The sequence below is a fragment of the Argopecten irradians genome, chromosome 14 (genome assembly GCF_041381155.1).
Source record: "Argopecten irradians isolate NY chromosome 14, Ai_NY, whole genome shotgun sequence".
NCBI lineage: Eukaryota > Metazoa > Mollusca > Bivalvia > Pectinida > Pectinidae > Argopecten > Argopecten irradians.
Genome location: NC_091147.1, coordinates 1,900,127 through 1,955,763, shown reverse-complemented (window position 1 = coordinate 1,955,763; position 55,637 = coordinate 1,900,127). Strand labels below are relative to the sequence as shown.

Sequence of the window (55,637 nt, the reverse complement as noted above, 5' to 3'; positions counted from 1 at the left end):
CTTCTCCTTTAATATGTGCTGATGTACACCCTAAATCAATACAAAGAATAACCAATATGCGTATAATGATACATATGATAATTGCATTGGTCATATACATGCTTATTCAATAGGAACGGAACTGATATGGCGAATTGTCATCGTGTGCTGTGTGTTGATCAATCACACGCAAAACGAAGAAATTATCTAGAACACGATGGTGTGGAGACGATCTGGTTACACCTTAAATTACAATATAAAATTTTACTTAATAGGGCTTTATGAAGACTTGCTGACTCTATAGCTGATTATTGAGACAAATTTGATGAATCCATCGGAAAAGTACCTGATTTAATTAAACAAATATCTATACTTGACGATATCATTCAAGATATGCTGAAATTATCAATTAATTCAATTCACGTCTAAAAAGAGTAATGACTGAATATGAGTTTCAAAACATTGGTGATGTATCTACAATGAAACCCTGCTCTTCGTCGTCTTGTCTCGCCATTATCCTGACTATAGATAAAAATGACGTTTTTAATGTGTCTGTCCATCAACCAACTTGTAGTGAGCATTGTGCATCTATTACATTTAATGTGGGACAAGGAAGTAATTCCAACCGTGTGGACAAAACAAAATTACTTCCTTGTCCCATATTTACCATTTGAAGTTATTCGTATCCAACAAACTTACTTCACTAGTACACAAGTTGACATTTTGATCAAATTGTCCTTGAGAGGTAAACTCTCTACAGAGCAAAAAACCAAAAAATGCAACTAAACATGCAGATTTTAACATATTGTCAATAAAACAAGAAAATACATTACTATCTAGAATAGAGCAATGCGACACAGCATATTAGCTGTAACAGGCAAACACACTCTTTTACTGCTACCGGCTTGTGTCTTTTTAATGGCAGTTAATATTGTTTGTAAGCCTGTAACGGTTTGCCCATTAGGTTTTTCGAGGGGGTGACAACCCCAGTGTCTCACATAATAAAAGCGAATAACACACAAGTACAGTTTAATAGTGGAGTGACTAAGTAGTTAACATTTGCTACTATATGTACAGAATCGCAGTAATAACTGTTCGTTCACTGGGGGCATGGAGCCAGGTGACCATGAAGAGCCATTTAGTCAGAGGAAACGGAAATAGGCTGAAACTCCTCTTATTTCCCTATTGGGCCCCGCCCTTCCTGCCCCCGGGGGAGGGAGGGGGGTGGGTGGGTGGGTCAGAGGCAAAATTTATACAAGTTCTGTTCCCCTTCCCCGAAGGATATTTGTGGCCAAATTTGGTTACAATCCATGCAGAACTCTAGGACAAGTAGCGATTTATAGGATTTACCTCTATTTCCCCTATTGGGCCCCGCCCCTCCTGCCCCAAGGGTCAGAGCCAAAATTTATACAAGTTCTGTTCCCCTTCCCCCAAGGATGTTTGTGGCCAAATTTGGTTACAATCCAAGCAGAACTCTAGGACAGGTAGCGATTTATAGGATTTACCTCTATTTCCCCTATTGGGCCCCGCCCCTCCTGCCCCCGGGGGGTCAGAGCCAAAATTTATACAAGTTCTTTCCCCCTTCCCTCAAGGATGTTTCTGGCCAAATTTGGTTACAATCCATGCAGAACTCTAGGACAAGTAGCGATTTATAGGATTTACCTCTATTTCCCCTATTGGGCCCCGTCCCTCCTGCCCCCAGGGGGTCAGAGCAAAAATTTATACAAGTTCTTTCCCTCTTCCACCAAGGATGTTTGTGGCCAAATTTGGTTACAATCCATGCAGAACTCTAGGACAAGTAGCGTTTTATAGGATTTACCTCTATTTCCCCTATTGGGCCCCGCCCCTCCTGCCCCCGGGGGGTCAGAGTCAAAATTTATACAAGTTCTGTTCCTCTTCCCTCAAGGATGTTTCTGGCCAAATTTGGTTACAATCCATGCAGAACTCTAGGACAAGTAGCGTTTTATAGAATTTACCTTTATTTTCCCTATTGGGCCGCGCCCCTCATGCCCCCGGGGGGTCAGAGCCAAAATGTATACAAGTTCTGTTCCCCTTCCCCCAAGGATGTTTGTGGCCAAATTTGGTTACAATCCATGCAGAACTCTATGACTAGTAGCGATTTAAAGGAAATGTTGAAGGACGGACGGACGACGGACGACGGACGACGGACGACGGACGCCGCGCCATGACATAAGCTCACCGGCCCTTCGGGCCAGGTGACCTAATAAAACTTAATGCGTTTGCATGTCCACTGATCTCCCCACAGAACTGCTGCGACGACAATTGGATATAACTCTAAGAAAGCCATAGAGAGAGTTCCATCTGTGATGTAGGGTAGATCTAAAGGCCATTATTCAGAGAACCATTTCCCTTTGAAAAAAACACCAAAACCTTTATTGGATGCTGCGTCAGTGAACAGAGTAAAATCTGCCACAGTAGTGATAACTGTCTCATAAAACAGGGATACACCATTCCAATTCTGGAGAAAGAATAGCCACATGTATAGATCATCTTTACAGTCACGAGTCAAATGAACAAAATGATAGCTTTCTTTGACAAACGTCATGAGTCTATAAAGATACGACACAAAGAGCGACCCCGTAATATCACTCTCATAACGAAGTTCAAATGCCCAAGAAGTTGCTCTAATTCTTCCTCGTACACGATTTCTGGTGCAGAATAGTATTGATAAACTCGGTTATACGGTCGAATTTGTCTGATGGTAACCGCGCTTCCATTTTAACAGAATCTAAAATAATCCCGAGGTATTCAATGACACAAGTAGAACCCATGGTCTTCTTTGGGGAAAGTGGAATCTTTAGTTTATTGAAAACCATAGTGATGAGAGCCATGGTACGGTCACTGTCACAGGACGGGTTATCGATGGTCAAGAAATCATCTAACAGATGAAGCATGTTCTGTATACCATAATTGTTGATTGCTATCCAAACAATGGCTTGAGATAGTTGATCAAATATCTTCGGACTTCACCGGGAACCGAAAGGAAGACGCACGTAATGGTAATAGCTTTTATTCCATTTGACACAAAAGAGATGCCACTGACTGGGGTGAATAGGAATTTGTTTAAAAGCATCTGTAATGTCGGCCTTACAGAGTGATGCATACTTTCCTTCCTGTCTTATGATCTTTATAGCATCGTCTATAGTAACGTATGAAAGTGAACAAAGGTCCTTGTCGATTAAGTCATTATAACGTCCGAACGCCACAACAAATTCATCTAATGTCAAGGTTTTGTGTAATTGTTCGTCAGTGTCTTTACAACGTTTAGACGGTTCAAAATTTGGTATGAGTAAGGCGTTGAGATTTACATCTTTACCGGCTAGTATTTGCGTACGTACTTCCGGGTGAACCATATCAGTAATGGAAATCGAGGCCGCTTGAATACCAGAAGTCGAGGTGTTAAGGTACTGACCTGATAATGGACCGGTGCCTGGTGTCTGTAAGTTTGTAGCCACATAACTTGATTGTGTTGAAGTCTGTGCCTCGTACGCTGACTGCAACGTAAATTCTTTATGAACCGAGGGTTGAAGAGTCGTAGTACTGTTACGTCTGGCATTGATGTTATCATCATACATTTTCTGTAGATCCTTGTGGCTCAAATTTCCCGAAATAATAATACCCACTTCTTTCAAAGCAGTCTTAAGTTCAGCATCAGTCAGGTACGATGTTGCGGTAGGTCCACTCTCTGTTGGGTTTAAGCGACGCCTTTTTCTAGTGTGGCTGTTCGCCTTTACGATCGAAGTGTAAACACAGACAGTTCCAAGAAAAAGCACTTCAGAGCGACGTACGATGTTTAAAAGTCACCAAACATCATATAAGAACTAACAAGGAACTATACTGGTACATTCTGCGTAACATACTGTTGAGCCAAGGAATATTAAATGAGGAAAAATACGTTGAAATCCTAGATAAACTTAGCCAGCTTCATCAACAAAAGTCAGCCTAAGAATGAAAACGAGGCTAAGTAAACAAAGAAATTGAGGAGTAAAGGGAGATAACTCTAACAGAGACTCTGAGAAACTTTGAGTTTATAAACCAAGATTATTATTCATAATCTTAAAGTACCACAAAAATGATGCGACCTAATGATAAAATATGCATGTTTAATGAAATAGACAACATTCTAAGGCTAAACAAATAACTACTGTGTTCAATAGGAAAATATCAATGATAAGAAATTCAAAACAAAACGATCTTTTACAATTACAACTTTATCTTGTAGACAAACTTATTTCTGCGGGTAAATTGTGGCCAAATACATGTGTACCATAAAATACAATCAATACATATTATTCTTTGGAAATCAATGGTGATTTGAAAATACATTTAGTAGAGAAGAGTGGATTTCTGAACTCCTTTTTACATCAATTTCTACATCTGATAAAACTGTAGATAATGTCCAAAAACATTGTTGTGATGTCATCTATCTCCAAGATTATGGAACCATTACCTGTAACCGTCCTATATGTTACATTTAACTGTGTTATATGTGACTCTAATTTAAGACGATAGGTAACCTATAGGAGAGTCACACAACGATTTTTGTTCTTATCTGATATTTTAGATAGGGATCTCTTTACACTATCTATTTAAAGAAATAAATGGGTAACTTGTTTAATACGGAAGCATTTATTATTTCGAGTAAGCATGCTGATATACGATGTTCTTCATCCTGATCTTACGTTTACAAACTATACTACAGCACATACTGGAGTTTACTTATCTTGGAAAAACAGCTTAAATCAATATGTTTAGATCACTAAAACACAAATTTGCCCTAAAATACCTGGCGATATCTTATATATCTATAAATTTCGCATACGCATCAACCTTGAGTAGGCAAGAGTTGTGTGGATTAAATGCAACCACACTAAATTTGGTCTCTTATATCTTACGGAGCTGCAAACTAATCGCCTCAACGCCACAATGTCCCGTTAGTTAGTAACTTGATACGGAAATATATCGGGTCTAAGATAAATATGTATCGGGCGAAGAATGCTCTTAAATCTAATCAATATTGAGAATAATGCTTAAATATTATATATATATATATATATATTTGATATGATGCAATTGACAACAAAGTAGATCTGAGTTAACTTTGTTGAATCAGAAACAATAATGCGATGTATTGTTAAACAACAGTTGCTTCACACATCAATAATCATAAAGTACAATGCTTTCCTGTATTACATTTGGATGTTGTTACAGAAATAACAATAACTTAGCAGGTGATATTACCTCCCGAGTCCGATAGGATTGTTCAAGGTAGACGTATTGATACCTTGTCCAAGGGAAATAACTGTGTATTATAGAGCACGCGCAGTGAGTATTTATTAGCCAAGGCATTAGTAGATTCGTGGTTAATCAATATATCCAAACATTATTATATATAAATACAATGTTTCTGCAGTTAGTTTTATTATACAGGAGCATGCACATAATACGGGAAACACACTACTGTAAAAATGATTTGAGTAGTTTTAGACAAATATTGCTTTACACCACTAGCAAGGGTCATACAAGACATCCGACCACAATATGTACTGGCGGACAACGAGCGAGTTTGAACATTTTATACATATTTCGCCAGAGTGGTCTTTTCTGGCATATCATAGTAAAACTAGCTACATATATATAATCTCACTTTCGTGAGCACTGGTTTGTTTCTGATATATGTGCACATCTAATGTACTCTTAGACTGAATTGCCTTTTTAATACTCTCTGTAAAAAATAAACGATATTCGTCTGAGGACTAGCTATATCTATAGAAGGAGAGCCAGCAGCAGTAGAATAAGACATTTTTATGTTATATAGCCGGCTATATATTCACAGGCAATGTCTTCAGTTCAATTTGACCTGAGAAAATCTTGACCTGAAATTGACCTGAAATTCACATGAAATTCACATGAAATTGAGGTCAATTTTACATGAAGATTTGTTCAGGTCAATTTCAGGTGAAATTCAGGTCAATTTCAGGTGAAATTGCCTGAAAAAATCTTCATGTGAAATTCAGGTCACATTCTTCACCTGAATTCAGGTCAATTTCAGGTGAAATTGACCTGAAGTTACCTGAAAATTTCTTCATGTAAAATTCAGATCAATTTCAGATCAATTTCATATGAATTTCAGGTCAATTTCAGGTCAAGATTTTGACCTGAAATGACTTTTTTGCTCTTTTCAGGTAAATTTGACCTGAAAAATTTGACCTGAAATCGACCTGAATTTACCTGAAGACATATTGCCTGTGTATCCGTGACTCCACGGAAAGTTAGCTTTAATCGCGGAATTTCGGACCACTTGATATTGGTTATGGTTGAAACTTAATTGTCCGTAATGTCATATAAAACGTAAGACAAAAGTTCTTAGGACAACTTGGACCCTTGTCAATAAATCGTTATACGGTATTTGTGCATTTATTGTAAATATACAAAGTTCTTTTAATGTTAATATTGATGTTGATATTGACTTCAGCATTTCATTTAACACAAGGAATGCATTGCTTGTAAGGTAATTACAAATACTCATTTGAAAAAAAAACCTGAAATCAACCATTTCGTTTATCTCGGTGAGTGCGTAAAGGTTACAGTTTTCTGTGTTGTTGTTCTGTTTTGATTTTTGCTTTGTGTGTTTCCAGGTTTTATTTATTTTTGTAAATTACGACAAAACGAAGCATCATATTGGCGTGTTTTTATCGTCAACATATTTCACGTATCAGGCGAATCTATTAAAATGGCCAATGAAATTGCTACTTTAATTAATAAATTAAAATAATCTATGTGCACTAACAAAATTTTATCTGTGGTTCTACGTAAAGGAGCAAAGAAATTAAAATATATATGATTGATTGGAAACAACTATTTCCATAATTCTTTATATTTAATATGATATAACGGCAAAAATAGGTTGTTCCTGGAGTGCATGACAAGAGGAAAACTTGTCAAACATGTTTTCCCGCAGAGACTATCCGGCTGTAAACAATTGTGATTAATTGTCTGCGGTTACCTTGGTTATAAATATAAACAAACTGGTCAGCATTTTCACTATTGTCCAAAGAAGATACAGCATAACGCTCGAAGATGAACAACAAACTTGTCTTGGCAGTTTTGTTGCTGACTGTGGGCCTATTGTGTCTTGGTGTCAGCCAGGTTAACGGTGAGTTACTAGTAATATTCTGTTGGTGACTGTGGGCCGAATGTGTCTCGGTATCGGACAGGTTAACAGTTGGGCCGAATGTGTCTCGGTATCGGACAGGTTAACAGTAAGTTACCAGTAATATTATGTTGGTAACTGTGAACTTAATGTGTCTCAGTATCTGACAGGTTAACGGTTAGTTACTAGTAATATTCTGTTGGTGACTGTGGACCTGTGGACCTAATGTGTCTCGGTATCGGACAGGTTAACGGTAAGTTACTAGTAATATTCTGTTGGTGACTGTGGACCTAATGTGTCTCGGTATCGGACAGGTTAACGGTAAGTTACTAGTAATATTCTGTTGGTGACTGTGGACCTAATGTGTCTCGGTATCGGACAGGTTAATGGTTAGTTACTAGTAATATTCTGTTGGTGACTGTGGACTTAATGTTTCTCGGTATCGGACAGGTTAACGGTAAGTTACTAGTAATATTCTGTTCGTGACTGTGGACCTAATGTGTCTCGGTATCGGACAGGTTAACGGTTAGTTACTAGTAATATTCTGTTGGTGACTGACCTAATGTGTCTCGGTATCGGACAGGTTAACGGTAAGTTACTAGTTATATTCTGTTGGTGACTGTGGACCTAATGTGTCTCGGTATCGGACAGGTTTACGGTAAGTCACTAGTAATAATCTGTTGGTGACTGTGGACCTAATGTGTATCGGTATCTGACAGCTTAACGGTAAGTCACTAGTTATATTCTGTTGGTGACTGTGGACCTAATGTGTCTTGATATCGGATAGGTTAACGGTAAGTTACTAGTAATATTCTGTTTGTGACTGTGGACCTAATATGTCACGGTATCGGACAGGTTAGCGGTAAGTTACTAGTAATATTCAGTTGGTGACTGTGGACCTTATGTGTATCGGTATCTGACAGCTTAACGGTAAGTCACTAGTTATATTCTGTTGGTGACTGTGGACCTAATGTGTCTCGGTATCGGACAGGTTAACGGTAAGTTACTAGTAATATTCTGTTGGTGACTGTGTGCCTCATGTGTCTCGGTATCGAACATGTTAGCGGTAAGTTATTAGTAATATTCTGTTGGTGACTGTGGACCTAATGTGTCGGTATCGACAGATTAACGGTTAGTTAATAGTAATATACTGTTTGTAACTGTGGGCCTAATGTGTCTCGCTATCGGAAATGTTTGCGGTAAGTTTCAAGTAATTCTGTTCGTGACTTTACCTCATGAGTCCGATATGATTGTTCAAGGTAGACTAGTTGATACCTTATCCGAAGGAAATAACTGTGTATTGTAGAGTAGTGGTAATTTTGTACAGGACCTATGTGGTTAATCAATATATCCAAACATTATTATGTATAAATACAATGTAGCTGCAGTCAGTTTTGTTTGACAGTAGCATGCACATAATAGGGTTGGACACTGTAAAAGTGATTTGAGTAGTTCTAGACAAAGGTTGCTTGACTCCACTAGCAACGGTCATACAAGACATCCGACCACAGTATGCACTGGCGGACAGCGAGCGAGTTTGAACATTTGTCAGATTGAACATTATTGGTGATACAATGTTTGATCATTAGATAGTAAGTGGTTGTGTGTCCTATAGAAGCTGGTCTAGATTGGTGGTGATACAATGTTTTATCATTAGATAGTGAGCGTCTGTGTGTCCTATGGAAGCTGGTCTAGATTGGTGGTGATACAATGTTTTATCATTAGATAGTAAGTGGCTGTGTGTCCTATGGAAGCTGGTCTAGATTGGTGGTGATACAATGTTTGATCATTAGATAGTGAGTGTCTGTGTGTCATATGGAAGCTGGTCTAGATTGGTTGTGATACAATGTTTTATCATTAGATGGTGAGTGGCTGTGTGTCCTATGATAGCTGGTCTAGATTGGTGGTGATACAATGTTTTTATCATTAAATAGTGAGTGTCTGTGTGTCCTATGGAAGCTGGTCTAGATTGGTTGTGATACAATGTTTTATCATAAGATAGTGAGCGTCTGTGTGTCCTATGGAAGCTGGTCTAGATTGGTGGTGATACAATGTTTTATCATTAGATAGTAAGTGGCTGTGTGTCCTATGGAAGCTGGTCTAGATTGGTGGTGATACAATGTTTTATCATTAGATAGTGAGCATCTGTGTGTCCTATGGAAGCTGGTCTAGATTGGTGGTGATACAATGTTTTATCATTAGATAGTAAGTGGCTGTGTGTCCTATGGAAGCTGGTCTAGATTGGTGGTGATACAATGTTTTATCATTAGATAGTGAGCGTCTGTGTGTCCTATGGAAGCTGGTCTAGATTGGTGGTGATACAATGTTTTATCATTAGATAGTAAGTGGCTGTGTGTCCTATGGAAGTTGGTCTAGATTGGTGGTGATACAATGTTTTATCATTAGATAGTAAGTGGCTGTGTGTCCTATGGAAGCTGGTCTAGATTGGTGGTGATACAATGTTTTATCATTAGATAGTAAGTGGCTGTGTGTCCTATGGAAGATGGTCTAGATTGGTGGTGATACAATGTTTTATCATTAGATAGTAAGTGGCTGTGTGTCCTATGGAAGCTGGTCTAGATTGGTGGTGATACAATGTTTTATCATTAGATAGTGAGCGTCTGTGTGTCCTATGGAAGCTGGTCTAGATTGGTGGTGATACAATGTTTTATCATTAGATAGTAAGTGGCTGTGTGTCCTATGGTAGCTGGTCTAGATTGGTGGTGATACAATGTTTTATCATTAGATAGTGAGTGTCTGTGTGTCCTATGGAAGCTGGTCTAGATTGGTGGTGATACAATGTTTTATCATTAGATAGTGAGTGTCTGTGTGTCCTATGGAAGCTGGTCTAGATTGGTGGTGATACAATGTTTTATCATTAGATAGTGAGCGTCTGTGTGTCCTATGGAAGCTGGTCTAGATTGGTGGTGATACAATGTTTTATCATTAGATAGTGAGCGTCTGTGTGTCCTATGGAAGCTGGTCTAGATTGGTGGTGATACAATGTTTTATCATTAGATAGTAAGTGGCTGTGTGTCCTATGGAAGATGGTCTAGATTGGTGGTGATACAATGTTTTATCATTAGACAGTAAGTGGCTGTGTGTCCTATGGAAGCTGGTCTAGGTTGGTGGTGATACAATGTTTTATCATTAGATAGTGAGTGTCTGTGTGTCCTATGGAAGCTGGTCTAGATTGGTTGTGATGCAATGTTTTATAATTAGATAGTGAGTATCTGTGTGTTCTATGGAAGCTGGTCTAGATTGGTGGTGATACAATGTTTTTATCATTAGATAGTGAGTGTCTGTGTGTCTGACAACCGGTTAGTTTCGCAAAGATAATCAAGGTGAGGGAAAAGTTCGGAAATTGTGAAGTAACAAGTATAGTGAGTGTCTTAATATTATTTGATCGAAAGGTTAAAATATCACTTTCAAGTATTCGACTTCAAATCACAGCGCAGAAGAACTGAAGAGCTCTCAGACTCATATTTTTAAATATATATTGAACATAAGAGCAGTGTTAGGCTATCAAAAAAAGGCCAAATACAACATTTCTCTCAGATCCAACATATTGCGGTGAAGTTAGCTCGACATAAGCCATTTAACACGGAAATGTTTAATATTCTGCTGGTTAAATATCGAACTTTTCATCTTTTGATTATTGCGACATTCAACATTCAGAATTCGAATGTAGTGCAGCTCGATATACGACATTTTTAAGTATTCGACTCCAAATCACAGCTCATTTTTTAGTTTAATGAATGACTCTCAAACAAATGATTTTAACAAGAAAAACAGTGTTAGGCTCTTAGTTAAGCAAGTCAAATCCAACATTTGAGAAAGACCCACTACACGGATCATCCCTGTAAAACACTATATAGCTAATAAAGTGTGTGCTGTAATACCATCCGTTTATGTTGTAGGTCAGTATGGGGCCTGTAACGGTTCCTGTCGGCCGTTCTGCCTTCCCAATGAAAGACGAAGTGGATCTTGTATGGGATGGATGTCCTGTTGTGTCAGGCGTTACTTCTATGGCTAAAACTAGGCTACTGAAGGTCAGGTTATTATAACGGCTTTTTCACACAAAGCAACGAAAATTTCAAAATTTCAATTTTATGTTAATAGCAATGATGTTGTGAAGCTGGTTCTGTCCTAAATGATATGTTATTCTATGTATTCATGAAAAAATAAATTTACATTTGTTGAATTTAGAAAAAAGTTTTGATTATCAGCAACAAAGGGATAGTGACATCGTAACGTACTGAATTGTTCTTTTTTTACTGTTATGACAGACCTGGGATACGACAAGGAAATGCTGAAATAAGATCAAGACCCCTGCGTTAGAATGTAGCTATATTTTTGTTCAAAAATAAAACCTATCTGTAACACATATTTGCTGTTGTATGATTTATATGAATGATGAACTGTGTTTCTGGGTGGCAATTTAGACGTATATGTTACTTGTTGAGCACCTTACAGGATTATAAAATAATTGAAATCCATCTTAGCCCTTATCTCTAACTATCTCTATCTAACTATTTCTCCTCGTACATATCAGACAAAGATCTCGAAATATCATTACAGGATTTGATACTAACAACCATCCGCTCCCATAGAGGTCTTCCTATCAAAACGCTTCAAAGTTCTCAATTCAACCGATCTGAAGAATCGATAAGTGCCAGATCAAGATTTATTGGAAAAAGGCAAACAATACAATTTGTTTATTGCAACATCTGTTTCAAACACATTATTTGAAAAACAATCGCCCTGTAAAATTGAAAAAAATAATGTGTTATATACAGAATTTTATACGTCCGTCTACACTGTCGACTTGGTCATGAAACACAGAAACGTTACCTGTACGAAAAGAGAGAGCGGTAACACAGACAATGAATAAAAAACGAAACATTGGAAAGAAATACAATTCATGGAAATGGGATGTGACGTTTGCTTAAATGATTCGAAAAAATATTTGTTTACAGTCATAGAACATGCTATAGAAATATCATTGACTTATTCAAATCAGATAATAATTTGTAATTTAGAAAATTCCCATTAGAGATAAATAATTGTCTCTTATGTTTAAAAATATAGTCAATTGACTCGGTGTTTCCATTTTTAGTCAATATTCCTTGGTGAACTTCATTGCACAAACGCTACATACTTCAGGGTTCAGGGTTCTTTGGCCTTGACCAACGCTTTTCTTATAATATGGACATTAGAGATTGTTTTTAACATTTGTCAAAGAACAACAAATTTAATATAAAAATCAAAGACCTTTGTTTCGGTTCATATGGTGTAATATCGCCCTTTTAGAATTTATAAGGATAAATTGTAAATTATATTTTCCACTCTGGCGATATAACACCAGATGGACCTCAACATAGGTACATAATCAATATATATTAGATGTGCTCTGATTTTCCACTCTTTCCATTGGCTAATACATGGTCACGTCACGCGACATTTAATATATAGTTTTATTGACTCGGTGTGTCCATTTTTAGAAACACAGAGTGAATATTCCTTTGTGACTTAATTTCCCAAACACTGCATTCTTCAGGGTGCCGTTTTTTGACCAATGCTTTTCTTGTAATTAATATGCACATTAGAGATTGTTTTTGAAATGTGCTAAAGAGACGACATATCTAATTCAAACATTAAGGCTCCTATATAAAGCACGTGAACCAAACACAGTCGAACGGTCGCTGTTCAAGGAGCAACAACTACCCGTAACACCTGACCAGCCCTAGATATACTGTACAATATAGTCAAGATATGTTTACGTGTAAGCTGAGACCGTGCCATAATAATAAAATGGTTAGTACGTTCAAGGTTTTCTCAAATAAAGTGTCCAAGGACCATACATAAATCTGTACAGCTGAAGCAAAAGTAATGAATGAAGACGTACCTTCTGTTCACGTGCGAAATTCATTTTGATCATTACGTTAACACACTTAGACATTCTAATAGCAGTCAACCTAATACTAGCACTGCATTAACCTGGCAAGGTTTCATTGGAGTAATATTTTTAGCTAGATCCCAAAATACATGTATGTCAATTACGAGCTAATGAAAGGCATCAATATTAACTAGCTTTTACACGTATATGTACATGCACACGTGTATGTCTTTGGTAGTTTTGAAAAAAAGTCAAATTATATGTATAAGATTATTATACAAATTTGCAACATTGTAAAAGTTATCGTACATGTATGTACAGCTACGGAACAGCCGCCAGCCAGTTATATGTACATGCACACGTGTATGTCTTTGGTAGTTTACACATGGAAGAGTCACTTGTTCGGTACAGGTAGTCACGTGCATGTGGTCAGTCAAGTACATCGAGTATATGCGTGAAGATATATGGACGGATTATTATTAGGATTTCTATTCACTTGTGTGGTAAATAAATTTTGTGAAACATCTAAATGACAACCTTGAGGAGTTGACATGTTTTCTTGCTAAAACAAGCCATACACACAGCTTTATATATAAGAACTTCATATACGTATAAGCCAGCTATAATTAGCTTAATTTATGCATCTTAAACTCACAGCAAAAGTACTAGTATTTTCGTAATTTGGTACTTGAGTGTTTAGAGTTATCTCCCTTAATTGGCAATATTTGTTTGTTAGAGTTATTCCCCTTTGTAAGTCGGGCGTCCCCTTTTCGCATAACTTGCACGCTGATTGATCAATTACATTGTGGGATGCTGAAGCCCCACTCATCAGTCAGCCATATTGGATTTTGAAGTTGAGACTTTTATTCAGACTTTTTCACAAAAATTACCCACCCTCTTCCTCCCATATTTAAGCTGAGTTGTTTTTTTGTGTTTTAAAGGGGCGCTTTTTGTTAACCCCACATTGGCCCCCTTTTTCAATATGTATATTTTTTTAAAATTTGCACCATGTATTTTTGATTATATTGTTTTTTGTGTTGAATATACATATTAATTAATTCTAAGTCAGCCTACTTTAGGTCGGCCATTTTCATTCATATTTATCGTTGTGTTATTCTTGCGACAGTGTGTAGATACACAGTGGCCAACTGCTAGTTGTAAATGTACATAGACTGAGCGCATGTGTGTTTTATATAGGGGTCGGAGAGCGCGTTGGATTAATGGTAGAGAGAAAAACAAAAATGGCTGACCTCGACATAGGGATACCTAATAAGCGATTCTAGAAATACGAGTGTACTTATGTTTTTAATTGAATATTTTTTTTACTTGTATTATCAGCATTTATCTGGTATGTAAGATGTCACGCAATGTGATTTGTTTACCCAAGTGTGTCATATTGGCCTAGAGAAATATGACCTGCTGCGGGTAAAAAGTCGTCATGTATCCTTACTTACAGGGCACTAAATTGTTTATTATACCAAAACAATATTAAGTTTCTAACGCGACAATTCAATCCTAGCCAGAAGTTATTTTCCCTGACACACTGTTTGGCTTCTATTGTAGTTATTGTTAAATCAGTAGTTACACCTAACGGTGCTATCCGTGTCATTTATTATAACCTAGACCGACGGAATCCCTCGTCTGCCCTCCATTTTGATTATTTATCGGAATAACCTGGAGGTTCATTAAGGATTGATTGTCAATTTTGTTGCTTGCATTGACGGATGAAGAAAGTTTATCTCGTGCAAATGAAGTGCAAGCAACAAAATTGATAATCAATCCTTATATTTGCACGAGATAATCAGTCAATGCAAGCAACAAAATTGATAATCAATCCTTATATTTACGTTAACCAATTTAAAAATCGCGCTTTTGAAAAAAAGTAAAATTATTCGGTATAAGATTATTATACAAATTTGCAACATTGTACCAGTTATCGTACATGTATGTACAGCTACGGAACAGCCGCCAGTCAGTTCTTCTCGTCACCAAGGCAACACAAAATGTAGTTCCGAAAATAACTTCATTCTTTGTGCGTTATTACGATTAAAAAGGGCGATTTTGAAATATTGTCTTTATGTACATGGATTCATGGCTTAAATTTTATCATAAGCATTATAATGTATCTTCAACTACACAAATTCGATACAAGCAGTGCAGTCAATGTGTAATCCGGTTGCTCGATTTAGCAGTGGTCCGGTTTTGAAGAAAATGACGCTTGAGGTAAAAACTTAACATAATCAAACAATTAAAATCTCATTTGCAATTGTTGTGGAATGTAACTGAATGTTGTTAGTTCCGTCTAGTAATTATTTGTAGCTGGCATTTAAATGTTTATTAATTAAACCTGTTGTTAATGTCCGACGCAGTCCGATAACCATGCTTTCGGGGCTCAATAAAACGTGTTAAAATGTGGGATTTAGTCGTAGATCACTGGAAGACTTCTGTGTTATTCTTGAAATGTGATAACTTCTCTGTCAACTGGAGTTCTTGGATTGAAATTCTGCATTAGTAGAGAAACATCAGTTTGAAATGTTGGCGGTTTCCCACGACCCGACAATGCCATGGTTTTAGGCACTCACAGAATCGTTTCGTCATGCTTAATGCCACTGCAATCAGCCTGTTTGCTATTTGAGCGTATTTTCATGGAAAACATCATTTCTAAGCTTACGTACATGTATTTCACCGTTTCATATATATTGTAAACATTATCGTAACTATTTGCGTTCGATTATGCCTACTTACGATGAGTGGTAAATCTCACTGCGTTCGGTACTGTAGCCTATGTCAGCATTTTTCCGGGGCTTGAGCCGAAGTCTGCGTTTCATCAAACTACGTGTAAAATATCTGTATATTAATACTGACAATTTCTGATATCTCTTTATCAAGCATTTATGTCTGTTTCTAAATGTACAACGATAGGCCACATCGCAGAAAGTTCATTCAAAACTGAAGCGGCGTAAAACTAGGTCAAAATGTAAACAATATCAATATGTATTCTCACGCCTGTCAGAGGTCAGCGCATGACCGAGCATCTTCATTGGGAAATGAAGTGGCCTACTAGTTTCATTGAGGCGGAGCGAAGTGAAAATGTAAATATTTAAGGATTGATTGTCAATTTCGTTGCTTTCATTGACTGATGAAGAAAGTTAATCCCGTGCAAATGAAGTGAACTGTGATTTTGAAATATTGTTTTCACGTATACAAATTATTGGCTTAAATTTTATCACAAAAACATTCTTATGTCGCTTCAAAGAGAAACTTGCTTCGCAACACTGTCAGTGCAGTGAATGTGTGATACAGTTTCAAAGAAAATGGCGATTGGTGAAAATGCGAACAGTTGGTATTTATACATCATCAAACCCTTTGAAACTCGATTTCAATAATTGTGGAATGCAACTGAATGTTGCATTTCCGTTTGATAATTATTTGTAGCTGACATTTCAATTTTTTTTAACTAAACCTAGTGTGAAACCAAACCCCTGTCTATGGTATGCGATGCAGTCCAATAACATGGTGCTTGCGTGCTCAATAAAACGTGTTCAATACAGGATTTTATCGCTGATCATTGGAATACTTTTGTTTATTCCTGAAATGTGATAACCTCACCATCAACTGGAGTTTTGGAATTAAAATTATGAACGAAGCAACTAGAGAAACATCGATTTGAAATGTTGGCGGTTTCAAACGACCATCCGATCCATTCTCGTGGAATTTCACACTAACGAAATCGTTTCGTTGAAAATGGACATCAGGCCTATCGTTTCTATATGTCACCGTACAAATATCGTAACGATTGGCATTCGATTATGACTAGGCGGTTCAATCCAGTCTAGCCAACCTTCTAAGTGAACATAATTCCAGTCTGGCCAACTTTCTTGTTTTCACACCTTGGTCAAACTTGGTCATACCTGATTGACCACCAGGTGATTAATTAAATCCCTTGTTAAAAGTAGTCATTTACCTATATATATTGTAAGATTTGAATCACCGTTCACGGTACTGTTTTTATTATTTTTTTTATTTTTACAACGTATTGGAATAATGAAAAAGCATAATATATATATACAAGTTCAGCAATGACGCGTGACAAGATACTGGTGATACTTGATATGAAAATACATGTATATTTCAGCGTAGCTAAACTACGCGGTTTTACATGTTAATTGATATGTTAAGTGATATAAGATAGAACATCTTTCCTCTTTTTCTATTGGACTCTTTTACGACAAAAAAGACACTCAAATTTCAAAATGCCGTTATGTATCTACAAGCTACATGTACTACATACTATAAATTAGCCATTTTAGCAGAAAATGACGAGAGTACCCAATAAGTAATGAATATGAATCCCCTCTTCTGTAGCGATTTCCTGCTGTTCTGAGATTGAAATTACATACTTCGATTAGTTTTGAAATATACTTAATATGTAATTGGATAATTCCAAATGAAACGTTACCATTTCTTTGTAAATTCATTTGAACACTGGGTATACATGATATGTTTTGAATGCATCAATGAGAAAACAATGCACAACTTTTAAATGTTGAAAAAGTAAATTTATAATGTCTCAAAAATGGGTGTGTATATTATTTACATGTATAATGGACTTTTAATTTGACCATGGGCATAGAAAAACACCCTCAATAATTAGACAGTGATATTCTGATGGGAATTTTAGATATTCACGGGAGACATGTTGGCGAATCTTGGTCGATTGCATGGGGTGATGAGTTTAGTTCATCTTGAAACAAATTGAATGAAGTGAGTAGTTCATGTTGAATTTGTTTCAAGGGGAACTAAATTCATCACCCCATCAAATCGACAAAAGCAAGATTCAATCCTTATATTTCAATTCAATCGTATTTGATCGACAGATTGGAATATTTTGTATAATGATAAATGTTTCTATCTAAATCTCACTCAGACACACTAAATGTCTGAAAAGGTGTCCAATGTACAATACTGTTATGAACAGTTTTTGTATCAAATTGTCTCTACTAGGATATGTTTCATGAGGTTAACCTGTGCTCTCAGTGAAGTCATAGTAGAACCTGTGTTGTTTTAGTAAAACACACCTATTCCACCTTGGCCAACATTTACCCTACCTGTTTCTCTCATAAAATCAATTTCTAATATCAATTTATCAAGTGTTTCTGCTTGTGTTTCCAATGTACAGCGATATTACTTTCAAAACATAAGCGGCGTGAAACTAGGTCAGAATGTAAACAATGTCAAAATATATTCTCACGCCGGTCAGAGGTCAGCGCGTGACCAAGCTTCTTCAATTGTAAATGAAGTGATCGGAGTTTACCAGTTTCAATGAGGCGGACCGAAATGGAAATGTAGATGTTACTCGAACGATAAATTTGCTACATGTACGAGAAAATTGATTGAGACATATGTTTGAATATGACTTTCGGAGGGATATACGATGTTTTGTCGCCCTTACACATGATGTTCTATAATAAAGCATTTTATGTTGCCTTCTGAAGATAAAATGTGAAACCATTTGGGTAAATTTATGTCGCATATGGCTGTTTCTGAACGCTGAAAAAAATAAGTCTGATGTTCAGAGAGAGTTGACTCCATTGTCGTATTGTAGAGGGACCATTTCATTTTGTTATTTGACATATATATGTCATGACAAATTTATACTTACGGTAAATATGTTAAATCCGTAGAACCACTATTACAATCTTAATGGATTCTACAATACTACAATTCAGTAATCAAAATAATATTGATGTATCTTTAATGGATGAAATATCCCTGAAATAGAAGTGAAAACAAGTTTTTAAAGTGTACGTGAGTACAGTTCTTACCTAGTCTGTTTAGAAGTATGATAGACAACTTATTATCCATTATTTTCTACAATTTTATCTAGCGCATTTCATGAAGATTGCTTGCAACACTCTGCATCTATATGGACCATAACTTTCACTAGAAGATACTTCAATGTTTAAATAACGTTCAGTTCCTCGCAATATATAATAAATGTTCACAATAGGGAATCTCAAACAGTGTTCGTTGGTAAAGGAATTACATCAAAATCATATTTTGTTGATTGTGTAATGCTTGTCTTTTTTCTGTAATGAAGTTTAATGATTAGATCTGTGAATTAAATTATCCGGAAAGTAAACCAGCGGCTGAAATTTTTGTATAGGAACAGCAGATGTCTTTCACTCAAAGCCAGAAAATCTTTCTGCTCAATACTCATTAAATGTCACTTTGACTATGCATGTACATCCTGGTTTGAAGGGCTTACAATAGGTCTCGAACAAAAACTACAAATTATTCAAAACAAAGTTGTTAAATTCATATCCAAGCTTGAACCTAGAACACGAATTACCCATGTTGAACTCGAGCAACTCAATATGCTTAATGTTACATTCAGGGTAAACAGCTGAAACTCAATCATGTTTTTAATATTGTACAAAATAAATGTCCTTTTTATCTAAAAGAATCCTTTACACCCATAGGCAAAGAATATAACACAAGATCAAGTTCTATGAACTTTAATATAAAAAAACGTCAAAGGACCAGAATCCCTCCCTTTCTTATAGTTTGCAAAAGATTGGAATAATATCCCTGACAATATAAAACGAGAAAATAACAAACATCGTTTTAAAGGTCTTGTCAAAAAACATTTTTATGATGTTTCTAAAGATCAATAGGAGTCAGTATGTGTATTTTTAATTTATCCAATGTCCTATAAAGAAGTGTACAAGATCAAGTTCTATGTTTCTTAAAATTGTTCATTATCATATAAAACATTGTAACCCTATAGAGGTATGCAGGCTGGTAGCCTTGCTTAAGCCCCAATGATATTATTGGTGATAGATGATTGTAACCCTATAGAGATAGACAGGCTAGTAGCCCTGCTTAAGTCCCCATGAATATCATTAATAGATATGATATTTGAATATTCCCGCTAGGTAAACAGGAAGTGGGGTACCTGTTGAACCTTGACAGAAGTTGTCATGTTAGCCGTGTATAATTGTGGATCGCGGGGCTGAGTTAAATTATAGTGTATTTTATAAGAGTACAAGTATTAGTTATTTAATAACAACCATGTATATATTTATTAGGCTGTGTTTAATTTCATAGTGCATTATTGTGGTGTATATAATGTTGCTTAGACCTAGTACCGATGTGTAGTATATTTAAAGGTCAGTAACGCGGGATTGTTTACTCATGTTTGCAGCCAGAGTTAGGTTGTTGTTTTAAGGCATGGCCAAACTAGGTGACCGAAATATCAGTAAATTGTTACGGCACCTACTTAGTAGCGACTACGTGGGATGTTCTGGAAAGCATGACAGGACATCGCGTAGTCCACACACCTGTTTAACTGCGCAGTATAGTTTGTGCAAAATGTGCATATTACAGGCGGTTCTGTCCAGCCTCAACCAAGTCCAGTCAGAAAATCAAAACATTTCTATTTTGTTAAGCCTGCATCAGGCGCCGGTAAGGCTGTATTCTGAATTAAAATTAGTAAATTTTGACAGTTTATGATGAGCTGGGTAACCTTTGGGGCAAGCATTGTCCCAACGGCACGTGTACCAGTCACGTACCCAATCATTATAAATAGAGGGCCGCAATAGGCCCCAGTCAGACTGAAATTAGACGGACATTAGACGGGAATAAGACTGAGACTGGGTACTTCCGCCTCACATACACCTACGTCACCGCTTCCTCTAGGGCCATACACATGAGAGAGAGAAAGTGAGAACTCTTGTCTACACTTTGAATAAAAGCCGTCAACAAGCTTCTACCCTACTCCTTGTCGTCATTTCGACCAACACAGCCATCCATAGGGCGACAACATATTATTTACTATGTTATAAGTAAGTGATAAGTTAATTTTGTAGTTGCTCATAAACTTATTATAAGGGGAATCCATTGGAAATAAGCCTTCGTGGCTTTGGTGGGTTATCCTAGGTAAAGATTTACATGTATAATGTTGGTTTATTTGTAACTTGACAGTGAACTATCTAAATGTACATTTGTGATGTGTTTATGTATTGATATCTTTATGTCCAACCAAACCACCACATGTCGGTCTATTTGTTACTTTACCTGAATAAATATCATATATTATGTCATTAGTTATCTAATGACGTAATTCAGCCGAAAACGTTAGAAAATACCAGTAATGACAAGGACAAGATTTGTATATTTTATATTACAACAAAGCACAGAAATCTTGTTTAATGCAGTTTATTATACGCGAATATTTGTTCTGCGGTTACCTATCGTATAAATATCTGTGTTTTCGCAGTGTTATTATCATCCACAGTCACGTGACCTACGAAGATGACCAACAAACTAATATGATGATATTGGTGGCAGTGGGCCTGCTGTGTCTTAGTATAGACCAGGCTAACGGTAAGTTTTATTTGTTATTTTACATATGTTGAGGGCATAATGGTATTATACATTTGTATTGATTAGGACCGAAGTAAATTACAAGTAAAACATGTAAAATGTATGTGAATGTGAACCTTATGTGTCTCGGTATCTGACAGGTTAACGGTAATTTACTAGTAATATTCTGTTGGTAACTGTTGACCTAATGTGTCTCGGTATCGGACAGGTTAACGGTAAGTTACTAGTAATATTCTATTGGTGACTGTGGACCTAATGTATCTCGGTATCGGACAGGTTAACGGTAAGTTAGTAGTAATATTCTGTTGGTGACTGTGGACCTAATGTGTCTCGATATCGAACAGGTTAACGGTAAGTTAGTAGTAATATTCTATTGGTGACTGTGGACCTAATGTGTCTCGGTATCGGACAGGTTAACGGTAAGTTAGAAGTAATATTCTGTTGGTGACTGTGGACCTTATGTGTCTCGGTATCGGACAGGTTAACGGTAAGTTAGTAGTAATATTCTGTTGGTGACTGTGGACCTAATGTATCTCGGTATCGGACAGGTTAACGGTAAGTTAGTAGTAATATTCTGTTGGTGACTGTGGACCTAATGTATCTCGGTATCGGACAGGTTAACGGTAAGTTAGTAGTAATATTCTGTTGGTGACTGTGGACCTTATGTGTCTTGGTATCAGACAGGTTAACGGTAAGTTACTAGTAATATTTTGTTGGTAACTGTTGACCTAATGTATCTCGGTATCGGAAAGGTTAACGGTAAGTTACTAGTAATATTCTGTTGGTGACTATGGAACTAATGTATCACGGTATCAGACAGGTTAACGGTAAGTTACTAGTAATATTCTGTTGGTAACTGTTGACCTAATGTATCTCGGTATCGGAAAGGTTAGCGGTAAGTTACTAGTAATATTCTGTTAATGACTGTCAACCTAATGTGTCTCGGTATTGGACAGGTTAACGGTAAGTTACTAGTTATATTCTGCTGATAACTGTGGACCTAATGTATCTCGGTATCAGACAGGTTAACAGTAAGTTACTAGTAATATTCTGCTGATAACTGTGGACCTAGTGTGTCTCGGTATCGGACAGGTTAGCAGTACGTTACTAGTAATATTCTGTTGATGACTGTGGATCTAATATGTCTCGGTATCGGACAGGTTAACGGTAAGTTACTAGTAATATTCTGTTGATAACTGTGGACCTAGTGTGTCTCGGTATCGGACATGTTAGCAGTACGTTACTAGTAATATTCTGTTGATGACTGTGGATCTATTGTGTCTCGGTATCAGACAGGTTAACGATAAGTTACTAGTAATATTCTGTTGGTGACTGTGGACCTAGTGTGTCTCGGTATCGGACAGGTTAACGGTAAGTTACTAGTAATTTTCTGTCGTTGACTGTGGACCTAATGTGTCTCTGTATCAGACAGGTTAACGGTAAGTTAGTAGTAATATTCTGTTGGTGACTGTTGACCTAATGTGTCTCGGTATATGACAGGTTACCGGTAAGTTACTAGTAATATTCTGTTGGTGACTGTGGGCCTAATGTGTCTCGGTATCAGACAGGTTAACGGTAAGTTACTAGTAATATTCTGTTGGTGACTGTGGGCCTAATGTGTCTCGGTATCAGACAGGTTAACGGTAAGTTACTAGCAATATTCTGTTGTTGACTGTGGACCTAATGTGTCTCGGTATCGTACAGGTTAATGGTAAGTTACTAGTAATATTCTGTTTGTGACTGTGGACCTAATGTGGCTCGGTATCGGACAGATTAACGGTAAGTTACCAGTTATATTCTGTTGGTGACTGTGGACATAATGTGTCTCGAGGTATCAGAAGGGTTTACGGTAAGTTACTAGTAATATTCTGTTTGTGACTGTGGACCTAATGTGTCTCGGTATCGGACAGGTTAACGGTAAGTTAGTAGTAATATTCTGTTGGTGACAGTGGACCTAATTTATCTCGGTATCGGACAGGTTAACGGTAGGTTTCTAGTAATATTCTGGTGGTGACTGTGGACCTAATGTGTCTCTGTAACGGACAGATTAACGGTAAGTTACCAGTTATATTCTGTTGGTGACTGTGGACATAATGTGTCTCGAGGTATCAGAAGGGTTTACGGTAAGTTACTAGTAATATTCTGTAGGTGACTGTGGACCTAATGTATCTCGGTATCGGACAGGTTAACGGTAAGTTAGTAGTAATATTCTGTTGGTGACAGTGGACCTAATTTATCTCGGTATCGGACAGGTTAACGGTAGGTTTCTAGTAATATTCTGGTGGTGACTGTGGACCTAATGTGTCTCGGTATCTGACAGGTTAACGGTAAGTTAGTAGTAATATTCTGTTGGTGACTGTGGACCTAATGTGTTTCGGTATCTGACAGGTTAACGGTAAGTTACTAGCAATATTCTGTTGTTGACTGTGGACCTAATGTGTCTCGGTATCGGACAGGTGAACGATAAGTTACTAGTAATATTCTGTTTGTGACTGTGGACCTAATGTGTCTCGGTATCGGACAGGTAACGATAAGTTACTAGTAATATTCTGTAGGTGACTGTCGACCTAATGTGTCTCGCTATCGGACAGGTTAACTGAAAGTTACTAGTAATATTCTGTTGATGACAGTGGACCTTATGTGTCTCGGTAAGGTTAACGGTAAGTTAGTAGTAATATTCTGTTGGTGACTGCGGACCTTATGTATCTCGGTATCGGACAGGTTAACGGTAAGTTACTAGTAATATTCTGTTGGTGACTGTGGACATAATGTGTCTCGGTATCGGACAGGTTAACGGTTAGTTAGTAGTAATATTCTGTTGGTGACAGTGGACCTTATGTGTCTCGGTATTGGACAGGTTAACGGTAAGTTAGTAGTAATATTCTGTTGTTGACTGTGGACCTAATGTATCTCGGTATCGGAAAGGTTAACGGTAAGTTACTAGTAATATTTTGTTGGTAACTGTTGACCTAATGTATCTCGGTATCGGAAAGGTTAACGGTAAGTTACTAGTAATATTCTGTTGGTGACTATGGAACTAATGTATCATGGTATCAGACAGGTTAACGGTAAGTTACTAGTAATATTCTGTTGGTAACTGTTGACCTAATGTATCTCGGTTTCGGAAAGGTTAACGGTAAGTTACTAGTAATATTCTGTCGGTAACTGTTGACCTAATGTATCTCGGTATCGGACAGGTTAGCGGTAAGTTACTAGTAATATTCTGTTGGTAACTGTTGACCTAATGTATCTCGGTATCAGACAGGTTAACAGTAAGTTACTAGTAATATTCTGCTGATAACTGTGGACCTAGTGTGTCTCGGTATCGGACAGGTTAGCAGTACGTTACTAGTAATATTCTGTTGATGACTGTGGATCTAATATGTCTCGGTATCGGACAGGTTAACGGTAAGTTACTAGTAATATTCTGTTGATGACTGTGGACCTTATGTGTCTCGGTATCGGACAGGTTAACGGTAAGTTACTAGTAATATTCTGCTGATAACTGTGGACCTAGTGTGTCTCGGTATCGGACAGGTTAGCAGTACGTTACTAGTAATATTCTGTTGATGACTGTGGATCTAATATGTCTCGGTATCGGACAGGTTAACGGTAAGTTACTAGTAATTTTCTTTTGTTGACTGTGGACCTAATGTGTCTCTGTATCAGACAGGTTAACGGTAAGTTAGTAGTAATATTCTGTTGGTGACTGTTGACCTAATGTGTCTCGGTATATGACAGGTTACCGGTAAGTTACTAGTAATATTCTGTTGGTGACTGTGGGCCTAATGTGTCTCGGTATCGGACAGGTTAACGGTAAGTTACTAGTAATATTCTGTTGGTGACTGTGGGCCTAATGTGTCTCGGTATCAGACAGGTTAACGGTAAGTTACTAGCAATATTCTGTTGTTGACTGTGGACCTAATGTGTCTCGGTATCGTACAGGTTAATGGTAAGTTACTAGTAATATTCTGTTTGTGACTGTGGACCTAATGTGTCTCGGTATCGGACAGGTTAACGATAAGTTACTAGTAATATTCTGTAGGTGACTGTGGACCTAATGTATCTCGGTATCGGACAGGTTAACGGTAAGTTAGTAGTAATATTCTGTTGGTGACAGTGGACCTAATTTATCTCGGTATCGGACAGGTTAACGGTAGGTTTCTAGTAATATTCTGGTGGTGACTGTGGACCTAATGTGTCTCGGTATCTGACAGGTTAACGATAAGTTACTAGTAATATTCTGTTTGTGACTGTGGACCTAATGTGTCTCGGTATCGGACAGGTTAACGGTAAGTTAGTAGTAATATTCTGTTGGTGACAGTGGACCTAATTTATCTCGGTATCGGACAGGTTAACGGTAGGTTTCTAGTAATATTCTGGTGGTGACTGTGGACCTAATGTGTCTCGGTATCTGACAGGTTAACGGTAAGTTAGTAGTAATATTCTGTTGGTGACTGTGGACCTAATGTGTCTCGGTATCGGACAGGTTAACGGTAGGTTTCTAGTAATATTCTGGTGGTGACTGTGGACCTAATGTGTCTCGAGGTATCAGAAGGGTTTACGGTAAGTTACTAGTAATATTCTGTTTGTGACTGTGGACCTAATGTGTCTCGGTATCGGACAGGTTAACGGTAAGTTAGTAGTAATATTCTGTTGGTGACAGTGGACCTAATTTATCTCGGTATCGGACAGGTTAACGGTAGGTTTCTAGTAATATTCTGGTGGTGACTGTGGACCTAATGTGTCTCTGTATCGGACAGGTTAACGGTAAGTTACCAGTTATATTCTGTTGGTGACTGTGGACCTAATGTGTCTCGGTATCGGAAGGGTTTACGGTAAGTTACTAGTAATATTCTGTTTGTGACTGTGGACCTAATGTGTCTCGGTATCGGACAGGTTAACGGTAAGTTAGTAGTAATATTCTGTTGGTGACAGTGGACCTAATTTATCTCGGTATCGGACAGGTTAACGGTAGGTTTCTAGTAATATTCTGGTGGTGACTGTGGACCTAATGTGTCTCTGTAACGGACAGATTAACGGTAAGTTACCAGTTATATTCTGTTGGTGACTGTGGACATAATGTGTCTCGAGGTATCAGAAGGATTTACGGTAAGTTACTAGTAATATTCTGTAGGTGACTGTGGACCTAATGTATCTCGGTATCGGACAGGTTAACGGTAAGTTAGTAGTAATATTCTGTTGGTGACAGTGGACCTAATTTATCTCGGTATCGGACAGGTTAACGGTAGGTTTCTAGTAATATTCTGGTGGTGACTGTGGACCTAATGTGTCTCTGTATCGGACAGGTTAACGGTAAGTTACCAGTTATATTCTGTTGGTGACTGTGGACCTAATGTGTCTCGGTATCGGACAGGTTAACGGTAAGTTACCAGTTATATTCTGTTGGTGACTGTGGACCTAATGTGTCTCGGTATCGGACAGGTAACGATAAGTTACTAGTAATATTCTGTAGGTGACTGTCGACCTAATGTGTCTCGCTATCGGACAGGTTAACTGAAAGTTACTAGTAATATTCTGTTGATGACAGTGGACCTTATGTGTCTCGGTAAGTTATCGGTAGTATCTCGGGCATAATGGTATTATACATTTGTATTGATTAGGACCGAAGTAAATTACAAGTAAAACATGTAAAATGTATGTGAATGTGAACCTTATGTGTCTCGGTATCTGACAGGTTAACTGTAAGTTAATAGTAATATTCTGTTGGTGACTGCGGACCTAATGTATCTCGGTATCGGACAGGTTAACGGTAAGTTACTAGTAATATTCTGTTGGTGACTGTGGACCTCATGTATCTCGGTATCGGACAGGTTAACGGTAAGTTACTAGTAACATTCTGTTGGTGACTGTGGACCTAATGTGTCTCGGTATCGGACAGGTAAGCGATAAGTTACTAGTAATATTCTGTTGGTGACTGTGGACCTAATGTGTCTCGGTATCAGACAGGTAAAGGATAAGTTACTTGTAATATTCTGTTGGTGACAGTGGACCTTATGTGTCTCGGTATCTGACAGGTTAACGGGAGGTTTTTAGTAATATTGTGCTGTCGACCGTGGACCTAATGTGTCTCGGTATCTGACAGGTTAACGGTAATTCAAAAGTGATATTCTGTTGGTGACTGTTTACCTTATATGTTTTAGTATCTGACAGGTTAACGATAATTTAATAGTAATATTCTGTTGATAACTGTGGACCTAAAAATATTTAACCGAAGAATATCTTCTTTAAGTATCCGACTCCAAATCACAACTGATTTTTTCGAGTTTAATGAAGGGTTCGCAGACAAATACTTTTGCAAACAAACCAGGGTAAGACTCTCAGTTAGGCAGGTCAAAAGCAACATTTTTCTCGGACCCATATATAAATAGCTAATAAAGTGTGTGTTTTAATACCACCGGTATATGTTGCAGGTCAGTATGACCCGGCCTGTAGTGGTAGCTGTCGGCCTTTGTGCTTTTCCAATGAAAGAAGAAGTGGGTCATGCATTGATTGGACGTCCTGCTGCGTCAGTAATTACAACCATGGCTGAAACTAGGCTACTGAAGGTAAGCTATCATTATACAGCATTTCCACATACAGCTAAGAAGAGACGAGAAGTTCAATATGTCAATATTAAGTTAATATCAATAATGTTGTGAAACATGTTCGGTTTTAAAAGATATACCTTTCTATATATTCATGAAATAAACTTAGTTTACATTTGTTGATTTTAGAGAGAAAAAAACCGCTTTGATCATGAGCAGTAAAGTGCTTTAAGCCTACTGACTTATTCTTTGTGTGTTTTATAACAGACTTGGGATAGAACAAAGAACTGCTGAAACATGCTTCAAGACCTGTTTTACACTGTAGCTATATCTAAATTCAATAATAAAAACGTGTCAGAAAAAATAACTACTATTGTATGTTTTATATGAACGATAACAAGATGTATTCCAGGGTGATCATTTAGTCGTATTTCACTGTAGCATGGCAATATAATCCCACTGCTGCCAATCAACAGTATGTGATACACGCTAAGTAGATGAGATGCTGTTACATGTAAGTCCAGGTTGGAAGGTGACTACGGCATGGAAAACCAGATGACGTCATCGTTAATTCCTATCATTTATTCATATAAACATCCACGTAAAGTAACCACAAATAATCCATTTGGAACACACATTGCTACATAGCTGGAGTGCTACATTGTCTCACATAATTCTACCGCTGCCACAAGTTTCCCCAAATGAAAACTAAATCTAATTAAACGGACGCCATTATATAAATCAGCTAAAACTATGAACTAAATAGTATAAAACTGTCTTATTTTACATACAAGCATATGTTTAATCCATCTAAGTCATTATCTCTCTCAGAAATAACTCTCCTCGTGCATATCAGACAAAGATCTTAAATTATCATTACAGGATTTGATACTAAAACATATCCGCTCCCCAAGAGGTTTCCTAACCGAAACGCTTCAAAGGTTCTTATGTGTCAGAGCGGATATTATCGGAGAAGTCAAACGATACTTTTTTTATTTAATTCAACACCTGTTATTACACCCGATAAGCTAGTGAACAATATAATACATGTTGACATATTTTTATACTTTCGTGTAAACACCCGAGATTGACTCGGTAATTAAATAGTATTTTAAACAGTAAGAGCTAACAGAAACATAGAGAATGAATAAAAAAGGAAAAGAAATGAAATAAAAATCATTAAAATGGGAGGGGACATATATGAATTTAATCATCCGGCATGGATACACGACGCTTTAGAATTTTTTGTCATGTTTAACTTACTTGGGTTATGTTGTTTTCTTCTAGAAATTATAAAATACATTATTGGACAAACTCATTATTTCTCTTAGGGTACATCGCCTTTATTCATACTTGAGAAGGTAAGCATGGTAATATTAGAAAATAACTTTTCGTTTCGATATATATGTAATCATTACAACATTAAGATAAGACACCATCATTAAAATTGACCCCCAAAATCAAATGTAATTTTGATCTCTGACCGAATGATTCTTCTGGTAAATATCTAAGACAACAATTCAAGTCACTAAACTTTCCGTTTAATAAGTCCACTGTCGTGTACATGTTCTAACAATACAACTACCCTATCAGTTATATCGCGATTACTTTACCATATAAATAAAAACTGTGTTAAGTAGCTTAATAGAAATGCCTTTCAAGAGGAGTACAATTTCTTTAATGCCATTTTGTTTAAGCTTTTGATTTTAACTATTTTAACATATATTTCAGTTTATATTTGGACTTATGTGTAAATCTACTTGTCAGTATCAGGATGGAATATCTATATTATAAAGCTCGTGAACCACACACAGTCGAACGTTTGCTGTTTAATGGGCAATAGCTAACACCTAGCCGGTTCTAAATCTTTACGTGTAACCTGAGGCCGTACTATAATAATAAAAAGGTTAGTACGTTCAAGTTCATTTTTCAAATGAAGTGTCCAAGGACCTTGTATATATATATATATATATATATATATTCAGCTATTAAAAAAAAGTACTGAATGAATCGGTACCTTCTGTTTACGTGTAATATCCCTGAAAGAGAAGTGAGAACAAGTTTTTTAAAGCGTACGCGAGTACAGTTCTTTCCTGTTTAGTGAGTAAAAATTATATGTGATAGGCAGCTTATTATCCATTTTATCTAGCGCACTTTATGGAGATTGCCTGCATCTATATGGACCACAATTTCACTAACAGACACTTTAATGTTTAAATAACTTTCAGTTCTTGGCAATATATAATAAATGTTCATAATTTGAAATCCCAAGCAGTGTTTGTTGGTAAAGGACATTCATCAAAATCAGATTTTTATTGATTGTGTAATGCTTATGTTTTATCTGTAATGAAGTTTGATTATTAGATCTAATGACGATCAATTCAGCCGAAAACGTTAGAAAATGCCAGTAATGACAAGGGCAAGACAACTCCCAACGTTGATTTATATTGCAACAGGATACATAAATATTGTTTAATGCTTTATCATATGCGGATGTCAACTGTTTGGCATTTGTTCTGCGGTTACCTGGTGTTTAAATACCTGTGTTTTCGCAGTGTTATTATCATCCACAGTCACGTGACCTACGAAGATGACCAACAAACTAGTAGTCATGGTGACATTGGTGGCAGTGTGCCTGCTGTGTCTTAGTGTAGACCAGACAAACGGTAAGTGTTACTTGTTATATTACATATCCTGTGAGCACCTTTATGTTCTCGTGACAATACTCAAGACTCATCACAACATTACTTCTTTGAATGTCCTAATTACAATGAGAGTCGCATTGTGTTAAAAACAAAACTGTCTTATGTACACCACAACCATTAAATACACTTTTAAATGGCTGTAATGAGTGAACTGACAACGTCAACATGATTAGTTTTGAAATCACTGTTGACTACATCAGAGATACAAATCGATTTTAATTTATATTTGTAAATTAGATGTAAAATGGCAATCCTAAAACCGAACCTCACCCCACCTTTTGGTCATGTACTACTTTGAAATTGTTTAATTATATGTACAATATATTTCTTTTATTCTAATGTATCATTTGTCATTTGTATCGGAGAGGTTAGTTAATGAGTTATCTATTGTAAGCCAGAATGGTAACCGTCCCTGTATTGGTATCTGTCGGAGAGGTTAGTTAATGAGTTATCTATTGTAGGTCAGAATAGTAACCGTCCCTGTATTGGTATCTGTCGGAGAGGTTAGTTAATGAGTTATCTATCTATTGTAGGTCAGAATAGTAACCGTCCCTGTATTGGTATCTGTCGGAGAGGTTAGTTAATGAGTTATCTATCTATTGTAGGTCAGAATAGTAACCGTCCCTGTAGTGGTATCTGTCGGAGAGGTTAGTTAATGAGTTATCTATCTATTGTAGGTCAGGATGGTAACCGTCCCTGTATTGGTATCTGTCGGAGAGGTTAGTTAATGAGTTATCTATCTATTGTAGGTCAGAATAGTAACCGTCCCTGTAGTGGTATCTGTCCGAGAGGTTAGTTAATGAGTTATCTATCTATTGCAGGTCAGGATGGTTACCGTCCCTGTATTGGTATCTGTCGGAGAGGTTAGTTAATGAGTTATCTATCTATTGTAGGTCGGGATGGTAACCGTCCCTGTAGTGGTATCTGTCGGAGAGGTTAGTTAATGAGTTATCTATCTATTGTAGGTCGGGATGGTAACCGTCCCTGTAGTGGTATCTGTCGGGAGTTATCTATCTATTGTAGGTCGGGATGGTAACCGTCCCTGTAGTGGTATCTGTCGGAGAGGTTAGTTAATGAGTTATCTATTGTAGGTCAGTATGGTAACCGTCCCTGTATTGGTATCTGTCGGAGAGGTTAGTTAATGAGTTATCTATTGTAGGTCAGGATGGTAACCGTCCCTGTATTGGTATCTGTCGGAGAGATTAGCTAATGAGTTATCTATTGTAGGTCAGTATGGTAACAGTCCCTGTATTGGTATCTGTCGGAGAGGTTAGTTAATGAGTTATCTATTATAGGTCAGTATGGTAACCGTCCCTGTATTGGTATCTGTCGGAGAGGTTAGTTAATGAGTTATCTATTGTAGGTCAGGATGGTAACCGTCCCTGTATTGGTATCTGTCGGAGAGGTTAGTTAATGAGTTATCTATTGTAGGTCAGGATGGTAACCGTCCCTGTATTGGTATCTGTCGGAGAGGTTAGTTAATGAGTTATCTATTATAGGTCAGGATGGTAACCGTCCCTGTATTGGTATCTGTCGGAGAGGTTAGTTAATGAGTTATCTATTGTAGGTCAGGATGGTAACCGTCCCTGTATTGGTATCTGTCGGAGAGGTTAGTTAATGAGTTATCTATTGTAGGTCAGTATGGTAACCGTCCCTGTATTGGTATCTGTCGGAGAGGTTAGTTAATGAGTTATCTATTATAGGTCAGGATGGTAACCGTCCCTGTATTGGTATCTGTCGGAGAGGTTAGTTAATGAGTTATCTATCTGTTGTAGGTCAGGATGGTAACCGTCCCTGTATTGGTATCTGTCGGAGAGGTTAGTTAATGAGTTATCTATTATAGGTCAGGATGGTAACCGTCCCTGTATTGGTATCTGTCGGGGAGGTTAGTTAATGAGTTATCTATTATAGGTCAGGATGGTAACCGTCCCTGTATTGGTATCTGTAGGAGAGGTTAGTTAATGAGTCTATTGTAGGTCAGAATGGTAACCGTCCATGTATTGGTATCTGTAGGAGAGGTTAGTTAATGAGTTATCTATTGTAGGTCAGAATGGTAACCGTCCCTGTATTGGTATCTGTAGGAGAGGTTAGTTAATGAGTTATCTATTGTAGGTCAGTATGGTAACCGTCCCTGTATTGGTATCTGTCGGAGAGGTTAGTTAATGAGTTATCTATTGTAGGTCAGGATGGTAACCGTCCCTGTATTGGTATCTGTCGGAGAGGTTAGTTAATGAGTTATCTATTATAGGTCAGGATGGTAACCGTCCCTGTATTGGTATCTGTCGGAGAGGTTAGTTAATGAGTTATCTATTATAGGTCAGGATGGTAACCGTCCCTGTATTGGTATCTGTCGGAACGGTTGGTGTCATTCCCGTGAAGAAGGACGTGGATCCTGTTGGCCGGGTTCGATCTGCTGTGTTACTCCTTTTATAGGCTTACCGCAAGGTATCATGTTTTTGTAACTAAATTGGTAGAATTATGATATAATCATTAACACGTACAATATAGAATACAGCCTGTAGGAAATTTCCATATTTCTTGAAAGCTGATAATATTGTGTAAGGAATGGACTTTTAAAAGGCCAGTCGTTGTATAAGTTGTAAAATATTAAACTAATGAACTGTTTTTTTGTTTTATTTTGATAGCAAACCTGGAATAAATTCAAGACCCCTAAATGAGGATGCTATTATACATCTTGTCAATAATAAAAGCTATCAGTAAAATGAAATGTTGTATTTGTTGTTTTATAAATGATAACCAACAGCTGTAATTTACGTTACCATTTTATAGCTATAAAATCTGTTACCAGATGAGCTATACAGTAGACATGAAGCCAATCCAGTTGGACGATATATATAATAGCTCTCATTAGGGGCGCCATAACTAAAACCCTATCTGGTAACAGATTGTTATTTCCATTCAAAACATTTGTGGTAAAATCACAAAAAATATAGTTAGTATTTCCGGCTATCCACAGGTGATAAAAAAAAAAAACAAAAAAATGCTGATAATCAGATTTTCTATCTTGAATCAATGGTAGTATTTGAAAAGCAAACTCTATAAAGCCATTATCAAATATTGATACCGCTGCGACGGACGTTGGACGCCAAGTCTTTTCGTTTCTAAATGGTGTAAGCATTCTGTTTTTTATGAAATGAAAACAAATCATCTTGTTTATTTTCTAAGTTTAGTTTGCTGGTTACCATATTGTTTGTGTGTCGCTCTGTTTCCAAGTAACTAGGTTAATAAAAAGTGGTACATTAAATAGTATAAATATCCCTTCCACAAATTTTCGGCCTCTGGGCCATCTTCAGGTACATAGAAACACAAGAAAAGCTAGGTGAATTCCATCTTGAAAAACGTTCAAGATGGATTTCACCTAGCTTTTCTTGTGTTTCTATGTACCTGAAATTGCCAAGAGGCCAAAAATTTGTGGAAGGGATATTTATACTATTTAATGTTTACATATATTCTCCCTCTGGAGAGGTAGTATTTGAAAGTAAAAAGTGGTAGTTTCTGCTCCTGCTAATTAACACTGCATGCTTCAATGAAATGAAAAGTGCAGGATTCCTCTTTCAAGAGGCAATGCAATAATGAACATTTATGATGCCAGTTATCCGTAATAAATATAACCCTAAGCAGGCATCACGCACCGGCAAAATACGAATCTCGTAATATCAGAAACGAATGAAAGAGAATAGAGAGGCTATAACTTGATCCACTTCAGTATCATCAGACAACAGGATCCAAGTGATAAAAAAACAATAAGGGGGAGATAAGGATGTGTTCGCGTTCTTTTTTTTAAAATCCAACGACGATAACGAGGTATTCAGCAGAGTTGTACGCCTGAGCAAAGTTCCGGAAAAGGCTGAAGATGAACCAAACGCTAGACCTATACTTGTATTGCTACCATCAAGGGAAATGAAAGCCAGAATCCTAATGGCAGGAAGAAATTCTTAATCAACTCGAAACGAATAAAGGAAACCGTAACGGATGGGTTTACTTAGCTGCGAGTTCGTCAACAACCATGCGATAGGAAAATTACCCGGCTTTTTAAGACTGATATTTCATGTAGATCAATGATAGCATTCCGATTAAGATACCTTAACTGTATATACTATATAAGGAACGTTTTATATGAATTTGCATTCATTTATTTTATATCATAATAGATGCAAAATTTGGTTTTGTCTCCATTACATTATAATTACTTATTAGTTATTACAACTACAAACAGACGGCTATACCGCAGCCTGACAAAATGCGAACCACACATTTCAAACACACTTCAAACATTGGAGACGGTCCCTAAATGGCCTTGTGTGTTACATCTTGTAACAAGACGTTATTTTAATAATACAAACAGACATAAATGCACATTGGTAGAGCCAGCAGAGCTCATAGACAAAGGTAAAACGTCTGGCTTATGTGTACTACATTGACATAAAGAATTGCCCTGTTTTAAAGTTAAAAACATGCATTTGCAATTAAAAAAAAGATAATGAAATATTTTTTCGAAAATTGTTTCTGAGACATCCCCTAGTTATGACAGTGTGGTATCTAAGGAAGTGGAGCCATTTTTCTTTTGCTCTGCTTAGTAACCTTCACTGGCCAACCCCCTATATAAAGCACGGGACACTTGACACACGTGTGTCATTTTAAACATGTCTTGTCTCAGATACACATGCCCCGATATTGCAAATAACAATGTCAAATTGAAAATAAACATTGAACTCACCTGACAATATTTCATTGAAGTAATAGATGAATGTGTTGTCAGCTATATCCCAACATATGTCCAATACGAACTAATAAAACACTTCAATATACATTAGGTTTTACACGTGCATATGCATCGACACGTGTGTGTCCTTGATAGTTGTCGCTCGTTCGGGTCAGGTACTATAGTCACGTGTATATGGTCAGTTGAGTGCATCGAGTACGACGATATACGTGGAGATATGTGGACGGATTATTGTTTGGATTTCTATTCACCTGCGTTGAAATTTTATTTTGAGAAACATCTAAATGACGAATTAGAGGAGTTGACATGTTTTTCTTGCTAAAACAAGTCCAATATCGTTTTACAGGCAAGGGTTTTGTTTACCTATTTGTAGGTGATATATACTGTGGACTGCTAGGTGTATATGTACATGAATGAGCGCACGTGTGTCGATTCACGCGCTTTATATAGGGGTCAGTGGTCGTCGGAATGTAAAACAAAAATGGCTGTCCTCAATCGGGGAATGTCTCATAAACGATTCTTGAAATTCAAGTTTACCTATTTAAAAAAAGAAAACATTTTAATAATTTTAACTTGCATTGTCAGCTTTAATTTACAGTCTCAAACTACAGTATATGGGAGAAAGATGGGTCATCATTTTCTCTCTCAGTTTGACACTTATCTCCATAATATAATCATTGTCCATATGACTAACAATACCACTTTGCACGATCTTTTGGAATAGGAATCATTTGTGTGAAAGTTACCTTTCAAACTTAAAGTTTGATGCTAGTTAGATAGAACATGTGGTAAATAGACAATCCTCAAATCTTATCCTTCACAGTGTCATTGTCCGGTACCGGTGTGAGTGTTAGAGGAAACTCGGATAAGACTTAAACTATTATCAAAGAATTATCTTTAAGAAGGGCCGCATCATCAGTTTGTACTTCTTTGTTAATATACATGTATGTTAATATAAGCTCCTCCGAAATTTAGCCACCATAGACATGGAATTCACTTTGTGTGTATGTCTTGCATCCGCTTTCGGAGTCTCTCATTTTCTGTAGTACTGACAATATCTTCACGGTGTGATGAGATTTCCTTCGACAGGAACTCTTCTACTTGAGGATTACAGTGGACATTGTCTCCTACCTGAATTAACATAACCGGGACTAATATTGAACTAAAATGTCCTTTTAATAAATGCAATCTGTATTTATTGAGTAACATTTAGTGAAAACCTAAATCACTTAACTTTGGGGGGAAACATGGTACAAGATGAAGTACACAAAACATCAACTGTCTGCTATTGCAGGTAAAAATAAGAAAACGGTTCCCAGCGACTGCCCTGGGCGATCGTTTTAACACTTGGGTAGCTATATATAGTGCAATGGGTACTGATAAACAAACAATATGTGACGCCCGACTGTGTATTGTTGCATAACAACGACTACATCATCTAATCAAATGATCGTATACATGTAGCTTTTATTAAGTTTCAAAACAAAGTTTTCATATTGTTGCTCAGTGTTTTCGATACGCATAATGAACAAACGCCGAAGTCCCACTCCCGCGGACTATCAAAGTACAGGCTGAGTTGTTTACATCTCGAAAGCTAGAAAACTTAAGTTCCGAACAATATTTTAATTCGACCGATACTACATACGCGCATGCGCAGTAACTTAGACATCCGAATAATTGAACATAATCTGGCAATTACTGACCCATACTTAACCATTATAATCATTAAATAAAACTAGAAGTCCTCCACCTGACCACTGATGACTAGGTTTATACATCAGTATAACTATTAATCAAAATTAGACGTCATGAACCAGCTGACCATTGATGAGGTTTTAAACACTTTCAAACTACACTATGTATATATTTCAAACTATTATCACCATTTTGTACCTCTTCATCTTGATGAGATTTTATAATGATAGTTATTAAGCCTAATACTTTAACCTGTAGTTTGATGTGAATAAACCTGAATTTAATATTTGTCCAGATTGTCTCTGCGCTGCTTGCTAAAATGATAGTATAATATAATTTATATAATTCAGATATGATACAATTTGATGTGAAGTTCAAAATATGTTACTTTTCCATATTTTAATGAGATTCAATATTTGTAAGAATCAAAATGAGTAATTAAAAGGTATTAGATTATTAAATTATGGATAATTAATAATTATATAGTAAAATAATTATATAACACATTGTGTGGCCAGCAACCATAGTCGTCTGCTTGGTCTACCAGGTATTACGTGTACTGTATGAAAGCGAAAATGTCGTGCCGACATTTATTATATGGAAATTATACAGTTAAAATACGCACTACAAAGGCGCGTTGCTGGTTTTAGGTTGAAATTATTTCTGAAGCATTTTACGCGCTGCTCCTTAATCCTTGACATATTGCCCCGGTACAATTCCGCTACATTAGCAGGCTATCTGTGAAGGGATACTGTTCTGCCATCTTTCCGTTTTTCACTAACATTTGAAGAAGAAGCGTCACAGCAGTACACTTTCCCACGATTTGACACCAGTATAGTGTTGAAAGCTGTCAACAGGGAGATGTCACTGTTCACAATATTCCGGCTGGTAGACAACTAGGGAAGTAAATATGTAACCATGAAATGGTCTATACCGTGTCAATTTTGACTTTCTCCCAATCACACTTCCATTTCTTTTTGATTAACTCACTACAAAACCGTACTAGCAGGATATATATATATATATATATATATATAAGTGTAAATTATATAACTGTCCAAAATGGTCACATTGACCTATGGAACTTTGTGTGGCGAGTATGAATACATTCTGTTACCATTGTTTCTAGGTTGGGGGTCCAACCTTCTGTTTGTGTTAAATTACGTTGTCAGCTTTATACAGGAAATGAATGAGAGAGACTTAACAGTCAATATAACTTCAAATATATTGAAAATAAACATATATGGGATCTACCCATCTATCCTAAGTTATGACAGGATGATATATACAAACTCACAAAATATATACTGCTCTTTATGTAGAATATTCATATAGAAAACTAACCAGTCATGTTGCTAATTGATACAGTAGATGTAATTAATGGCATTCTCAGCTTCTATAGCCAGCGTTGACATCTGAAGCTGGCCCCTACACCTTATCGCTGTGGTGTGTAACTGACTTAGTGTTAGGGAAGGGGAGAGACTATAGCTCTAATGAGGAGAAGGCATTCAAATGATAGTCTGTAGGGATTTACTGCCGATTTTAATACAGGGGTTCAACGCACCTAAAGCTTCTGGAACATAATATCATATGCCACCCAAATTTACATGGGTATCAATTCCCTATTTTCGTTTTTTCCGATATTGAGTCACTTCAATGAAAGCCTACTTTCATTAATCTGAGTTTTTACACTTGGAATGCAAAGTTTAAGTAACTGACATTGATAGCTTCAATACAGAATAGCTTGTATGGAAATCAGATTATATATAAGTGATACCAGTCAACAAGAGACATAGGTAGATTGGTAACAGAATACATGATAAGATTAATAAAAAAACTTCTCCACAATTTTACCTCCTACAATGATGCTGACCAAAGACATATCTTATCCAATTCAACTATATGATGTGTGTATGCTTGAGAAAGAGTGATTTATGCTATTCATGTTCCTATGGAATACCATAGAATATATTACTTATAACCAGGGTATCAATTTATTCTACATGGTATGTCCAGTTTTGTCTAAAACTTCTTTGATTTTCTTTTTAAACATCTTTGGCCCACATCCCTTTGATTTCACCAAAAACATATTTTGAAGTCTCCACCTTTTAGTACCTTGAGTATTTTTTTTCATTTTGCTATGTGCTTCACCTTTTATGATTTTGTTATCTTTTAGATTATTAATCTTGTGTTTTTGTGTATGTTTGGATATATCAGTGATAGTATTGTGCAGCATAGTTTATTGGATACTTTTTAGCTTCAATTTGTTACATTTAACTTACTACATAGCCTATCCCTTTTAGTTGACACTATATTAATGTATATTCTGTCAAATTTTACACTTTGCTATGATAGCATATAATATGTACAATACACTCTCTAAGTGTTTTATATCTTTTGTTTGGCATATTTACATGTGTGATATACTAGTATTCATTATTAACATAAAGTTTAACCTACATGTATTTACTTTTCTGTGATATTCATAGTCATAACATGTGCTGCTTTATTTTAGTACCAATTTTGTCTGAAAACACTGTCTTGCTATACATGTTTGATTTACATGCGACATTTTATATGAATTATTATGTTATTTTATTTGTTTTCTTACTTGGTTTGTCGCAATAATAGCTCTACATAGTTAATGTTTTTGTTACTCAATATGCGACGTTAAATAGAAAAAAATCTTGTATCTCGTATGTTATTAAACACTTTTGTCGTTAATTTAAACATTTGACATTGTTGACAAGAAAGATGAATTATTCATTGGATAATCCTATCAATATTTCTAAGAAAAGTAAATAAATAAAAAAAATACTGTCGAGCTTAACTCATGGTGATGATTAATTAGCGTTGTCTCTATCACGTGGCGTTGATTGCCAGGACTTGTAAGATGTCGATTAATTCCTAGAAAATGTTAGAAAAAATAATGTGGTCATTTAATTAATGACCGGGACATGATATGAAATGTCAACGTTAATGATATGTTACATCAAAATACAGTAATTATCTTGTTTAGTGCATTTTCTTATATCCGGATATAAACTTTTAAAAGTATTTTTATTATGTGGTTACCTGGAATATAAATACAAAAGTTTGCATTAGCAGTGGTATTATCATCCAAGGACGACACTAGAAGATGTACAATAAAATCGTACTTCTTGTACTGGTGACCATCGGTCTGCTGTATCTAGGTGTAGGTCAGGTTCAAGGTAAGTTATATGGGATACAGACAATAGTGTCCTTCCATTGTTTTTGTCTGTGACGTCTTATACCAAAAATATATTGAGAATAATGCTTATAATGTAATTTTGTAACGTCATACAAATTGTTTCACGTACTGTCGGACGACGACGTTTATGAGTTCTTTTTGTGATGAAATGTGGTGTGATAAACATCCACATAGTCTTTCGCACAATGCTCACACAAGTATAATAACAAGTACATTGCTCACAAATTAACGGCACCTATACTTATTCCAAAGACTTTTGGAAACGGATATGTAAAGTCCGTAACCATTAATAGCCATTACCTTCCAAAATATTGCATTGGCAAATTCTCTGCAAACTACACTATTCAAATGATAAAGTCTTATCTACGACTCTGAGCGAGATATGTAAACCTATATCAGACGGTCCTAGCAACCGTATCATTACAAATTCAACTTCTACTCATTTATTTGCATTTTTACATCCACAAACAAGTATCGACAGCAAATTACAAAGATATCATTACATGTATAACACAATAATCCTAAAACAAGAACAACTTATGCATTCAGCAAGCCCGCTTTCCTCTGTTTAAACGACTTTTTAATGAAGAGGTCCAAATCCTTCAGAAGTTAAGGTTCATTAGATGGCAATAACTTTACTAAATGTTCATAGTCTGTGAACATATAATTAATTTTGTAAAAAAATGTCTTTCAGTAGAATCTGCTGTAACTTGATAATGAAGTGAGTGAGCTTCATCCTTTACAATATTAAAAAAATCGCATAACCGGTGCTGGCGAGGTACCTTTTTTGTTCTACCAGATTCAATTTTAAGGTTGTGATTGCTGATCCGAAGTTTTGCCAGCAGTTTCGATAGTAAAAATTTTGCAAAGAAATATAATATTCATCTTAATAGTTTGTTTAAGTTTACTATAAAGAAAAAGCTTATTACTACAATCTAAAAGCTGCATTTTGCTTTAGAAAATAATGTGAAATCTGTAATGTATGAATCTTTTTAATGACCTTTTTAATCTGGTTTTAATCTACTGAAGTTTCCCCTTTTAATGTGTGTGAAGTGTGATTTTGCTTTCGTTTACAATACTTGATACGTATGAAAACCAGGAATATGGTCCACTTTCATGAATGTTTTTACTGACCTTTAAAGCTTCTTTTACAAGATTATTAATGTCATCTTGTGATATTCTAGCCAAATAACAAGATGCTCGAGTATTAATGAAACAGTCTAGTGTATACTGCACTAATTCAGCCCTGGAAGCAACATTTACTTCATACTTTCCAACCCCCATTTTTCTAAAATTTTAAATTTGTTTGTTCAAATGGCGTTTAATCTATTATTGAAAATACGTCCAATGTTGAATTATTCACACTAGCTTTTTTACTTGCATTTGCAATTTTACTGTAAGCCATTCGTCAGCATATCATATTTAAGAATTATATGTTAACATTGGTCTGACTAAAGAAATACACAACTTTTTTCAGAGCCATATGGGTATATCATCTATTTTACGTAGATATTGCCTAATTGAGGATATTTTGTTTTTACTTTTTACATTAAGTTCCTTAAAACATGAATTTACCGTTGTTACATAAAGTTGAGACTTGTTCAATTTCCTCATTTCTAGACATAAAAAGTTTCACATTATGTTTGGTTTTGATATCACTCTGCTTACTTCTGAAAATCATCGTTTTTGTTTTCTTAGAATTTATTAATACCTGTCATTTTCACAGTTGTTTTTTAATTCAGTTAATGTTTTTTGCTGTCCCTCGGAAGTTTCTGATAAAATCAATAAATCATCCGTAAATGACAAACTACCTACAGCTAAACTGTCATTTAGAATGACTGGTAATTCATTAATGTACATGTTGAAAAGTATAGGACTTAACCTATCCCATTGTTTTAACCCATGAATAATCTTAAACTAATTATATATATAATCTGTCATGAATATTGAATGTTGAATGCGAATTTTGCATAAACATGGTAAGCCTTTTGTTTAAAATAGAATTCAATAACTTTACCAACGAACTTTGGAGAGAGATGCCTCGGTAATTCGTTAGTAGACGTGCATCAGCAGATTTGAAAATAGGAATTAAGAAGGATTTGTTCCAATACTTTCGATAAGAGTCACAACTAAAAAAAGTTTTAAAATATTTTGCTAAAAGAGGCATCATGATTTATGGAATATTTAATTATTTCGTTACTAACAGAATCAGGACCCATCGATTTATTATTCTTTATAAGCTTAATTACTTTTTTATAGTAAGGGGCCTGTCTGTGATAGCATTATGGTGCAGCTGGGTTTTTAGTTGGTCAAGTTGCAATTCAATATCTCACTTAAATTTAGTATCTCGGTACAAGTTTTCATTCTTCAAGCTTTTGGAATGTGCAACAAACTAGGGGTATCTTCACAGTTATCATTGCTTTTTGCCTAAGAGTTTTAAACACTTGTCACAATTGTTTAGAATCCTTATTTGATATACTATTTATATTGGCCAAATATATTATTATTTCTCCACTATTTCGCTTTGCTTTTTTATATTTGAAAATGTATTGTATTTTTTGATGCAGAACTTTATCCAGCCCAGGTTTCCATACATATATTTACATCATATCTAATTTTGAACTGGAAAATGTCATCAATAAATTTCTCTCCAAGGCCAATGATGTTCAAACAAGATATTGAGCTTGAATCGTTCATGTTTAGCAAACGAAAAGGATGCAAGTAGGACCAAAAACCATTATAAAAGTGACAAATAAAAAATGCCATACGTTTACGTTTTCCCATACTTTTACCTGTTAATATACTGCTCCAAGAATAAAGGAATTACCTCCATTAGCATGCAAACATGGATATGTGCATTATGTAATATTTCATTTAAGGAAGTTAAATTTCACTTCACTTCAAAAAAAAGATACATATAATTTTTTTAGAGAGTATAAATGAAAGAATACATATAATAACAGCTATTTACAACAAATTCCTGTTTATTTAGCTCCAATATTATAGGAAACACCTTCCTAATTGAAGCATTGAAGTTGTCCAAGTTATTGAATCAATAATGTAAAAATATTTGTATCAAATAATATATATGATAACGGTTTTATATAATAAATGCCATACTATTTGTTAATTTTATACAAATATTATAGAAGTTGCCTCTCTTAGCACGCAAATATGAATATGCGCATTTTAGTTAAGCAATATCTGTCAAAGCCATTAAATCAAATACATGTAATATTTCACCTCATGGACTAACATTTCACTTAACTGTACGCATATAACAAATTATACATACAATTATAGCTAAATATCATGCTATGGCACGTAATGAGAGCAACTATATAATTAAACACAACAATATCTGTAGTCTCCATGATAATGCATTACCCTTTTATTGGCCTCGTATTATTCAATACTTTCACATGCAATACATAAGATACATGTAAAAAGTAAATAAATGACAACCTAGGATAGTTATGTAGAACTGATAATTCAATTAAAACTTTATAATACAATTTTACATTATTTACATTATTTGAACAGACTTGGTCTCCAAATAAGAGTTAGTTAGTCACGCTGCAAGTTTTCACAAACAGTTTCATTGCATGGTAACGTACGCGTGTCATTTAACCGAACTAGGTATTCTTCATTCACTGCCGTAGTAGGCTTGCAAGTTGTTTCATGATGCTAGCAATGTCGATGTTTTCCGATATTATTATAAAGATCAACAAAATGTATCCTGCATTTTAACTTGGTCATGTTCAGGGATTTCTTTTCTTTGACACCTTCAAGAAAGCTATTCCAATGTGCTTTACCATGAAATTTAAAAGAATGTTGGCACTTTGAGGTTTTATGGTTAAACATATTTATTGTATAACAAACACGTTTATTTTTATTGAAACCCGTGCTGAAAGGCAACCATTTTAATCTGACAAATATGTGTTCACTGGTAATCTACATTGAAAACCATTCCTAGAGTTTCTTTATCTGGATTTGTTGAAATTCTAAACACATCTCTGAGAAACGCATCCCCAAATGTATGAAAAATCATCATTGCATGACAGGTCAGTTATTATCGTAAGTGATTCTAGCCGACGTTAGTAGGCATTTATTTTTAATGATAAGAAATTCAATAATTAATCAGTGATGTATAGCTATGATTTACATTGACAACGCTTTGTCTGTAATTCAGGACAGTATGGCGATGATGGTCCCTCAGCCTGCATGGGAGGTAGGTGTCGGCCAGGAATCCGGAACTGTTGGCCTGGAGAGCTGTATGGCGGATCATGCGGTGGGATGACGAGCTGCTGTTTAGGCGGCGGTTACGGCCGGTAGAACCTAACTGCTGCTTAGGCGGTGGTTACGGCCGGTAGAACGTAACTGTTGTTTAGGCGGCGGTTACGGCCGGCAGAACGTTACCCAGAATACAGGTATCTTTAATTCATAGTGTAAATATATTTCAAACGACGAATAACTTTCAAAGAAATTAAGTTCAGTGATAAATGTTTAAATGCTACAAGATTTGCAGTGAAATTAAAAAGACGCAGCATTAAACATTATAGTATTGATACTAAGTTATAGTTATGACGATAATCTCACTTGTGGCTGTTCAGTGATACTTTATTCTTGTTTTGTTTTAATCAACGGGGACAGATGTAGACAATTTTAACGAAAACTAACAATGTACTTTTTTGTTTTATTAACAGCTATGAAAACACAACCCAACATTGAAGACAGCTGCTTCCTCATGAAATTGAAACGCGTGTATTCAATAAATGCTAAACAAGAAAAATATACCGTTTTTTTTGTGCATTGCAAACAACATACCTCGTTTATAGAGAAAAAAACTTCTAAATTTCTTTCTTAGTGTTTAGAATATTACTACATTTGATTATTAGGGCAAGTATCGGACATTGTCCGTTTAGTGATATGAGACAATAGATACCAAAATAGCATCTAATACATATGAAAAAGGGCCTGTCAGCTGGAAAATGGTAAAATTTGTATAAAAGCGTTAACAATTATAGAAACAGAGAAAAATAGTGTCTAACCCTAACCCAAACCATATTGATGTTAAAATACGGAAAATAAGTTACCTTAACCGAAAGCAACAGGATATAGAAACAATGATAATGATAAAGAAGAGGCTGCAATGATACGATTTTGCACATAAATGTATGAGAAGAGTAAAAACATCGACAAAATATATTTTTGATCTTGAGAAGAAAAATGCAAAAAACAAACTTTGGTGCAGAGTAAAGTGTAAAGATAGAAATTATTGTTACTGAAATATTAGGCTATATATTAAAACGCACTTAAAACACAATCATACATCCTGGCCAAAAAAGATTTGTTTCAGGACGGAAAGTCTCAAAAGCAATCAGGCTTTACGAAGACATCAAAGAATATAGTGAATTAGACAATAAAGATGGTAGAGTAATTTATCTAGACCTTTAGGTAAACCTTCTGTGATAGGGTCGAAATGCTACTAAAATATAACACGACATGCAGAGCGGGTGTCCATATTTTGCCGTTTTTACTTGTTTTTCCTATAGTAGATTTTTTGTTTTTCCCAGAGTAGATTTATATCGTTTGTATAAGAGATACAATTAACAGTCTAAATGAAACTTTCCTCATATTCTTACAAAATATAATTACATGCAAAAGTATGAATATTTTATTTTTGTATGAATAGGTTACAATACTTCCCGATATCAGGTAACATTTTCCCGTAGGTGGTCCATATTTCGCTTTTTTTATAAATAATGACGATTTAAATGTAGATATAAAAATATAGTCAGTAAATTTATGTCCATGCACTGTCATTTGATTATCAAATATCCATTAATTCAACACTGTATGAAATCAGACACTATAAGCGACATCAAATCCATCACTTTGATACCCCACAGGTAGTTGTCGCCCCTCTCAAGAACCGTACTGGAAAAAGGGTCTGACTACCGATGAGTGATATAATTTTTATTGTTTGAATATTGTTATGAAGATTATCTTTATTTCTTACTGATACTGTGCTGCTCATATAATGTCATGATTACCAAATTATCACTTGTTATCATAAAAATGGCAAAATTTGGACTCCGGCGCAATTTTGACACCCGCTTTATTCAACATAATGGGTTAATGTCATGTTATTTCAATATAACTAGATCTGCAAGAGAAGGATTAGTCCGGACGCGATGGGGTAAAACACAAAAATCTCGAATACAGTGTTTTTTCTTTGCTGATTATTACAAATCCATATATACATATAATAAGATCCAGGTGGGTGTGAAGTTTTCACCTTGAGCGTTTTGAAATATTCCAGGTGGCGTCTAAAGAAATCACATCAAAATTCTATTTATCTCATGTTAAAACTTTGTAGAATACTGGTAATAACGCAAGTAAAATACAGTACATTCATCAGTACAAACACCAAGATGGCGAACAAAACAGCGTCAAATACTTAAAAAACGATTAAAAAGATACAAAAGTATTACAAAAGGCAAGTCCTAGCAACCTTAATGTTAAATACAAGGTGGAAGTTTTGCAATGACGGATGTAACCAATATATATTTTTGATAGGAATATATTGTACATGTTTAATTCAAGATGGCGGACAAAATGGCGCCAAGGTCAGAGATAAATTATTAATTATAGTCTTGATATCAACTAGCGAGTTTTTTTACGTCTCAATATTTCTTATTATTTTTTTCTCTCTTGAATATTACCTTTTGGCATGTATATAAATCAGTATGTATACAGAACCAGATGTGAGAAGCATACATACTTGAGTTTGTTCAAGCATTCAAGATGGCGTCTAAGATAACCACTGGACGCAAATTATAGTGATAATTTCTTTAACATTCACACTAAATACAACAGATTTACTAAATAATGTATTAACAATTTTGTTCTTTATTATCTCTTATTAGAGTATTTATTAACGCTCTTATTATTCAAAATTTCAAGAAAGGGACACAAATATGGCCGCCAGTTAATGTCGTTTTTTATCATAGTTCCTTCAACAAGCAGATACCTAACTGCAAAACTGTATTTATCTCAACCGAGTCTATTAGGTATTCAATTGATAATTGCTAAAATAATACGCAGTATTTATATTGTACATCGATACAAATAAACCAAGATGGCGGATAAAATAGCAAAATTATCTTTCATTATTATCCTTACTTTCAAATGGAAGTAGTGCCATGCAGGTTGAATGTCAAATACAAAGTTTAAGTCATATGGGGACAGAATTATCCAACATATTTGTAATTATATAATTAACTATAACTTTTGGGTCAGAGCAAAAATCGGTATTTGGCGTCCAAGCTAAAATAGTTATTGGTAAAATATATGTATAGAACGCATAATATAGTTCCGTGCCTATTTAGTTAAACCTTGTATGTGACATTCAACCTGCATGCTACTATTTTGCGATAATGGCAACTATTAAATAATTTTTAGGACATTGTACTATTTTGTCCGCCATCATGTAGTGTTTTTAAAGAGACAATTCGATCTAAGAGTACATTGAAACTTGCACATATTTCGGATACAAACCAGTTCTAATGGAAATTAGATTAGTTGTTTTAACTGTAATATGTCAGAAAAGCCCACTATAGTCAAATGTACGTGAACTGTTAAATCGCCATAACACATAGTCTTGTATACCGAACCCTGACCCTTGCCTGTGTTGTAAAGAATTTTTTGTCTAGAAATTTTCAAAACGCTCTTACAGTTGTGTTAACATTATAAGATGCATGTTCTTGTCTAAAAATAATTTCATCAAATCCTCAGTGGTTATGTATTGCTTTTGTTTAACATGCGTGACTTTGACTCAGGCAAGGGTACAGCGTACATATTGTACTTGCTTAATCGTATTGATCAACAATTTGAAATTTCAATGATATTAATTAAAATACTTAACAATGTTGTGGAATTTGCCACTATTTCTTGCCATTTGTTTCATAAGGATTGTATAACAATGCATTTATGTCATAATTTGCTTCGTGGTTATGTAACGAATTAGCCTCACTGAATTGTCCCTTTAATGATATGTATGGTGAATAATATTTTCGAAAATGACAGTTGATTCCCAAAAAATCTTTAAATTGGCTTATGGAAATAACTATAGAATTTTTCAATGTTTAGCTGCTATCTTGAACGAATATAACCGCTTTTGACGGCCATATTAGTCCGCCATCTTAAAATTTATAACAAATAAAATGTTACTGGACACTCTTCCTATATCTGATATAACAAACCATGTAAACAGTTGGATTTTTCATTCGACATGAATGTTAAAGAAACAATTACAGCTTTCAGAGTTCATTGGCCATCTAAGATGCCATTTTGAATAAAATAAAATACCCCCTCAAGGGTGTGAGGTCCACTCTCACATGGATATTTATATTAATGGTCAAACCAATAAATGATATTCGACAGAGAGAAAAAAAAATATGTCAAAAATATTGATCCGAAATAAAACTCGGTAGCTGGCGTCGAGACCATAATAAATGATATATCATTGATTTTAGCGCCATTTGGTTCGCCATCTTGAAATGAGTTGTCATCAAAGATTATTTTCAAAATCAACATATCTAAATTATCTTTTCCTAAATTCTTAAACCTTGTTTTTGCCAATCAACCTGCATTAACATGTATTTTGTAAGATGGGGTAACTGTAATCGTTTTGTTTTAGTATTTGGAGCTATTTTATCCGCCATCTTGGTTTTTTGTATGGATGTATATACAAATTTGAATTTCGTTTTTCCAGTTGTATCCTTGCAAGGTTTAAGATGAAATAAAAAAAAGGTTTCCATGTTTGTTTAAGGTGTATGTGATTTCTGTATGAACTATTGGACGCCATCTTGAATATTGTAAAATGCTCAAGGGTGAGAGCTCAACACCCACCTGGATCTTATTACATACATTTCAATTCACAATATTTTTTGAGCTATTGCAAAAATCGCTACTTTGCATCTGGACTAGATGCCCAATCTCTCCGTTAATAAACAAAAAGCTGTGCCCGTCGACTGTGCTATACAAGCAAAAACCAACATCCTGGAGATGCAACTCCCTGGAAATATAGACGCAACACTATGCATGACCCAAAATATGGAATAGAAGAGACCTAATCTTTATAAACAAACTAATTTACGACCTATAAAACTCAATGAATGAAAGCTGGAGGAGAATACGACTGTTAGATTTGCAAAATATGACTAATCAAAAACTTCTTGGTTAATTACTCACGTTTAAATGGTTCAGAATTATAAAGTCTACGAGTTTATTTCCAAGAATGTAGTTAAGGCATGGACAAACCTGAGATGTGCACTTGATAGGTACCGTTAACCGTCGAGTGTGTACTTAAGAAACATTTGTTTTGCAAATCAATTATCACATAAAACATAAGTCAATTATCTTTTTTCTCTCTTTTCACATAGACCAAAGAAGAAAGAAATGATAACATTACAGCAAAATATTATCTTTATTGTGAAAAAAAAAATTATCAAACACTTTATTTTATGCAAAGTAAATTATCTTGTCAAAGTGAAATTGACGAGTGAATATGCGACCGTATTCTTGCTGCAATTATTGTTGAACGTCTTTTCATATAGATAATTAGAAAAGAAAATCAGAACGATTTGAAGTAAGAAAAGGAGCAAGATGCGGGTAGCAAATTCACTTAGCAATTTCCCTTGTTAGGATAATTTACTTGGAAAAAAATGATGTGCTATCAGAATAACTCCCTTAATTACGCTAATATTCTATATCGGAATATACCATGAAATTCGATTAATACTAGATGACATATAATATTGCAAATGCTATAACGGGATCAGGCACAAGTTATTACAACTTATTAAAGCCCTTTCCCAAATGGCATATAAACAAAGGCATGTATTAAAAGAGGGAAATATGGTGGGTTTTAACCTTCCTTATTATAACAAAATACTGATAAGATTAGATTGACAGTGACGGCGCGTGTAAAAATGTTAAAGATTGAAAGCTTGAAATATCAACCAATCAGCAGTCAGTGTTATTATAACAGCTAACGAACGATCGCCTGAAACATCTATGTTGGGACCATAGACAGGGAAAACATTTGGGGCCACATAAAGGGTGCACATATAAATGATTTAAGTAAATGAATAAAATAAGCTGTATGCATAGCTTGCGTGTATATTTCCACTCTTTGTTAACAAATCTAACTTGCTCGGTTTACAAACAAGCTCCAATCTGATAACAATATAATTTTTGGGAGGTTGAAATCACCCGTAATCTCCTCATGGCTATGGGAGTATCATATAATTACATAACGTACACCATTCCAGCATGTGTTCTCTAGTTTAGATTGTCACTACACAGTGCAATTAGGTAAACAAATATTTATCATTTTTGACAAGTTATAATGTTCATATAAAAATCCTAGCAGTGTTTCTTGGAAAAGGAAGTTGCTCACTGTAATTGTCCTTTACAACAAGATGATGATGATTAATTCATAGTGTTTTTATAGTATTAATATGTTAGAGTTATATGGTGATCGTAATGCTGATTAAAATGACCAAACAATAGAGTACAGCGCTGACAATGTATGACAAGGACATGAAAACTCCCGATGTTGATATTCTGTTACACCCAACTACTAAAGGAATTTTTATTTTGTGGTTACCTGGAGTATAAATACACGTAAGTTTGTTACCAGTGTTATTATCATCCAAGGACGACGTGACGTGACACTTGAAGATGACCAATAAAATCGTGCTAATTGTACTGGTGACCATCGGCCTAATGTGTCTAGGAATAGGCCAGGTTCAAGGTAAGTTAAATGGTAGTCTAATTTGTCTAGGTATAGGCCAGGTTCAGGGTAAGTTATATGGTAGTCTAATGTGTCTAGGTATAGGCCAGGGTCAAAGTAAGTTATATGGTAGTCTAATGTGTATGATAGTCTAATGTGTCTAGGTATAGGCCAGGGTCAAAGTAAGTTATATGGTAGTCTAATGTGTCTAGGTATAGGCCAGGTTCAGGGTAAGTTATATGGTAGTCTAATGTGTCTAGGTATAGGCCAGGGTCAAAGTAAGTTATATGGTAGTCTAATGTGTCTAGGTATAGGCCAGGGTCAAAGTAAGTTATATGGTAGTCTAATGTGTCTAGGTATAGGCCAGGGTCATAGTAAGTTATATGGTAGTCTAATGTGTCTAGGTATAGGCCAGGTTCAAAGTAAGTTATATGGTAGTCTAATGTGTCTAGGTATAGGCCAGGGTCAAAGTAAGTTATATGGTAGTCTAATGTGTCTAGGTATAGGCCAGGTTCAAAGTAAGTTATATGGTAGTCTAATGTGTCTAGGTATAGGCCAGGGTCAAAGTAAGTTATATGGTAGTCTAATGTGTCTAGGTATAGGCCAGGGTCAAAGTAAGTTATATGGTAGTCTAATGTGTCTAGGTATAGGCCAGGGTCAAAGTAAGTTATATGGTAGTCTAATGTGTCTAGGTATAGGCCAGGTTCAGGGTAAGTTATATGGTAATCTAATGTGTATAGGTATAGGCCAGGTTCAGGGTAAGTTATATGGTAATCTAATGAGGTCTCAGACAAAGGCGAAAGAATATTCTTTATAAACGTAATAGAGCGTGCTTCCTTTTTTGTCATTGACCTCTTACATCTTAAACGTATTGATAAACAATATTTATGATTTAATTTTCACAAATAAATGAGGCATCGGTTGTCTTGCTTATACGTACTTTTACAATACAACACATTTATTCAGTTGTGGTACACTTATATCATGGACCAAAGTGTTGTTTCACTAAACATACAAAAATAACCTCAAACTTCAAACCGATCGACATGAGTGTTACATATAAATTAAAGTATAACTTCTTGTACTAGAGCTGTGTTTTCCAGTAGTACACAGTTAAGTCTGTATTCCAGGACAATATGGTTCACCCTGCTTCGGAGGTACCTGTCGGCCAGGAGGATGTTGGCCAGGCGAGATATATGCCGGGTCTTGCCGTGGATGGCAGAGCTGTTGTATGCGTGGAGGGTATGGCCGGTAGACCGTAACCGAGGATATAAGGTAGACCTATCTTCAATTCCTAGATTGATTTCAGACGGTGAATAACTATCAACGCAATTATATTCAGTGTTAACTGTTATAAATGTTACAGAATGCGCACCCGAATTAAACAAAACTATTAAAAACATCGTATGTATACAGCACTATATTAATACGAGTTTATAATTTCACTCATGCATGTTCAGTGCTGCTGTCATTATATATATTGTTTTGTTTGAATTAACGAGAAAATGTGTTGACAATCTAAAGATAAATAAACTATGCACTTTTTATATTCTAATTACAGACATGAAAGCAACAGCTATGAAAATATAATTCAACATTCACGACAACTGCATCATGCTGTATTTCCATTGTTTGTCCTCAATAAAAGCTTATAAAAGAATCTGTTTTTGTGTATTGAAAACAACATTGTTCGTTTATAGAAACTTAAATTCACGAACGTCCTACTTCTTTGTTCTATCTTCCGTTGTTTAACCTAGACTTATTAAGACTGTATATTTTTTTAACCTAGAAAAACAGCGTGCTAAAGAAAAGCTTTGGCATAAAATTAAAACCGCAGAAGGAGATTATAAAAATGACATAAATTCTATCCAAAGAGAACAGATTAAATTTTATAAGCAACTCTTCTCATCGGAAGGATGGGACAGAGATGCTGCGGATATTCTTTTAGTTAATCTAGAGAACAAAATTTCAGATGATCAAAGAACATGTATGGATAAAGAGATGAGCGTAGATGAAATATTTAAGAGTATCAGTGAAATGAAAAAGAATAAATCCCCGGGTGAAGATGGAATTGTTTCAGAATTTTATCAGATTTACTGGCACATAATTAAAAAAGAATTTATTGAACTAGTTTATGAAATATGTAATACTAATAAGTTATCAACATCACAAACAAAAGGAATACTAACGTTATTGTACAAAAAAGGCGAGCGTGAAGATATTAAAAATTGGCGACCACTAACGATGCTAAACGTTGACTATAAGATAATTGCAAAAACATTGGCCAACAGAATAAAGAAAGTTCTTCCAGATATCATACATCCGGATCAAAAAGGTTTCGTTCCTGGAAGAAACATTGCCGACGCGAATAGATTGGATACAGGATGTATTTGAATATACTGATTTAGAGAATGAAGAGGGGTCTGTTATCTTTCTAGATCAACAAAAAGCTTTCGATAGGGTTGAATGGGGATGGATAGACAAATGTCTCGAGCGGTTTAATTTTGGAATAAATTTACGGGGTTGGGTACAAATGTTGTTAGTGGATGCGAAGACATGTATTAAGACAAATGGTTTTATCTCGGAATATTTTGGCATTTCAAGATCTGCAAGGCAGGGCTGTCCAATCGCACCAATTTTGTACATTATTCAAGCAGAACCTTTGGCATGTTCAATTCGCAAAAGCAATAGTATAAACGGCTTAAAACTTCCAGGTCAAATTGAAACAAAAATTAACATGTTTGCTGATGATACGCAATTGTTTCTTAGAGATGAAAAGTCAATTACGGAATCGTTTAAAATTTTAGGACATTATGAAAAAGCATCAGGCTCAAAAGTAAATCTACAAAAAACTACTGGAATATATCTTGGAAGATGGAAAAATAATCTACCTAGATTTACAGCAATCAATTGGACACGATCGAACATCAAAACACTAGGTATTCACCATGGGCATGAAATAGATAACGACGCAATATGGAGAGACAAAATAAATAAGATTAATAGTTGTATGCACGTTTGGAAAGCGAGAAACCTGTCTATCTTCGGTAAAAATGTTATTATTAATTCACTTATTATATCTAAGATTGGCCACGAATTAGACGCTCGTGGAATACCTGATAAATATTTGAAGGAATTAAACACACTAATTTGGAATTTTTTGTGGAATGGGAAGGATATGGTTCCTAGAAAGGTGATGCGTTCTCCAAAGTGTACTGGAGGCATGGATGTTATGGATGTTAGTTTTTTCACATTGAGTAAACAAATAAAATTGTTATATAAAATCATTAAAACTCCCATTACTTCATGGAATGCAATTGGTCAGTACTGGCTGCAATCATTAGACAGTAAGTTTGGAAGCAATTTCTTTCTGTGTAAATGCTCAGACACTAATTCGCTAAATTTTAGTCGTATTTCTAAATTTTACAAAAACTTGTTATCAGCATGGTCAACACTTTTAAGAGTTAATGATGCAAGAAACATTCAGGAACTTTTGAATCAAGAATTATTTGGCAATCATATGATTGTCTTTAATAGAAAACCACTTTTCTTTAACTCCTTTTCAAGCAGTGGAATACATATGATAGGTGATGTATGGGATTCCACACAGAAACAGTTCAAAAGTGATCAAGATATTTATGGGAAACTAAGAGATAAAAGAAACTGCATTTCAGAGTTATCAAGATTGAAGTCTGCAATACCAATGAAATATAAACGAATATTATGCGAGGAAGATATCTTAAATGAGGAAAAATCTAATATTTTTGTGGATTCTGAATTGAATATCATTGATCGATATAATAAAATAATCGAATATAAAAATTTAAAACTCAAATCAGTAAGCATGAAACTTAACGGGAATAATAGACCCGATGTTGAAATGAAATGGGAGAACCTTTATCAAATACAATTTCAATGGAAAGATATCTGGTTAAATTGTTTTAATATATTAACATGTCTTAAGATTAAAGAATTTCAATGGAAATGTATCCACCAACTTATATATACAGAAAAGAAGATAATGAAATTCGGTAACTCAGATGGAAAATGTCATTTCTGCAAAGTCGAAAACGAATATATACAACATTTATTCTTCAGTTGTGCTTATACGAAACTTATTTTGGATTATATGGATACCATATAATCCAAAATAAGTTGTACGTAAAATATAATAAAAGGAACACTAGATAAAGAAGAAATTGTTATTCTTGGTTATCCTGGTAAAAGTAGACTTGCTTTATTAATAAACACTTTTATTTGTATCATGAAGTGGACAATATGGAAATGCAGAAATGACATTAAACACAATAACAGACTTCCAAACACAGAAATTACAAAAATACAATTGAGGAAGCAACTTAAAAATGAGTTCTGGCTTTTTTGCAATTCTAAACAGAAAACAGTAGTAACTATTGATATTGTTTCCCAAATTTGTGATAGTATACCCTAGTAATGGATATTTGAATAAG

At 35.5% G+C, this 55,637-nt stretch overlaps 4 long non-coding RNA genes across 5 annotated transcripts; all 4 read left to right on the top strand.

Moving 5' to 3' along the window:
• Positions 1 to 7,016: 7,016 nt before the first annotated feature.
• LOC138307876 (uncharacterized) lies at positions 7,017 to 11,542 on the top strand. The gene is made up of 3 exons (XR_011206054.1): positions 7,017 to 7,156; positions 11,074 to 11,205; positions 11,443 to 11,542. It is a non-coding gene; the product is annotated as an uncharacterized lncRNA (long non-coding RNA).
• Positions 11,543 to 20,369: 8,827 nt separating this feature from the next.
• Positions 20,370 to 33,421, top strand: LOC138306837 (uncharacterized). 2 transcript variants are annotated; one of them, XR_011205922.1, is made up of 6 exons: positions 20,370 to 20,899; positions 21,334 to 21,440; positions 27,875 to 28,009; positions 30,562 to 30,654; positions 33,010 to 33,138; positions 33,339 to 33,421. It is a non-coding gene; the product is annotated as an uncharacterized lncRNA (long non-coding RNA). The 2 variants fall into 2 exon arrangements; XR_011205921.1 differs by having other exon boundaries at positions 20,372 to 20,899; positions 21,352 to 21,440.
• A 6,801-nt stretch (positions 33,422 to 40,222) lies between these two features.
• Positions 40,223 to 45,158, top strand: LOC138307908 (uncharacterized). Its single transcript, XR_011206059.1, has 3 exons — positions 40,223 to 40,344; positions 44,557 to 44,794; positions 45,071 to 45,158. It is a non-coding gene; the product is annotated as an uncharacterized lncRNA (long non-coding RNA).
• A 5,668-nt stretch (positions 45,159 to 50,826) lies between these two features.
• Positions 50,827 to 52,861, top strand: LOC138308006 (uncharacterized). Its single transcript, XR_011206078.1, has 3 exons — positions 50,827 to 51,189; positions 52,299 to 52,443; positions 52,730 to 52,861. It is a non-coding gene; the product is annotated as an uncharacterized lncRNA (long non-coding RNA).
• The last annotated feature ends 2,776 nt before the right edge of the window (positions 52,862 to 55,637 follow it).